At 40.2% G+C, this 72,089-nt stretch overlaps 1 protein-coding gene across 2 annotated transcripts; it reads left to right on the forward strand.

Annotated features, from left to right (window-relative positions):
• Window positions 1-728: 728 nt before the first annotated feature.
• LOC119722933 lies at window positions 729-13,401 on the forward strand. 2 transcript variants are annotated; one of them, XR_005270497.1, is made up of 2 exons: window positions 729-982; window positions 13,079-13,401. XR_005270497.1 is itself a non-coding variant. In XM_038193345.1 (2 exons), the coding sequence occupies exon 1, from the start codon at window positions 10,713-10,715 to the stop codon at window positions 12,930-12,932; it is 2,220 nt and encodes a 739-aa protein (XP_038049273.1). In that variant the 5' UTR covers window positions 9,473-10,712; the 3' UTR covers window positions 12,933-12,942; window positions 13,079-13,384. The 2 variants fall into 2 exon arrangements, 1 of the variants encoding a protein (XP_038049273.1); XM_038193345.1 differs by lacking the exon at window positions 729-982 and adding an exon at window positions 9,473-12,942 and having other exon boundaries at window positions 13,079-13,384.
• The last annotated feature ends 58,688 nt before the right edge of the window (window positions 13,402-72,089 follow it).

Consider the following 72,089-nt stretch of genomic DNA (forward strand, 5'->3'; position numbering starts at 1 on the left):
ATCTTAGCACAAAAGATAATAATTTAAACATAATTTTCGAGGTTTTCTCAGCTAAAGGCATAAGAAAATTTTGTGAACATTGTTTTCGAGGTTGGAGTCATTGAATCAGCTACCAGAATTCTGAGCTATAGGCGTGGGGTTCGGGGCCCGCTTAAGGGCCCCGAAAAATTTTGGATTCTAAATGCTCTGTGGTGCTATCTGAGGCAATTTCTGACCACTTTAACCAATATTTTCTAAGCAAAAGATACATTGTAGTACATAATAGGGTCCATGGCGTCATGTAGATCAATGATAATTTTTTTTAGAAACTCAAAATCTCAGTGGGGGGGGGGGGGCGACTGGGGGGGGGGGGGCGACAAGGTTTCATGGGGGGCGGTCCCCCCCCCCACGCCCCCGGTGGCTACGCCACTGGGTACGAGCGAAGCACCGTCGATGCTCCTTTGAAGTGACCCCCCCCCAAAAAAAAATTAAAACCAATTGATTGTTTCCTTTCTAGCAAATTCATTCAAAGGATCTTTTTCTATCAAAATAATTTAAAAAGATATAAATGTTTTATATAGGGAAAGTGTGGAAAATGCATACTTGATTGTTTTATTTAATACATGTAACAAAATCCTTCAATAGACAAAAATGTTTAAAAATAGAGCAGAACATGTTGTCGTGGACTTTCTGTACTTTATGTCCCATATAAAGATAAAGCGCCCTCTTGTGATTTTGCCTGTAAATGTTATATGATACAAAGCGTCCTCTATAGATATATTTTTTAAAAGTAAATATAAAAAAAAACACCGACCACCGGCACCCGACGCGACTTGCATATCATGTACTAGATACTGCACATTGTTCATGTACATGTACATGTACATACATGTATGTGTACGTACGCGAACGTACGTAGGTACACCCACAAGAGTGAAGATCAAGAGTGGTGGAGCACCAAGGCCAAGCGTGACTCCGCGTATCCGGATACGAGGTGGGATAGGTGAGTGGCGGGGTGCGTAATTTTTTTTCCTAGGACAAAGTAGGAGGGTTATTTTTCCTTTGAATCATTGCAAGACTTAGGTTCTCGTTCTGTTTTCCCCTTAATTTAATATTATCTCAGTGATAAATTTGGAGAAGAAAAATAGCTGATGAAATGAGCAGCGACGACGTGGATTCGAACCAGGGATCTTTGTATCCATAGCTCATCTCGCTATCCACTAGGCTACTGTGTGGTAGCTCGACGACAACCGTTCTTTTAAATTGCTTTAATGTATTGTAACTAGTTGAGTAACTAACAACAATGCTGTTGATGTCATTGTCCGTTCTCATGGATAAACACGAATTATTCATGACATTGCCCCTAACCCTCCTAGGAATAAAAATTACGCTGGCGGGGTATTCTGCAATTGTGCCCCTAGAGGAAATAACGTAACCATGGTAATTTTGTACACTCATAATTCATAGTCATAATATTGTAACGTCTCTCTGGGGTGAGAGACATTATCAAATAAAGAGTCAGATACAAGTATCTTACACACACACTAATACTTTATTCGGGATTATTTACATCTCAGGTCAATAGAGGGCGCACTATATACAATGTTTAGTTTGGGCGTACATGATTATCTGTGTACTGACATGGGTCTATGGCCAGTGAGCGGACAGCTCGATAATCTACGTGTACATGTCTAGCCTTGACCAAGGCTATCAGCTTGTTCCCATATGAGCTTGTTCCCGCTACCGCACACCGCGCGCGCAGCGACACAATGTTGTACTATACCGTTAGCCCCAACGACCCTTGCGTGTGCTTTGTGTGCATGTACATGTTGTACTTACGCCCCACACACACTTCCGCAAACAGCCATACAGTAAGTCGAGGCGGAAGATAGCCTTGACGCAACCGTGTATGCCGAATATGATAATTAGTACGCGCTATGGTAAATAGTCTTCTCTTATTGGATAACGGCTGACAAAAAAATGAATATTTATTGCATTACATAATACGACCAAAGGTTTATAAACCAGACGGCCTGTGGTAACAATAATTATTGTAAACACCCCCTTAAAATCTTAAATAATAGTAGAATAATATTTATAAAGTTACACATAGTTTGGGTCGAAAATGAAATGAAAAAGGATGAAAAATTAGACCTTCCAAAAACGGCAAACGGTACAAAACCGCACGCCGGCAAAAACGATGTCACCATGCACAGAGGCCACGTTGGTGCCGTCCACTGTAGGCACCGGCCCGGCTGGCGCCATGCAGGACACGCTGCGCTTTCATGTTCAGCGGCAAAAAAAGTGCTCACACTATTGAGTATATCTACCGCTGACTTTTTTGGGGGGGGGGGGGGTATTTCTTCTAAGCTGTCAAGGGGATATGGGAAAAAAATATCTCTCCTTCAGCAAACTTATTCTGTAAGACTGATTTTAACTTGTATGAACAACTTATAAGTTATATGTCGTATGTACGACTAATATATCGACAGGGTACGACATATTTCGACAGGGTACGACTAATATCATCGACAGGGTACGACATATATGTCGACAGAGTATGACATATCAAACATGTGACATAATGTCGACAGGTGCCGGTGCAACATATATGTCGTGCATAAGTCGAGTCGACAGGGTACGATATACTTTTGTCGCATACGACAAAGTCGTATATAAGTACGACTTAATATCTCGTGTGTACAAAATATGAATTGTAACTCGTATGTTTGACTTGTTTGTCGATTATGTCGTACATGCAACATATCTTGTGAGAACGACTTGTATCTTGTGCGATTTACATCTACGACTTACACGTCGTACGTATGTCGTAGGTACGACATATACGATTCATACGTACGCGTTAAAATACATGTGTCGTACGTATGAGATGTAATTTGCACATGGTACGTATTCAGGGAGAGTTTTGTTTTCACCATGTACCTGACAGTTTCGTATATTTCCATCCCAAAGTCAATAGCTCGTTTCTTGCAGTTAATTCATACGGGTGCTTATAGATACGAGTTAACCTGCATTCGATTAAATGGGTATGATTTGACCTGGGTCCGAGTTGACCTGTTCCCTACATTCGCTGTCAGAATAGCACGGGCAGGTAGCGGCGTGATAATGTACGCTGTTGCACCGACAAAACGTCGGCGGACTGTCTTGAACTGTCCAATTCGCAATACATTGGAAATAGTATCATTTTGAACAAATTGTTCACTCATATAGCGGCATGTTTCATTTGTTTGTAATACAACTGGAGAAATGGTTTAAAATGGGATTGAAATACCTGGACATACCATGGTTTGAGTGAACATACATGTACATGTACATGTACGTGGTGTATACCGTTATTTGTGGGTCATGAATATGTATGTCGCAGGTCAAAGTTTACGGGCTTTGATTGGATATCGTGTAATATATGCGCATCAGAAATTTTCGGCCAATTTCGGTCGAAACTATAAAGAAACACATAAGGAATTCGCCACGGTTGCGTCAAGGCTATCTTGCGCTTCGACTTATTGTACGGCTGTTTGCGGAAGTGTGTGTGGGGCGTACGTACAATACATGCACACAAAGCACACGCAAGGGTCGTTGAGGCTAACGGTATAGTACAACTAGTGATTGTGTCGCGTCGCGGCGCGCGCGGTGTGCGGTAGCGGGAACAAGCTCGTATGAGAACAAGCTGATAGCCTTGGTCAAGGCTAGTACATGTCAGGAACTCTGTCGGGGTCAGAGCCCAGATCAACAATCTAATGCATCATACGTGCGGGAGCTCTGTGTAGGTCAGAGCTCAGCTCAAGAATCTACTGGGTGAGAGCCCAGTACAACAATGACCAGAACTGCCATTTCTGCGCGCTTTATATAGACTTTTGGGTGCGCGTCTTAGCCAATGGGAGCATTGGATTCTGGTAGTAATGAATAATGCATCCGTGTACAAAGGCATGGGGAAAGTTCTCTATGGGAGATTTGTACACGACTGACTTAGACATTCTACTGGAAGAAAGTCCGAGAGCAGTGGTTAGCGGGCGAAGTAGGATCACTCGTGGGTGCCTTACGGGATACTAATCCTCAAGGGAAAGGGAATAACTTTTCGGTACATAGGTTTGTGTACAAGACTTAGTCTCTAGACTAGGTAAGAATCTACACACTAATGCTATGGAGTAAAACTATGAGATGAAGGACGTAACCTGACCTCTAGCTACCGTAGGTCTCGGCCAGTGGGTTAGCGGGACACACTCGCTGGGGTGTACGGGTTCACTAAGGGGTGAATACACGGGTAGGTTTTAGCGAGCCACATTCGCTAAATGCTCGGGGTCAATGTGGGTTGGATGCGAGGTAAGGTGTGTGAGGGGAATTCGCATCGACTCCGGGGAAAGGTGGAGGGAAAATGGCTAAGTCCTAAGTACATGTCCCATGGCGGTACATGTTCAATAGCTGTGAGTGCTACATGCATTGCGGGCTATACAATAGCGTACTGTACAATGTGCTGCACACTTCTACGTGTGTCTAAGACTTCGTGGTAAAGCTTCGCGCTGTGTGAGGGCACACAGGATCGCTGCAAGCATTACGCTGTGCATGGATTGGAATGGATTGGTTGGGAAAGAAGTAAACTACGCAATTTGCGGGAATGCAACAATATTATAAACTAGAGGTTGTAGGAACAACCACACGGTATTGGGACATGGATAGCTTGAGTTACCCAGCCCTAAATTTTATCATTGGGTTGTCCGGGGGCTGGAGGAAGCTTTTCACGCGAACCAGCACTCCCAGCAGAGTTGGCAGGTCTAAAAAAAATTCAAAAATGGGCAATTTTGTCCCTGTTACACACTAATTTCAACTGGAACTCACCCAAACCTTGCCTGGAGTAACCATTACACAGGTCCTTGAAGTGAAAAAAACGATCCGCGATGAAGATTCAGCCTACAATTGCAGTGAAAAAACGAGGCATAAACCGACAACCGTGCGTTCATGGCGAGGCCCGCAATTGGATTTGTGCACAGCGCGTTTACCAGTTCGTTCTTGCCGGCTGCGCTGGCTGATGGCGCATGACGTCACGCGGAAGCGGATTACCCGACAACTGTTTCATGCACGATAACCGGCAAACTTTGGTTGCCATCCACTATCGCAGCTATGATGCGAGTGGTAAACCTCAACAGTCGTCGGGTATTCCGCTTCCGCATTAGTGACGTCATGCGCCATCAGCCAGCGCAGCCGGCAAGAACGAACTGGTAAACGCGCTGTGCACAATTCCAATTGCGGGCCTCGCAATGACCGCACGGTTGTCGGTTTATGCCTCGTTTTTTTCACTGCAATTGTAGGCTGAATCTTCATCGTGGATCGTTTTTTATGCCCCGCGGCGAAGCCGAAGGGGCATACTGTTTCCGCCTTGTCCTTCCGTGGGTGGGTGGGTGGGTGTGTGGGTGTGTGTGTGGGTGAGCTTGTCTTACATACGCAGTGTGGACTTCCGAACAAAAGACGTCCACATGATGTAGGTAGCACCGACGTTGTGTGGACTTGCCCACGTCCACACAGTGTTTCCCCATTTCTGGAAAACAGGTTTAGAGGCATTTTTGGGTTAGGTTTATCTGTAGCAGAATGAAGAGAAACACTAAAGGGAATCATAGAAAAAAAATTGGGTTGAAAGAGTTTTCACAGTTTGAGAAAAATTAGTTTTTTCACAGGTTTTTCTTAACTACACGAAAGCAATGGAAAGTCCACACTAGTCATGTGAAACAAGTGTGTGTGGGTGGGTGTGTGGGTGTGTGTGTCCGGACAAATCTTGTCAGCGCGATAACTTGAGAAATACTTAACATATGAACTTCAAATTTGGTTTGTGGATTGTCCTTGGTAATCCTAAGAAGCCTTTTGCATTTGGGGCCGAAAGGTCAAGGGTCAAGGTCACAGTGGCTGAAACAATAGAAATTTTGTCAGCGCGATAACTTGAGAAATACTTAACATATGAACTTCAAATTTGGTTTGTGGATTGTCCTTGGTAATCCTTAGAAGCCTTTTGCATTTGGGGCAGAAAGGTCAAGGGTCAAGGTCACAGTGGCTGAAACAATAGAAATTTTGTCAGCGCGATAACTTGAGAAATACTTTACATATGAACTTCAAATTTGGTTTGTGGATTGTCCTTGGCAATTCTAAGAAGCCTTTTACATTACGGGCCAAAAGGTCAAGGGTCAAGGTCACAGTGACTAAAACAAAAGAAATTTTGTCAGCGCGATAACTTGAGAAATACTTTACATATGAACTTCAAATTTGGTTTGTGTATTGTTCTTGGTAATCCTAAGAAGCCTATTGCATTTGGGGCCGAAAGGTCAAGGGTCAAGGTCACAGTGGCTGAAACAATAGAAATTTTGTCAGCGCGATAACTTGAGATATACTTTACATATGAACTTCAAATTTGGTTTGTGGATTGTCCTTGGCAATCCTAAGAAGCCTTTTGCATTTGGGGCCAAAAGGTCAAGGGTCAAGGTCACAGTGGCAAAAACAAAAGAAATTTTGTCAGCGCGATAACTTGAGATATACTTTACATATGAACTTCAAATTTGGTTTGTGGATTGTCCTTGGCAATCCTAAGGAGCCTATCGCATTGGGGGTCGAAAGGTCAAGGGTCAAGGTCACAGTGGCTAAAACAATAGAAATCTTGTATTTATTCTGAGATCATAGGGATTAGGGATTAATCCATATAAAACCTACAGAAGACACTAATGCTGTCAATGAACGTTCCATTTGACCAAGGTACATGTAATTTGATGTTAGAGTGGTGTTATGTCATGGAAACAGTCACGGTTGTGGGGCATTTGTGTTTGTAAACACACCTGACTTGTTTACTTCAAGGACCTGTGTAATGGTTATTCCAGACAAGGTTTGGGTGAGTTCCAGTTGAAATTAGTTTGTAACAGGGACAATCAAATTTTTTTTGGGACCTGCCAACTCTGCTGGTTCGCGTGAAAAGCTTCCTCCAGCCCTAAATGACAACCCAATGATAAAATTTAGTGCTGGGTAACTCCAGCTAGGCCATGGACTACCGCAAACTTTTCAAAACACATCAACTCAAAATGCATGTTTTAATCCATGTTTTATTTAGTCAACATGCCGCTAGAGGGCGCTGTCACATTTTATGACGTCACATGTAATATTTGTGTAAAGTATAGCCTAGGCAGAAATTCACATCGTTGAAAGCAAGTGCACATCTTTTGCCAATTTCAAATTATAAGGCACTTCCGGTTTGGAAGGATCACATGATTTTGCACTTAATACCGAACATGAAGACCCTGCAATATTGTATCGATTGTAATAAAAAACAAAATCAAATCTGTAGCAGTTGATTTTATATGGATTTTTAAAGATTAATTATGGAAATCTTTATTTGCTTGTAAATGACACTTGATGACGTCATTGTGACGTCATGGCCAGAAACCTCCAGAGCTATATTAACTGTACTATATACAATGTATAGCCACATCTTGATTATATCTGTCACAGTTGATGTTTTAGCAATTGTTTAAGGTTTAAAGGCCTTTTCTTTATAACTTCCGGTATGATGACGTAATCAATTTTTTTTCGCGCACAGGTCTTTTCTGCATTAAGTTCATCATGTATATTAAGTTTGAAAGCGATAACCACAAAATTTTTGACGTTTTTTAATCTGCCGCTAGAGGGCGCTCCAACATTTTATGACGTCACCTGTAATATGTTTCTAAAGTACAGCCAAGGCAGACATTCACATCATTGAAAGCGAGTTCGTATCTTTTGCCAATTTCAAATTATAAGGCACTTCTGGTTTTGACCGGAAGGAGGGGTCACGTGATTTCACACTTAATACCGAAAATGAAGACCCTGCAATATTGTATTGATTGCCATACAGAACAAAATCAAATCTGTAGCAGTTGATTTTACATGTACATTGATTTGCAAAGATTAAATCTAGAAATCTTTGATTGCTTGTAATACGATACTTGATGACGTCATTGTGACGTCATTACCAAAAACCTCCAGAGCTATATTTACTGTGCTATATATAGCCACATCTTGATTAAATCTCTCACGGTTGATTTTTTAGCAATTGTTTAAGGTTTAAAGATTGTTTTACTGTAACTTCCGATCTGATGACGTAATCAATTTTTTTTTGCGTGGAGGTCTTGTCTGCATTATGGTCATCATGTACATTAATTTTGAAGCGATTACCGCAAACTTCGCCACAGACATCAAGTGAAAATGCGTTTTTGACGTTTTTTAACCTGCCGCTAGAGGGCGCTCCAACACTTCATGGCGTCACCCATCATTTTTTTTGAAAGGTCAATCCAGTCAGACACTTACATCGTTAAAAGCGAATTCATATCTTCTTCCACTTTCAAATTATTAGGCACTTCCGGTTTCAACAGGAAGGAAGGGTCACGTGATTATATTTCGCCAACTCCGGAGAGACTCACCCTGTAGATTGTTTCTCGTATTGCAATCTGATCCACCCTTAGAAGCTAATAGAACGTACCTCATTAGCATAACAAAAGGTCCTTCCCCGGCATGGTAGTGAAGCTGCGTTCTCCCAGGGTATCTGTGTCTTTGTTTTTTTGTGTCGCAGTCTATCCACACGCTTTTATCTTGCTCGCGTTCTAAACGACAACTTTCCGTGATAAATTACAAGGATTTACTCCATCATGCCGAAGTCTCGTCTGAGTTTTCCTTCAGCTCCATGCACGGTGTCTCGACTCCCTGACGATGAGAAACCCCCTTCGCCTGCAGAAGACATCTTAGCTGTGGCAGCTAGAGAAATTTCCCCGTCGGGGGTAAATTTGGCGGATCAAGCCAAGGCTCCTCAGTGGGCTGACGGCTTTTTGGACGGCGGGTCTCCATGCCCAAAGCCCCCTGCAAGTGCAACAGATCCGCGGCCTAGTACGTCAGCTCCGTCTGGTACTGGCCCTGGTGCGCCACGCCCACCGACTACAGCTCAACCGCACTTTACACAGTTCCCCGCTCAGTCGGGCTACTGGTACCCTCAGCCACCATCAGCTCCCTGGGGAACCCCTGGTGGCCCTGGCCCATCAACGATGCCAATCAGTGGGGCATCCCTGTCCAGTATTTTCCGCAGCCGATTTACAGTGGTCTCTTGGAGCAGCCTCCCGCTAGCACTCCAACTCTGACGGCCCCTGGCTCACATGCACAGCGCCCTCCTGCTGCTGCGGCTGATGACGGCGGCCATCTTGAAATAGTCAATGTTAGTGACGACGAGTCTGAGTCCTCCTTTTCCGCAGTTTCTACTGCCGGTAGAGAGCCCTTTCGCCTTCCTCACAAGAAAGACACAGGTATAAATGCTATCTCAGAGAAGGTGATTTCATGGTGGGAAGAACTGAGAACACACAAGTTGTCCTCCGACGATTATAAAGAGGAAATTTCACCGTACAACGTCCCGCCGGGCCAGGGAAAATTCTTTTCCGCCCCGGAACTTCTGTCTGGTTTGAAGAAGGTGTTCAAACAGGTAAATTCCTCAACCATTAACAGTGATGAGAAGTTGAGAGCTTCCCATACTCATATCCTCGAGGCAGTCAAACCCTTGCTACGCCTTTTTGACGCAGTTACAGATGACGAGTGCCCCAATGAAGTTCCTAAGGAACTTGTGTAGGATCATCTTTCGTCGGCCATTATTTTACTCGGCTCTGGCAGTCAAGGGCTCGCCTTGGCGAGACAACATGCATTTGATGACATTGTCGGCCGCAAGTTTGATGTCCTCAAGAAGAACCCTCCTTCGTTAGGTGAACTCTTCGGATCATCCTTGATGAAGGACATTGAGGAGACAGAAAAGGTCACCAAATTGGCCTCCAAAGTCACAGGCACAGGCGGAAATTCTCAGCAGTCTAACCCTTCTAAGGATAGACGTTTCACGCCTTATCAACTGGCCTCCAGGTCGTTCAGAGAGCGTTGCCCATCGCGGGGTGCCTACAATCGCTTCCCAGGTAGGAATTACCAACAGTTCAAGGATTTCCCAAGATCGCGAAATCCCAAGATGGCCTACGCCACTACAGATAAGTCTAGTTCAAAAAACTAGATGCCCAGCTGTTTATGCCCATCACTGGTGTCTCTCCAGCATTTTCTGTACCCCCTGCTGGTCGTTTGAAATATTTTTCTCACAACTGGTTGAAGTTGACTCATGACCCTTAGGTTCTTCAAGCCGTGGATGGTTACTGTATCAGTTTGACATCTACACCGGTTCAGTCTTTTGTTCCTGTAACCCGGGCTCAGTCCGAGGAACACGCTTCAATTTTTAACCTCGAGATACAGAAGATGCTCGATAAAGGTGCAGTTTCAGTAGTTCAACCCGTTCAGGGACAATTTATTTCTACTTTGTTCATGGTTCCTAAGTCTTCTGGGGATCTCCGTCCAGTGATTAATTTAAGACCTTTGAATAGGTTTATTTCGTACCATCATTTCAAGATGGAAAACATTTCTTCAGTGAAAGATCTCTTAGTGCAGGGGGATTGGATGTGTAAAATAGACCTGAAAGATGCTTATTTTTCAGTTCCTATTAATTCTGAACATAGGAAATTTCTCCGTTTTTTCTGGAACAAGGTCATTTATGAGTTTACTTGTCTTCCTTTCGGATTGTGTAGTGCGCCCCGTACCTTTACTAAGATACTTAAACCACTTGCCTTCCACCTCAGACAACGTGGTATTCGTTGTATTTTTTACCTGGATGATATCCTTATCCTCGAGTCTTCCTACGAGGGATGTGTGTCAAATACTCAAGTGACAACCAGTCTCCTTCAAGATTTGGGTTTCATTATCAACATAGAGAAATCCATTCTTGTCCCTACTCAGAATTTAACATACCTTGGTTTTCTTATCAACTCTTCATCCATGACTCTCTCTCTGAACCAGGAGAAGATCGTAAAGATAATCAGCCACTGCCAAGAGATTTTGGATGCGGAAACTGTCACAGTTCGACAACTCTCAAGCCTCATCGGCAGGTTATCGTCCACAATTCTGGCAGTTTTTCAAGCCCAGATCTTCTACCGCAGTCTTCAGGAGGACAAAATCTTCGCCCTCCGCAGGGAGAACAGTTACGAATCAGCTGTCACCCTTTCACAAGCTTCCCTGGAGGAGCTGCGAACATGGGTGCAATGTCTTCATGCATGGAACGGTCGGCATTTTCTTCATCCGACGCCAGATTTGACCCTTCAAACGGACGCTTCTATGTCGGGATGGGGAGCTTGTCTTCACTCCACGATAGGCGGCCGTTGGACAACTCTAGAACAACAACATCATATCAACTACCTCGAACTGTTAGCAGTTTGGTATGCCATCCGATCTTTCCTCGCAGAGAGGCGGGACATCCATGTTCTTCTTCAGATGGACAGTTCAACAGCCATTGCATATATCAACCACCAAGGAGGGACTCACTCGGTTCCAATGTCTCGACTAGCTGTCAAGATCTGGGTATGGTGTCTCAAGAGAAACATCACTCTAGCAGCTCCACATATACCGGGGTCTCAGAACATCACAGCAGACAGGATGTCACGAGTGTTCGACGATCGGGCGGAATGGCAACTCCTCCCAGAAGTCTTCCGCAGCATCATGGATGCCCTACATTTTGTCCCATCGGTAGACCTCTTTGCGTCTCGCCTGAATACACAACTAGAAATGTTCGTTTCATGGCAGCCAGACCCCATGGCTTGGAGGGTCAATGCTCTTCTTCTAAACTGGAAGGATGTAAACGGCTATGCCTTTCCTCCGTTTTCACTTCTTCTGAGAATCCTTCAAAAGATCCGCAGGGAGGAAGCTACAGTTATTCTTGTCGCTCCAGTATGGAAGACTCAAGCTTGGTACCCCATGCTGCTGGAACTAGCAATAGACATGCCACTGCTCCTCCCACGGAGAACAGATCTCCTTCAGCTTCCCCACAATCGGTCACAAGTTCATCCACTCATAGGCCACCTCCAACTGGCCGCATGGAAGTTATCAGGGCAAATCTCTCTTCAGAGGGACTTTCACAGACAGTGTCAGCCACAATCCTTGCTTCTTGGAGACCACAGTCCAATGCACAGTATAACTCAGCATGGAGACGGTGGGCAAGCTGGTGTTTACAGAGGAAACTTGATCCAGTTCACACCCCTGTAGCTGATTTCTTAGAGTTTCTTGAGCAGTTGTTTGATGAAGGTCTGTCCTACAGAACCATTAATGGCTATCGTTCTGCGATTTCATCAGCTCACTACTTAATTGATAATTTGCCTATGGGTCAACATCGTTTAGTGAAACGATTCTTTAAAGGTATTTTTGGACTTCGCCCTCCAAGACCGAAGTACAACAGCACATGGGACATTGGGAAGGTCCTTAGATTCATCAAGTCTCTCCCCGACAATCGCCATTTGTCCTTGAGGCAGTTAACCCTCAAGTTAGCCATGCTGCTTGCACTTGTAACTGCCAGTCGCCGAGCTTCCTTGACAGCTATTGACGTCGATAACATGACTCGATCATCTGATGGAAAATACCGTTTTCGCCTTGTCAAGCCATCAAAGTGTGTTTCTGTCAGTAAGCCCTTCCATCAAATTGAGATTTCCAAGTTCCAGCCGGTCAGAAACCTCTGCCCAGTTCGTTCTTTAGAAGAGTATCTTCAGAGAACCCGACATCACAGAGGTACTGGTTCTTCTAGGATGACCCAGCTTTTCCTCTCCCATTCAAAGCCATTCCATCCAGTGGTCCCCTCAACAATTTCTAGATGGTTTAAAGACTTAATGTCTCAGTCTGGCATTGATACATCACAGTTTCAGGCCCACTCAACAAGAAGTGCAAGTACTTCAGCCGCAGCTCGAGCTGGGGTCTCCACAAGTGAAATTTTAAAAACAGCAGACTGGTCATCAGCCTCTACCTTTGCCAATTTCTACCACAGACAACTCCCTCTGTCAGACTTTGGAGGTGCTGTGCTGTCATCGGCAACACAACAGCTTTAAAGTCTACAGGGTAAGTCTCTCCGGAGTTGGCGAAATATAATTCCCCAATGATGTAAAGTACTTACCTGCAATATAATTGGAATTATATGAGACAATGGAGGAGAGACTCAACCTCCCTACCTTTTTTCTTCATTTTCTTACTGCAGATAACCCGCCCGAGTAATTCTGGTTGGTTTCCGATGAGGTTTACCTTACTACCGTTACCTTACTACTAGCTTCAAAAAGACACAGATACCCTGGGAGAACGCAGCTTCACTACCACGCCGGGGAAGGACCTTTTGTTATGCTAATGAGGTACGTTCTATTAGCTTCTAAGGGTGGATCAGATTGCAATACGAGAAACAATCTACAGGTTGAGTCTCTCCTCCATTGTCTCATATAATTCCAATTATATTGCAGGTAAGTACTTTACATAATTGGGGAATTTTACGCGCACAAGATAAAATGAAGAGCATGTATTATCACGTCGATTCCCGTAAAATTCAAGTTCCGGTCTGTCACGGTTGATTTTATATGGAATTTCAAAGATTACATTTATTTAACTTTCAAGTGAGGTCACGTAACCCGTGATGACGTCATAATGACGTACTTACAAAAAAGCACATCTTTAGTGGATTGTGCATTCATGTATTGACAATTGAAGTTGTTGATGTTTTCATTTTGATAAACAGTTCCGGAAACAAATTTGCTGAGGAGAACTAGGTTGTAGGAACAACCACACGGTGTTTGGCCATGGATTACCGAAGACTTTGCCACACACATCAACTCAAAATATGCATGTTAAAATCCATGTTTGACTTTTTCAACATGCCGCCAGAGGGTGCTCTAATATTTGATGACGTCACCTGTAAAAAATTTGTACAGTACTGCCTAGGCAGACACTCACATCATTGAAAGCAAGTTCGCATCTCCTGCCAATTTCAAATAATAAGACACTTCCGGTTTCGACCGGAAGGAAGGGTCACGTGATTTTGCACTTAATACCAAAAATTAAAGACCCTGCAATATTGTATCGATTGCCATAAAAACAAAATCAAATCTGTAGCAGTTGATTTTATATTGATTTTCAAAGATTAAATCTAGAAATCTTTGATTGCTTGTAATACGATACTTGATGACGTCATTATGACGTCATTACCAGAAAGTTCAAGAGCTATTTTAACTGTGCTATATACAGCCAAATCTTGATTATATCTATCACGGTATATTTTCTAGCAATTTTTTAAGGTTTAAAGGTCTTTTTAACTTCCGGTCTGATGACGTAATCAATTTTTTTTCGCGCACAGGTGTTGTCTGCATTATAGTCGTCATGTACATTAATTTTGAAGCGATTACCGCAAACTTCGCCACAGACATCAAGTGAAAATGCGTTTTTGACATTTTTTAACCTGCCGCTAGAGGGCGCTCCAACACTTCATGGCATCACCCATTATTTTTTTTGAAAGGTCAATCCAGGCAGACACTTAAATCGTTAAAAGCAAGTTCATATCTTTTTCCACTTTTAAATTATTAGGAATTTCCGGTTTTGACTGGAAGGAAGGGTCACGTGATTTTAAGCGCACAAGATAAAATGAAGATCATGTATTAACATGTCGATTCCCGCAAATTTCAGGTTCCGGTCTCTCACGGTTGATTTTATATGGAATTTCAAAGATTACATTTATTAAACAATGAAGTGACGTCACATGACCCGCGATGACGTCATAACGACGTAATTACAAAAAAGCACATCTTCAGTAGATTGTGCATTCATGTATTGACAAATGAAGTTCATATATGTTTCCATTTTTTCAAACAGTTCTGGAGAAGAATTGTGTCTTGGAGAATAAAAAAAAAAAATAGTGAACTTTTACAAAAACAATAGGTTTAACACCTAAAAATAGTAAATTCTTACAATAACAATAGGTTTTGGGCTCAAGGCCCAACATCTAATAATTATTGTTAGGTGTTGGGCTTTTAGCCCAACATCTATTGTTTTTGTAAGGGTTTACTATTATTTTTTTTTATTCTAGACACATTCGTTTCCAGAACTGTTTGTCAAAATGAACACATATGAACTTCAATTGTCAATACATGAATGCACAACCCACTGAAGATGTGCTTTTTTGCAATTAACGTCATTATGACGTCATCACTGGTCACGTGACATCACTTCAAAAAAAAAAAAATTAATCTTTGAAATTCAATATAAAATCAACCGTGCGAGACCGGAACTTGAATTTTGCGGGAATCGACATGATAATACATGATCTTCGGTCGAAACCGGAAGTGCCTTATAATTTGAAAGTGGAAAAAGATATGAACTTGCTTTCAACGATGTTAGGCTGTGGTAAAATTGACCTTTTCAAAAAAATGATGAGTGACGCCATGAACAGTTCGAGCGCCCTCTAGCGGCAGGTTAAAAAACGTCCAAAACGCATTTTCAGTTGATGTCTGTGGCGAAATTTGCGGTAATCGCTTCAAAATTAATGTACGTGATGACCTTAATGCAGACAACACCTGTGCGCAAAAAAAATTGATTACGTCATCAGACCGGAAGTTACAATACAAAGACCTTTAAACCTTCAAAAATTGCAAAAAAAATCAACTGTGATATATATCAAGATTTGGCTATATATAGCACAGTTGAAATAGCTCTTAAAGGGAAAATACAACATTTGCAAACATCAAAAAATAAAACTACCAAATCATTTTGAAATACCTTGCTAGACTGTTAGTGAATGACAGTGTAAAGCATCCTGTAAAATCATGGCACCTGGTATACTGTCATTTTCAAGAAAAGTGCTATTGTTGTATCAATTTCCAACGCCGATCGGCCGATCAGCGTTGGAAAAAACTGGCTTTTTTCAAATACTGGCCCCAACTGACCATCGCACTTGTTTGCAATCAATTACACACCTATGAACGGGTACAAGCCAGCTAGACTGGTTCCCTGACCTTACAATTCCCCAATGTATGTAAACTGCCCTGTTTCTTCTTATATGGAGTCAGGGAACCAGACTACAGGAAAATGATTGTTTTTCTTGGTTTTTATAGCATTTTCGAACCCAAAACCTCAAAAAAGTCAGTGTAACTATATTTGCTATATATTTCCAACCCCCCAATTCCATCCATTTCTGAAAATTACAGCAAAAGCAAATGATGTATATTCCCTTTAAACTTTCTGGTAATAATGTCACAATGACGTCATCAAGTATCATATTACAAGCAGTCAAAGATTTCTAGATTTAATCTTTGAAAATCAATATAAAATCAACTGCTACATGGCAATCGATATTTGGCAATTTATGGCAATCAATACAATATTGCAGGGTCTTCCTTTTTGGTATTAAGTGCAAAATCACATGACCCTTCCTTCCGGTCGAAACCTGAAGTGCCTTATTATTTGAAATTGGCAGAAGATGCGAACTTTCTTTCAACGATGTGAGTGTCTGCTTAGGCAATACTGTACAAATATTTTACAGGTGACGTCATAAAATGTTAGAGCGCGCTCTGGCAGCATGTTGAAAAAGTCAAACATGGATTTAAACATGCATATTTTGAGTTGATGTGTGTGGCATGACGTGAACACTCCTCCTAAGACCAACCCGACCAACCATATGGTAGCAGACCAGTAAATAAACTTCCATAGACCCCAATGGTAAATGCTCCCACTTCAAAAAATCGGGAAAAATACTCACAACTCTCCAAGGTGTTCGAGACACACATCAAATTAAAGCTTATTTCATCATCTTTCATTTTCTTTTCAATTTTCGGGGGGTCAACTGATGACTTTTAGGAGAAATTTCCATCTGAAGATGATCACCCCTGAAAATAGTCCTGAAGCCCATCGCTTAAAATGTTATAAAATGTTAGAGCGCGCTCTGGCAGCATGTTGAAAAAGTCAAACATGGATTTAAACATGCATTTTGAGTTGATGTGTGTGGCATGACGTGAACACTCCTCCTAAGACCAACACTCCTCCTAAGACCAACCCGACACTCTATTGCAAACTAGAGCGCTTTTAGGGTCCAAATTACATCGAAATTACACAGAACTGCAAGCTCCCAGTCCTGTGCACGGCTTCCACCCATATTTCCTACAAACTCTCTAGATCATGGCTCACAGCATGCTCAAATACCGAAGATTTTGAGGGCATGCAAATCGTGATTTGGCCGGCGCAGGCAATTTCGGACCGATTTACTGGTCTGCACCCTATAAAGAAGCGAGGTTTTGACAAATTTCCTCAAACCACTTGTACGGCACGAGGAAGGATGGATGACTCATATTTCATCAAAAAATTGCGAGAAAAAAAATCTCTGACTGCAATTTCTGGCCTGAAAACAAGCCCTCCGTTTGCGGCTACCTTACTGTAGGGCGCCCACAACTCTCCAAGGTGTTCGAGACACACATCAAATTAAAGCTTATTTCATCATCTTTCATTTTCTTTTCAATTTTCGGGGGGTCAACTGATGACTTTTAGGAGAAATTTCCATCTGAAGATGATCACCCCTGAAAATAGTCCTGAAGCCTATCGCCATTTTGAAAAACGATGCCTACACTCCATTGCAAAATAGAGCGCTTTTAGGGTCCAAATTACATCGAAATTACACAGAACTGCAAGCTCCCAGTCCTGTGCACGGCTTCCACCCATATTTTCTACAAACTCTCAAGTTCATGGCCCACAGCATGCTCAAATACCGAAGATTTTGAGGGCATGCAAATCGTGATTTGGCCGGCGCAGGCAATTTCGGACCGATTTACTGGTCTGCACCCATATATGCAATTGGGGTTGGGACACACCATTTTGGGGAGCCTGCCCTAGGGGGATTAAGATATTTATAAGCACTTATCTTATAATTGCTTCCTAAAAGGAGCGAAGGTCACTTTGCCTTTGAGAGATTTCAAGCATACTATTCGGTTGCCCAAATTTAATCTGTCGGCCAACAAAAGTATTATCATAATGACGTACTTAAAATGTTAACTTGTTTTATATGTTGGGATGTGAAAATCCGTGAATAAATGGCTGAGAACGATCTGTTACTGTTATGCTAGCATAAAACCGCAATTCACCAGAAAGTATAGTTCCAGAAAGCAGTGTGGCTAACAGGTGGTATTTCATTTAATCACAAGTCATTATCTTGCTGGGACTGTGGAGCAGGGAGGGGAGTTTTGTTTACTTAAGGGCTCCCCAGGGGCTCCCAACAGAGGTCCAAAATGGTGTGTGAAACTAGCAACTTTCTTGAGTGGCCGTTTTCGTCATGCAAAGTTTGCGGTAATCCATGGCCCAACACCGTGTGGTTGTTCCTACAACCTCTAGTTTTATTTTGTATTCATAAATACCTCAGACAGTTTAGCCATTCCTATTGGCATGATTGGTCGAGAGCTCGTCACGTGGCCAGTCTAAAACGGATGATAAAGACATGGCTAGTGTCACATAAAATGTGGACTCCTAAAAATCCAGTGCCTCTTACCGTTGTATTGGTTGAACGTTCATAATCCTCACGTAGGCATGCGCAACACTACCAGTGAGTCAGTATTTTATAGTTCTAAATTCAAAACGCAACGCCCCAGGTGATTTCGCTTATTCCAATTTTAATATCAACTCGTCAGCGTTTTCACGAAGGGGCGAATTTGCCGCAATGGGTGTTACTGTTAGGGCTAGGGTTTAATAGTTAGGGTTAGGTTTGGGGAACAGGTATTGGTGAACATAATTCTCCCGTTGTCAAACTTGCGGTGTTACTATTTACCGGAATACACCGGAAGATACCGGAAAACACCAGAAAACTACCGGAAAATACCGGAAAACACCGGAAAATTACCGGAAAACTACCAGAAAATACACTTTATACCGGAAAACACGCTAAATACCGGGAAACACCAAAAAACACTAAACACCGGAAAACACCTGAAAACACACTAAATACCAGAAAACACACTAAATACCGGAAAACACCGGAAAACACACTAAATACCGGAAAACACAAACAAATCTCACTAAACACCGGAAAACACCTAATTTTAGAAGTTGTTTGGGTCGTTGGCAAATGTTGACAACATCAATTATTTTTGCGGCCATCTAGTCTTTTTATTCTATATCTGGATCGGCAGTGCGCATATCAGACGCGCGTTCCGCATGGGCGGCGCCATTTTTCAGCGCGTGGGTCAAAAGTTGCATTGCGCGCACCTTTATTTCCGTATGTTTGTATGGAAAAGTAATATTTTAGGTCCGTAAAAGTAATATTTTTGACCTGTAGTATTTATTTCCCCAACACAATTCAAAATAGGTTACCAAGCTCAAGCTGCATGTTCATTTCGAAGTTTGGACCATTTTATTCTTCGTATTTACTTTCTGTTTTAAAATGCTGGTGTGCATTGCTAAAAAAAAAATATATTGAATCTAGTCGTTTAAGTGCTATTTGCTTCAGAATAAAACAGAGTAGCCTACATATTCCCCTAGCCTCCATCAACTAACAGAATGATGATCATTTTGAATGTCTTTTTTGAATGTCCTTAAATTTAAATTCACGGCAGTTTAGGACAACACCTGGAACACGTTTTCTCCATTGTCCCTCCTAAGGCCAAGGACATACGCCGTTATCAGATAGAACAAATACATTTGTATTATTGTGCTCTCTTGCGCATCCAGCATCTCAAAATCTGCAAGAAGGCGCAAGAATCTCACAATATTGAACAACATGGGTAGGGCATATGTTTAAATAAACTTGAGCAGTTAATTAGATTTTTTTTTAATATCTATGGTTTTCCCATCTCGTTTCCCTATGAGTAGCCGTCGTGGTTTTGTTGTCCGCATTGTAAAAGATAATTTTCAACGTCCCGATTTCGCTTCTATATAAGCTTTCCCGATTTCGCTTTTAATATCTCATTGAATTTGCAATTAATGCCCCCCTCATAACCTGGTCACGAAATATGCACAACAAACACACCCATCATCTGTACCCCTCAACCCGTGATCCTCCCAAAAAGTTTGAATCTGCCAATATAATGCAGAAGGAACATTATGGGAGTGCAATTCAATTTCATTTTCAAATCGCAATATTATTGTCATTAAAGTCATACATATATATGCAATGTAATCCAAATACATTGTTTTCATCCAAACAGGAAAATAATATATTGTAACACAAATCTCTAAAATCCACCATTGAAACATTTCCCAGTGTTAATAAGCTAATAAAGCCTCAAACAAGCGGTGATAGATTCATTCTTTAGTGAGCTTGCAAGGTATAACATACCTTGACAAGATCGACATCGTTATTCAACTGCTGCCTTTTGCTTACCACCACCTATACATGTAGTCCCTATAATGTGGCGCACTTTGACGTTTACCCCAACTGTAACATTGCCAAACTTCTTTGTTGACAAACTTCAAATTCATTCAGTGAAATACTGGTACTTTTACCTAATTAATGCTTGTTGTTTAACCTCTGTGAACAATTACGGTTTTATGAAATTTAGTCCGAAGTTCAAAAACGGTGGCATCCGTTAATTGGGCACAAAAACGGCTGAGTATATCCCTAACGTGTATGGCGCACTTGAATAAATCTATAAAAAATACCAAATTAACATTTTCAAATTTCTGTAAAGTTGATAAATTCTAATAAACCATTATTATCTCTACTTACAAACCCACGTAAGTTTGCATTTTCTTATTTTGGGGACATTTTCAAAGGGTTCAATGTGCACTTTGAAATCGGGAAATCACGCTGAATAAAATTTTGCTTCTAACTTTTTAACCATGGTAACAGGTGGATAAACTCGTAATTATAAACGGGAGTGTGAAGAAATTGATGAAATGTCACCTTCTGTGAAATTTCAGTTGAACCTTTTGCTCTTGCTAGGCGCTACAGGCGAAAAATGAAAGTCCGCCACGTCAGGGGCCGCGCCACGTTAGGGTACATCAACAATATCAACGAATCAAAGTCGAGCTTTAAATTATCAACAGAAATCTGCCCCCCCCCCTTATTTAGAACACTTGCAACACTTCACAGGGTGTATGTTAAAATAAAATCTGGACAAATATCCAATAGTTTGGTGATTGGTCATCCTTTTTATAGAGTGTTTTGAATATTCAGAAATTGGTGTACTTGTAGCGTAGAAAAATGGCTCACTAAAGAAAAAATACTGGTTCAAATGATTAGTCGCGATTTAGTTATTAAGCTGGGACAAAAAAAAAGAAATCAAGGAAGCATTCTATCCTTAAGCAAATTTCTATCCTTAAGCAAAAACAACTTTTCAGAAATACTTCAAGATAAAAAATTCTCAATCTTGATCAAACAAATGAATTAAAAACACTCAAAAGAATTTGCCAAGGATAAAAAATAAACAATTGGATAAAATTTTTGGATGATTACAAAAAAAAAAAAAGTTAAAAGAATAAAAACCAAAAGAAAAAAATGGGAAAAAAAGTAAACCCACACAGCACTTGAGGAAAATGACTCTTAAAGATACAGAAATGAACTAAAAACCTGTAATAAGAAAATAAGAAAGAAACAAATGGCAATTTAAAAACAGTTCTTATAAAACAAAACTCCTATGAAACTACAGTCCATGTACAAAAGCATACTCTAAGCAACAAATGGGTCCAAATGCAAGTTTGCCACTGTGTGCACAAGGGATTACTCATGAACTACAACACCGCGTTCCCACTTGATTTGGAAAAAGGTGGATCAAGATCCGGCATTTTGGTGTGATCGTTATCTTACCGCAACGAAACCGCAAGTCGCGTTCCCACTTATGCTTGATCCACCTTTTCGTACGGAAATGTCAAGTCCGAAAGGTCACTGAGTTCGGAATTACGCGCGCTCTGCGGAGTGCCATTGTTGCATGGTTGCATGCTAGGCCAGGATGGGTCAATTTTCAAACAGCACTATCAGAATTCACAGACAAAAATTACGCGAATTCACCAACATAAATCACGGATCCGTAGAGGATCCGTGCGTGCATAAATTAACAGGTGAAATCCAACAGAGCCGCTCATTGTGTGACATCACGGCAGAAACCAATGCATCGATAAGGGATTCCCTGGTTCTGAAGCTTCTCATTGGTTAGAAACGGTCACATGATGTACTACGACATCATTTTCCAATTTTCTATAATCAATACTTCAGATTTGTCACCTCCGTACGTACCGCGTTATCGGGCACTATTCTCATCGCATACTCGTAAGCTTTTCCATGATTATGTGCCAAAGTGAAGTCTTTTGGTGAGTGCGGACTCAGAGTCATTTATGGATGGAAAAATAAGTAAAATTTCAGGAATGAAAAAGGTTTAGTATTGGACGAACACGCAACAAAAATAAGGCCTATAGTGTAGTTTTAGGATACCACGTGCGCTTTTGCATGCGCGGTGCTAGCCCGTAGTTCAGCGGTTGTTTATTGTGCATGTTGTATACGCTGGAAATGTTCACATGAGCTACACGCCTGAAAACGTGTTTCTTCGTTCATGAGACCGCAACATTTTCGCGCCACTCGTGCACCGGGCGGATGTTAACATGTCAAATTGCCGGATCAGATCCACCTTTTGCGTTCCCATCTGATCGTGATCCGGCAATTGCCGGATCTGATCCACCAATTGGGGGATCTGTATCCTGGTCCAGAGGTGGATCAGAAAAGGTGGATCTGATCCTGATCCACCTTATAACGGTTAGCGTTCCCACTACACACAATTGCCGGATCTGATCCACCAATTGGGGGATCTGATCCGGCAACTTGGCAAAAGGTGGATCAGATCCACCAATTGGTGGATCAAGTGGGAACGGGGTCCAAGATACTCCACAGTCCTATGGGCCTGATAATGGTATGCAAATCCTCTGGCCTGTCTCAATAAACTATTACTTCTAGGAAGGAGGTTACAAAGGACTAAAGGCATGGTCTAGGCTAAATGAATGGATACAGGTCTAAATGTACATGAAGTCAAAAAGAGAAAGTCATAAAAACCTGTAAAAAATATAAAAAATCAACTCACAATGCAAGAAAAATTAACTTAAACTCCGTGGATAACATACACATGAAACTTAAAGGCAGGTAATCCTATAGACTCAAGTAATTAAAACTGGACAAACTTATATTACAAAGCTTATTAGAATCGCACAACTTCAATACTTTCAGTGAAGACAACACTTCCAATCCTTCCTCCATGAGTGAGCCAAAAGAGTAATCAAGTTGGAATAAAAACTTAACAGTAATCAAAAGTTTCAAAGTTTCTAAACAAAAAGTCTAGTTCGAACGACTTCTGAGAAAAGAGTGGAGACAAAACAGTTTCATGTATAGGAAAAAACTCTATCTTAATAGGAGCTAAAATGATACTGAACTGGATAACATGACTATCATAAAGGCGAATATATATAACTAGATTATACAATAATAAGAAAAGTAATGAAACTCACCAATGACTGGACTAGCAGACAAACCCAAGCAGGGAAAACACTCTCCAGGTATAGTATAGTATATTATGTCGTATTTTTGACCTTTGCATTTTTTTTGCTAAAGAAGGAATTTTTGTCATTTTTGGATAGAGTTTACCTTCCTCAGCCAGAAATCCATTGGTAACATTTTTTTTCATCTACCATGTGGCGGCCATCTTGAATTTCATAATGGCGTCCATTTTGGACCTAATTTGTACCATAACTTCGGACCTGACTGTCACATGAAGTCCATTTTGGTGGCAAACCCCATGTTTTTGATACCAAGGAACCCACCTAAATCATTGTTGATGGGATACTCCAAATGGATGGCAGCCATCTTGGATATTTCAAAATGGCTGCCATTTAGTACCTAATTTGTATCATAACTTCGGACCTAATTGTCATATGAAGCCCATTTTTGTGGCAAACCCTATGTTTTTGATACCAAGGAATCCAAGTAAATCATTGTTGACGGGGTACTCCCAATGGATGGCAGCCATCTTGGATATTTCAAAATGGCCGCCATTTCGGACATAATTTGTATCATATCTTCGGACCTGATTGTCATATGAAGTCCATTCGTGGCAAACCCTATGTTTTTGATAGCAAGGAACCCAAGTAAATCAAATTTGATGGGGTAGTCTCAATGGATGGCAGCCATCTTGGATACTTAAAAATAACTGCCATCTTGGATTTCATTTTAATAATAACTTACGTTGCACCTCGAATATTCGTATGAAGTCCATTTTGGTGGCAAACCCCATTAATTTGATACCAAGGAATCTAAAAAATACATTATTGATGAGGTATCCCCGATGGATGGCAGCCATCTTGGATATTTCAGAATGAACGCCATTTTGCAGTTCAGTTTTTAAAGGGTCTCTATAGCACGGTGACAAGTGTTGACCATTCCTGGACTGGATTGTTAATTATTGGCTATAGTAGAGAGGCATAGTGACAGAATTGTGCACTTTGTGGTTAAACTTGGCATATCACGTCTTCATGCCTTGACAAGAATTTTTGAGAAATGGAGGCATTTCATATCTGACCCCTGGTGACCTTTGTGAAGGGTCAATGAAGGGGAAGAATGTAGAATCCACATGCCACTTCAGCGGTTGTGTACAAAGTCTATGGAGAGTCAAGAACGTTTTTAAAGTATTTTCTTAATAAAATTGGAAATGATATATTATGAAACAAATTGATGTCAAGATGCAACATCTTTTCCCAATGAACTTTGTATACCCTAATTGTCGCTATTTATATAATCTTCCAAATGCCACTTTTCATTACCTAAGTCTAAATAGTGAAAAAGAAGTGTTTTTTAACAATTATTTTCTATAGTGTGTAACGATTCAGACCCAAAGACAATTTTGTCATGACTTCTGATCTCCATTTCCCTGCTCTAAGAATATAAGAGGTACATTGGACAAGCATCACACTCTGTAAAAAGGTTAAAAATGTGGTTACTCAAGTCCATCTGGATATAACAGAGTGTAATAAGAACACAATAATGAATACTGCTTGACATTTTTATATATATTCCATTGCATTCCAATTGGGGCATGTTGAGTCTGTCATTAATTAAAAAAGAAAAGAAAATTGAGTTCAGAGGTCACCTCGAAATTGTTTGTGCATGGGGTCTGAATTCAATACATGACTATGGAATAAATATGATAAATATCGACACATGCAAAGTTCGTTGACCTCTCCAAGGTATCAGACGTCAGATATGATGCCCTCACGTCATAAAAAGGTGGCATTCATACGAGATGATCTTATAAATATCTAAAGATAGGTCATGACCTCTCAAAAGGTAACCAGAGGTTAAATATGAATTGTCTTACATGTATATGAATATTTTCTTTTCATAGCAAAAAAATTTGACTTAGATCGTGAAAAAGTTGGGGTTTAAATAGTAAACCTTACAAATGGCTATAAATAAGGTTTACGAAGGTTATTGGACTTTCAAAGGTCACTGAAGGTCAGACATGAGTTGTTCCCAAATCTGATCATTAATTGCATTGCATGAAGACCTACATGTATGACGTAAATTTGGGACATAGGAAAGTGAAGCTTTGAAGAATAATTGTTAAAGGTTATCATGGTTATTGACTCTCAAAGGTCACCAGAAGTCAAATATAAAATGCCTCTTATATTTAAAAAATGTTATTCAAGGCATGAAAAACCAGCATGCATAGTTTAATTCATAATTGTATCACAGATTGCAAAATTCTTGGTATTATTGGGGCTATGCCGCTCCACTACAAGTCCGTGTGAATGCTGTCTATAGTTAGCAATTAGTAAGTCCACTTCAGGTTGTTTGTATGCCTGGGTTTCTTTTTGTTCCTAAGTGGCTTTCTGCATCAACTGCATCACATGCCCAGACAACCCTGGTCCTGTCGTGGCTAGGCTAGATATGAAAGCAGAGTCACAACTTTTGGTGACTCGACTCGACTCAAGTCCCTAAGGGTGAATGACTGGACTCGAGTCACGGCAAGCAAATGAATCGACTCGACTCGAGTCCTCATCACAAGGCTCGAATCGACTCAAGCGAAGGATAATTAGGCTTGAGTCTCAAAAATATAAGCAAAAGTTTGCGAAAAATAATTGCAATGACGTACAAAAAGTGCAACATTTATGTTCATGCCGCTTTGCGAATACAGTTACAGCGGCCGCTTGTAACGGCCACGTGTCACAGACTCCCATAACACATCATATCATCATTATGGAACGCACAAAATACTATCCACCGAGTAGACGAATTTTAAACACATTTTCCAATTTTTTGTTTCCATCATTGGCTTTGGGCGGTTTCTTATGAAGTTCTTGGATTCAAACGCCGGCTAAATTGATGCCCTCCTTTTAAAAATTAAACAGAAACATACCGACTTTTTAAATAATCAGAAACAGTTTTGTATATTGCAATTTGATTTTGATGTCAGCGTATCAGCGAAATAAAATCAAGACCTGAAGCCAAACCAGATAGCCTTGATAAGATCAAAGTTTCACTTCTTGTTAACTGTTAGTGATACTAATGACTTTCCCTCTTGTCTTTGTTATGTGGTTTTCAAATATTCGTAACTCGAATTGACTCAAGGTAAATATTTGACTCAACCTGACTCGACTCAAATTTCTTAAACTGATGACTCGACTGGACTCAACTCACTTCTTTAAAATGACTTGACTCGACTCGACTCGACTCGAGTCACAAAAATTAGTGGCTCTTTACAACTCTGATTTACACCAATTTCAGTGCTATCAGGTGCCTGGGAAAAACGGTTGAACACAGTGGTTTAGACCAAGTCTGCATGGGTTGCTTCTGATCTGTACAGTCAGGTTATAGTCAGTCCAATCATATCCAGCAGTCATTATTATCGTGCTGTTGATCATAATGTGGTAATAACACTCCAAGTATTGTTCCAAGTGGTTTGAAACATTCTTCCCAGAGAAACCTGCCTTCCATTGGGGTAACAATGTGTAGATTCCTTGGTATCAAATTTGTGGGGTGTGCCACCACAATATCCAAGATGGCTGCCATCCATTGGGAGTACTCTGTCAACAATGATTTACTCGGGTTCCTAGGTATCAAAAATATGACGTTTGCCACCAAAATGGACTTCGTACCACATTCAGGTGCAACGTTATTATTTGAATGAAACCCTAGATGGCGGCTATTTTGAAATATCCAAGATGTTGCCTTCCATTGGGAGTACCCTGTCAACACTGATTTACTTGGGTTCCTTTGTATCAAAAACATGGGATTTGCCACCAAAATTAACTTCATATGACAATCAGGTCCGAAGTTATGATACAAATAAGGTACTAATAAATGGCGGCCAATTTGAAATATCCAAGATGGCTGCCATCCATGGGAGTACCCCATCAACAATGATTTACGTGGGTTCCTTTGCATCAAAAACATGGGGTTTGCCACCAAAATGGACTTCATATGACAATTAGGTCTGAAGTTATGATACAAATTAGGTACTAAATGGCGGCCATTTTGAAATATCCAAGATGGCTGCCATCCATTTGGAGTATCCCATCAACAATGATTTACGTGGGTTCCTTGGTATTAAAAACATAGGGTTTGCCACCAAAATGGACTTCATATGACAATCAGGTCCGAAGTTATTATACAAATTAGGTACTAAATGGCAGCCATTTTGAAATATCCAAGATGGCTGCCATCCATTGGGAGTACCTCCAACCTCGTCCCCAGGGTGTCGAGCAGTACGCGCCCACCACTACCTGCTCTCTCACCCTGGTATTGGATCATTTGCATGTGCAAGATTTTTGCACACGTATGCAAATGAGGAACAGTCTGGTGCCTGGATATGCGTTACACATTTATAGCGTTTGTTTTTGTATGCGGTGTCTGGGGTAAAAACAGAGTCAATTCGTAGCTGCGCAAGCACGGCATGAGTTACGAAAACACAAATTTTTGAAATCAAACTGTTACAATCTTATCAAGACAACATGCAGGATCATATTTCATATTAATATGAGCAAATTGGAAAGGAAATTAGTATTTTCGAGAAGGCGTGGACGAATGATCGCGAAAACACGTACTGCACGTTGTGAATATATAGCAACAAGTACACGATAAAAATCCATTACTAGCCAATTGCGGTATCCAATCAGGATACAGGAAGAAAGTTTCCTATCCAGGGTTTACTATTGGAAACGCGGTTGGAAATAAAGTAAGCACTGGGGACGAGGTTGGAGTACCTCATCAACAATGATTTACTTGGGTTCCTTTGCATCAAAAACATGGGGTTTGCCACCAAAATGGACTTCATATGACAATCAGGTCTGAAGTTATGATACAAATTAGGTACTAAATGGCGGCCATTTTGAAATATCCAAGATGGCTGCCATCCATTTGGAGTATCCCATCAACAATGATTTATGTGGGTTCCTTGGTATTAAAAACATAGGGTTTGCCACCAAAATGGACTTCATATGACAATCAGGTCCGAAGTTATGATACACATTAGGTTCGAAATGGCGGCCATTTTGAAATCCAAGATGGCCGCCACATGGTAGATGGAAAAAAATGTTACCAATGGATTTCTGGCTTAGGAAGGTAAACTCTATCCAAATAACACAAAAATTCCTTCTTTAGCAAAAAAAAATGCAAAAGTACATAACAGCCTATACTAGTGGCAGCTTTTACGTGTATAGGGGGGACTCGTGGACTAAAATAAACAAACAGAGAATGCACTACCAGGAAAAGGGGGGGAATCTTTAAGTACAACTAAAATGATTTTCTTTCCTCAGGAGAGCTACTCCTATTTAATACACAATAAAAAAAATACACAAGTAAAACTTGGCACTGCCTCATACTCAAAACAATGTTTGTACTCATTTTTTTAAGTAATCGCCACTTGATTCAGTCAACGAAAAACTACAACCCATACAAGTCAGTTCATTATCTCTTTGTTGGTTGATTGAACATTCATACAATTTCTTTTCCGCAGTACAAAACAATAATCTTCGCGATTAAAAAGCAATGTAATGTCAACCTAATAGTACTCAAACATATAATTATACAAATTGCATCTATGACTTGGAGAAGTTTATACCCAATATGAGATTTATGTGTTTATTATTAGTCATAGTCATTAGGTTTTTTTTATCACATCAGTTCGTTTTTTTCTTAGAACGTCAATAGTTATTTCACCTTGCAGTCTTACGTTTGTGGATTTAACTTTTCGTAAAGTACATTTGTACACACGATAAAGCTGTTTTTGAATATATAGTTTATGTATTTAGGCTCAAATTTTTGGAACATTTAATATTATGAAGGAAGGTGTTTTTCTCCCACTTATTTTCTGTTACTTTGACAATATGTACATGTAACAAAATGGCACTTGGGCCACTAGGCTGACTTCCATAAAAAAAACTCTGGCCAATCAGTTTTTACTGACCATGTTGTTTTCCAAAATCACCCGTATGGGCATAGCCTAATGCTTCTTCTGGAAGCATGGACTAATAAGTTTCAAGCCCGCAGGAACGGGGGTGCTGTGGGTGCTGCAGCACCCCCAACTTTTTGGATTGGGGTGCTGGAATATGCTTCAGCACCCCCTACCCCTGGCAAAAAAATGTGTTCCAGCCAGCAGTGTTCTACGACGATGAAATTGCACTGCTACGCTATACATTATGCTTGCTCTACAAATATCTCCTTCGTTTTGTTCGTTTCTAGTTTTGCCGCGGCTAAGCGCGGCGCTTCGAAAGTCTAGCACAAACACTGTAAAATATCAAGAGGAGGTATTTTCTAAATCTTCAGGCAGTGCAGAATCGATATTTCTCTCAAGGTATCCAAAATTATGACATGTCTAGGATATTTCCGCCATGATGGAAGCTTTGACCCGAAAGCAATAACCTCAGCCGTGACAATGTTGGACAAGTTGTTTATGCTTGCCAGGATTTTTTTCATTCGATCTTTTAATAGTGGCAAATGTTCAAAGCTATTCATATTTTACCCTCTGCAAGTTTTTCCTCATAAAAACTCAGTAGACCGATAAATCCTTGCCTAGCCCCAAACTTGCCATCTACTGCGATCATAAAAATAAAGATGCATTTGGTCTTTTAGTCTTTTATATATTTGCCATTCCCTGTAACAAACAAATAACACTGCAAATATATCGAGATCTACATCGTTTGGTGAGTTGGAACTAAAGTGGCCCCTGGCCCTGTGGCCCCACGCTGTAATAAAACAAAACATACACGAAGGAATTTATTAAATGTAAGAAAGCAGCCTTGCAACAATAATATTTACATGCGATGTCATGCATAATGATACATGTACAATTCTTTTTCCAGAATGAAATGGAACCAAAAATGAAGATAAAAAAATACAGGGTTCTCCACTTTTCAGTACAGTTAAACGTTTTAAGAGCAACAGTATATCCTAAACAAAATAATGAAATAAATTGTCTTTATAATCTCAAAAAACTTTTGCTAAAAAAGTCAAATGAAAGTGGCCTGCAATTGCCTCAGATTGCACCACAGAGCATCTACATGTATATTCCAAATTAAACCACGACATAAGGGCTTTGCGCTCCGCTTTTGCATTAATTTTGTCCATCCGATATTCCAGCACCCCCTGGCAAAAGTTTGTTCCAGTGGCAGTGCAAGTTTGTCACAAGTTTAATCATGCGGGGTCTGAACTGATTGCTTGATGTGTCATGCTTTACCTAGAATGGGTAATCTAGACCCATGCGTGTACAACTTTTTAAAAAAAATTTTGTACAGTATTGTATTTCACACTTTTAATGTTCATTGGCATATATCAGTACCTCAATAAATCGCATTATAGGAAGTTGTCGATAAATGCATTGAATGTGTGATTCAGTGCAAAATACAAGAGAATCTACGACAGCAGCTGAGATGAACTTTTCATGTAATTTCATTTTTAATGTTTCTTATCAATTTTGTTTTATCAATTTGTTTTAAGGAAATTGTAAACCTAACGCGACAATGATATGTTGTCAGTTGTGTACGAAGTATATGGGGTCGTTCAGACACCGTTTTAAATTCCCTTAAAACACTGGTTGAACTCGATTCAGTGTTGCTAAAACGTTGCTAAAACGATGTCTGAACGCTCTTTTATTTAGACCGAATCGAGTTCAACTAGAAATAAAACGGCAACTTAAACCCCCTCGGAGGGAGGGTTTAGCGAATAACCAGAATGAGTTTATCTCCTAGTACAGTGTCTGAACGGTTTAAGCAAAAACGCTGCCCGTTTTATCCAGCGCAGTGACCAGGAGTTACGTAACGCCTTCTCCGTGGCGCGCTTCTGTATTAAGCAAACAATGTCCTAATTCTCCTACCGTTAAAAAAATCCAGTTTCAAGTCCAATTTCCGCAAGTTTTCTGACCATAGGGTCCCAGTTTCACATCATGCTCACTCGATCGCACACGTATACACACGTACGATGCGATGACAAACATGTAGATGCCAACGCAACAACCGCTAACCGGAGCGTAATTATCATAATACACTAATATATTCAACTACCAGGAAAACCTTGGCATTGATTGGTCAATATTGCAACGTTAATATTGCATGTATTTTCACGTAACTGACATATTGTGTAGGCAAGTTGTCAAGTTGATGCAGTAAACCTTGAGTGCGTGAAATCTGTTCAATGACGTGTTTGTTTTCAATCAACTTTTTGGAACATTTTGTATGTCTTTTTGCACCACGAAAGGTACAGAAAATAGCCCCGAAATGTAATCACAAATGGTGTAAGGCCGATACGATACGCGCGCTACGTAGCATGACCGGTCAAGGCTGCGATGGCATGGCAACACGCATCACACGTTGAGGGGCTCAGACCACGTGTAGCGAACTGTAAAAAGCGCGCGATTTTTGCCGAGGCGGATGTTCTACGTGACCTTAGAAATTTAGATAAACTGCTTCAAGTTGAACTTGCTATACTTTAAACGATGTCTGGACGCTCGGTAGTTTTATCTTTACGATGGGCCTCCCGTGGCGAGCGACCGTTTTAACTTTTACCATTTTAGCTAACACAGTGTCTGAACATGGCCTATTATAATGCAGAGCTAGTATGCTGTTGAACCTTCAAGTTGAGATAAACATCTTAATAATTGCTTCACATGGGCATAATGCTAACCACCGGGGTGTAAAGGGTCTGTGTGCAGCGTTTTGTGTGTTGCGTAACTAATAATAACCACTCTTCACAGATTGACAGATGCAGTGAAGTGGTAATAATGTTGGTTAGTGCTGGGCTCCACCTAGTGTAACGGATTATCTCAGATAAGAGCACAGAGGCGCTAATTGCCCCAAAAATGCATTAGATTGGGCTCGGTTCTGTAATGGCCCCTGTTTTGTTTTGGACACCCGTTTTGCAATTTTTGAACAGATTCTTGGGGTAGAAATCACGATTTTCCTGTGCCTTGCGATTCAGCGCGCCATGCCTGCTCACGGTACATCACGCGGTGATCGCCATCTATATTTTCGGGTCGTGTGTTGTCGTCGCGATGTCATCATCATTTTACCCCAAAATTTCCCTCAAAAAATCAAAACCCTGCATTCTATCTAGGCCTGACAACCAATTTTCAGCAATGGTAAAATGGTCTTGAAACAGCTACAGTTGGCATGGTTGGATAGATCTCATTGAGTACTTTTGAAAAATGTATAACTATAGGATTTCAATTAGCCAAAATAGTGGATTTTTGTGAAAAGAAAGTAATTAATTACGACTTTTGTGACAACTTTATATTCAAAATTATAGAAATTTGAAGGTTTTAAAGTACCTTTGTACAATCTATGAAGGATGAACATGCAATTTTGAGAGTAAAACACCGACGGAAAATTCCTGTTTTTTAAAGATAACGCATCAAAATCCCACCGTTGTTCATGTTTGTACAAAAAAGTATATTAAAAACTCACTTTACAGTCATTTTTCTGAAATTATGCCATTTTTACTGGACAATAACTTAAGGAATTAATGCATTCTTTATTCTATTTTCGCAGAACTGAAAGATTCTACTGGGTTTTGTCATACATAGTTTCACAGTCACTGGTTACACATTTCGTGAGATACAGGACCACAAAATCAGCTTTTTAGGGAAAATCTGGTATTTTTGAGTCCAAATTATGCAAATTTGACCTTATTGATATGCAAAATTGCCAGAACTTGAGATGTGTATGCAGTGGCGTAGCCAGGAATTTTTCAGTGGGGGGGCGCTTGGGGGGCTGGAACATTTTATGGGGGGGGGCGTCATGTAGGGGCGTCAATCGCTTCTCAAAAGTGGGGGGGACATACCTTGATCAGAACTGATGCGAGCGCGAAGCCCTTACGGCGTTGGGGTTCGGGGCCCGCTTAAGGGCCCCAAACAAATTGGATTCTAGATGTTCTGTGGTGTGATCTGAAGCAATTTCTTACCACTTTCCTCCATGCTTTAACTAATATTTTCTTAGCAAAAGATAATTATTTGAACATCGTTTTCGAGGTTGGAGTCATTGAATCAGCTATTGGTATTCTGAGTATTCTGAATTATTGTATCCCCCACCCTTCAAAAAGTGGGGGGGGGGGGGGGGGGGGGAACCAGTCCCCCCAGGATTGACGCCTATGACGTCATGTAGATCAATGATAATTTTTTTAGAAACTCAAAATCTCAGTTGGGGGGGGGGGGGGCGACAAGGTTTCATGGGGTTGTCGCCCCCCCCCCCCCACCCCCCCCCCCTTGGCTACGCCACTGATTTCAAAGAATTTTAATTGGTCTATTATTATTATTTAGCTTATATGAATGGAGGAAAAAGTTTGTGCGTGGCCGATTCGCGTGGTATCGCTGACTGAAACTGTGTGACCCACAGACCTCCTGTCTATAATACGTGTTCCGTGGTGTGAGCGAGCAGTGCAGTGGGTGTTAATACGCATTTTAGATTATCATTATGCGCTATGTCACGCCGGTTGTCAGCTTACTGGTCCGCGGTCGCCGGTTGAAGGGTCGTTTCTCAGTGGTCATCATGTGGATCATTCGCGACTATTTAGATTTAGATCAATGATAATTTTTTAGAAACTCAAAATCTCAGTGGGGGCCGTCTGGGGGGGCAACAAGGTTTCATGGGGGGGGCGGTCCCCCCCACGCCCCCCCCGGTGGCTACGCCACTGTGTGTATGGCCTGAAATTTGGCTGGTGTGTTCCTCTGGTGATAATCAACTCCACTAATATTTATTTGAAACTGGCTTATATTGTACCAATTATGTATGTAAATGTATGCAAATGGACTTAAATGCCCTAATTAATTATTATAGGGTGGAATTTTTGCGTCGGGGTGATATAAATCAAATTAGGTTTTGCCCTTCACCGACGTTTTTAAACACTGTATACTCAGTGTGTTACCTCCTGAGTGAAGTTGGAAAAAATCACTCGGGTGGGACTCGAACCCACGACCTCCTGCTTTCTAGTGCAGATGTCTTACCACTAAGCTAACGGGATCAGTTGGCCGGTTCGAATCTGATGTACATAGCAGCGGGTACCGCATAAACTATTATAAGATGGAATTTTATAATGGAAATTCCATCTTATAATAGTTTATGCGGTACCCGCTGCTATGTACACCAAATTCGACCATATTTAATGACTTCATATCCCCATTTTGCATAATCCGTATGCGCGTTCTGGAATTATGTGACATTTCTGCTTGTTTTGGGGAAAGACATTTTTGGAACATGTAGGTTTTAAAATCTCCCCCCTTCAAAAAATGACTAACGCGTATACGTCACTGAAAAGATGAAGTTGGTACCTGAATACTCAATCTACGATGGGGTTATCCGGGTAAAAATGGCATCAGAGAACATGATGGGGACAAGTTCCGGGTTTGCATAGGCCGCGCGCTGCCGTCCCATATTCAGCTCGCCGTCACAAAGTTATTGAAGTCTTCACGAAATAAAATTTGCACACAAGACAAAAGGTATGAAAATGTTAATTGTACACAAGTTTCAGCCATTTATGACGCCTAAAACGGAAATTATAGTACTTTGAAAACAGCCCACGACCCCGAGAATCAGCGTTGTCTAGGCCATGCGTGTGGGACATTCGGAGGGCCTACTCTATCTATGACATACCTGTTTATTGAGAATGTCGCCAACTAGTTTGGTCAGTCTAATAAATTTAAAGTGGATTTTGTTCCCTTATAGGAACCGGGCCCTACACTACACGATCGCCGAAATATATAGCCCAGGTTGGACTCTGTTGTGTATGCAACGGAGTTCAGGGTATGAATGTCTGCTGCCATTGTGAAAAAAATTATAAAGCATTTTTTCCCATATTTTTACCTGATTGAGGAAGCTGAAATTTCGCTTACATATTCCTTGTGTCCAGAATTGTACATGCGCTGGGTTTAGAAAAGGCACATACATATGTATGGCGCGGGTGGCGTTTTTACCAGAAATAAACCGCAATTCCACGCTTTCGTTGAAAAAGTTTCCTGGACAAACTCCCTGTGTGAAGATTACGCGCGAGTGTGTATGCACACCTAGCACACTGCAGCCACGGCAGCAAACGGCACATGTGACGTAATGACGTCATGATGACGTCACAACAATTTTCATCTATAACTATATTTTTGTTTGTAAATAACAACTTAGCCATAGCATACATCATTGAAAGCAAGTTCACATCTTTCACCATTTTAAAATTACAAGGCACTTCCGGTTTCAACCGGAAGGAAGGGTCACGTGATTTTGCACATAATATATAAAAATTAAGACCCTGGATTATTCTATCGATTCCTGCAAACGTCAAGATCAGGTCTCCCATGGTTGAATTTATATTGATTTTCAAAGATCTATTAATCTTTAACATGACGTCACGTGACCCATGATGATGTAATCGTGACGTCACTTCAATTTTCATCTTTAACACATCCTGGTCTAGGTACATACCAACTTTCAACCCAATCGGACCTGTAGTTCAGGAGATACAGGCCTTCAAAATATGTTTATTTTATATGACGTCATATGTCACGTGATGACGTCATCATAATCAAGTTAATTTTCATCTATAAGACATCCCGATCTAGGTACATACCAACTTCAACCCAATCGGACCTGTAGTTCTGGAGATATAGCCCAATCTGTCAGATCTAGCCGAATTCTGCTAGAAAATGGTCACCACAAAAAAAATCGCATATAATGTTACGTCACGTGACTCGTGATGACGTCATAATGACGTGAATGTTCGGGGCACAACTTCAGATGCTGGTCTAATATAAGTGTGTGCCCGGTATAAAGTTAATCAGATTGATTTTAGTGCCTAAAGTGCCGGTAACAAAAAAAACGTGTACAAATGCAATGAGGAATGGCTGAAAACACAACGTGCAATGGGAAATCCCGGGACATACCGTTATTTCGTTTTACCGTTTTGCATTTCCTCAAAAACAAAAACAGTAAACGCACCGTTGACCGTTTTTTTGTTTTACAGTTTTGTAAAACGGTCAAACGGTATTAGGTCACAAAAAACAGTGACCTTTTTGTTGTTTTTCTGGATTGTTGAAAGCGATAAACGGTTAGTTGCTTCATTTCAGAGTGTTGTTTTACAAGAACATGACAATGAAAAACGGTCAATAGTCCTGTCGACCATTTTTTGATTTAGGTTCGGCAATTAAGCAATGTACCTAGGAATGGTAATGCGTCCTCATGGGATCGAGTCATTGCCTGGGACCCAAATTACCCTCCTCACATTTCGTTCTCACGACATAGTTTTCGAACTGGCTATTGAAGAGCCGCGCCGAACTCCAATTTCCTTCAAATATCCATGGGCGTCGCGAGGGGGGGGGCAAGGGGGGGCACTTGCCCCCCCCCCCTGGAAAAGCACCCCCCCCCCAAAAAAAAGGGAAGAAAAAAAAAAGAAAAGAAAAGAAAAGAAAAAGAGGTGCGAAGACAAAGTGGTGTAAATTTAATGAGTTGGGGTGGGGCAAAATGTCCCTGCCCCCCTCTAAAACTGATAAATCGAGAATGTGTTGAGAAATACAAGCATTTTTTGGCAAAAACAAAATTTTGCCCCCCTCTAGAAAAAATCCTGGCGACGCCCATGCAAATATCTGCAAATTCTTCAAATGTATTACCATCCTGTATCCATTGTAAAAAGTAATGTCCCCCCTTGAAGTTTTCCAGCGCCATTTTTGCTTGCAACTCTTACTAAAAGCCCCACCAACTGAATCGCGTGAGAAGGGGGTCAGGGTCACGCCAGGAATCACACCACACATTATGCCGAGGTAACACTTTTTCATGTAAAGCATGGTCCCCCTCCATCCCCCTTGCCCAGCACCACAAAATGCACCACGGACTGCTCACTATGACACTGAAATAAAAAAACAGTCTGTATTCAATACTGACCGTTTTTGCTGTTTTTCAAAGTTATTTATGTAAAACTGTAAAACAAAAATCATTGATCGTTATGCTGTAATGAATTTTATTAAACTTATAAAACAGAGAAACCGTATTTATCTTAATACCGTTTGACCGTTTTACAAAACTGTAAAACGACAAAACGGTCAATGGTTTGTTTACTGTTTTTGTTTTGAGGAAATGCAAAACGGTAAAACGAAATAACGGTATGTCCCGGGATTGAAAACGCAGTTATGCTAGGTTTTTCTAAACAGCTTGGTCCATACCTATAATGAACAATGGGGAAACGCAGTTATGCTAGGTTTTTCCAGACAGCTTGGTCCATACCTATAACGTACGATGGGGAAACACAGTTGTGCTAGGGTTTTCCAGCCAGCTTGGTCCGTACCTACAACGGGCAATGGGGAAATGCAGTTATGCCAGGTTTTTCCAGCCAGCTTGGTCCATACCTACAACGGGCAATGGGGAAACGCAGTTATGCCAGGTTTTTCCAGCCAGCTTGGTCCATACCTACAACGGGCAATGGGGAAATGCAGTTATGCCAGGTTTTTCCAGCCAGCTTGGTCCATACCTACAACGGGCAATGGGGAAACGCAGTTATGCCAGGTTTTTCCAGCCAGCTTGGTCCATACCTATAACGTACAAAGGGGAAACGCAGTTATGCCAGGTTTTTCCAGACAGCTTGGTCCATACCTACAACGGGCAATGGGGAAACGCAGTTATGCCAGGTTTTTCCAGCCAGCTTGGTCCATACCTACAACGGGCAATGGGGAAACGCAGTTATGCCAGGTTTTTCCAGACAGCTTGGTCCATACCTACAACGGGCAATGTGGAAACGCAGTTATGCCAGGTTTTTCCAGCCAGCTTGGTCCATACCTACAACGGGCAATGGGGAAATGCAGTTATGCCAGGTTTTTCCAGCCAGCTTGGTCCATACCTACAACGGGCAATGGGGAAATGCAGTTATGTTAGGTTTTTCCAGACAGCTTGGTCCATACCTATAACGTACAAAGGGGAAACGCAGTTATGCCAGGTTTTTCCAGCCAGCTTGGTCCATACCTACAACGGGCAATGGGGAAATGCAGTTATGCCAGGTTTTTCCAGCCAGCTTGGTCCATACCTACAACGGGCAATGGGGAAACGCAGTTATGCCAGGTTTTTCCAGCCAGCTTGGTCCATACCTATAACGTACAAAGGGGAAACGCAGTTATGCCAGGTTTTTCCAGACAGCTTGGTCCATATCTACAACGGGCAATGGGGAAACGCAGTTATGCCAGGTTTTTCCAGCCAGCTTGGTCCATACCTACAACGGGCAATGGGGAAACGCAGTTATGCCAGGTTTTTCCAGACAGCTTGGTCCATACCTACAACGGGCAATGTGGAAACGCAGTTATGCCAGGTTTTTCCAGCCAGCTTGGTCCATACCTACAACGGGCAATGGGGAAATGCAGTTATGCCAGGTTTTTCCAGCCAGCTTGGTCCATACCTACAACGGGCAATGGGGAAATGCAGTTATGTTAGGTTTTTCCAGACAGCTTGGTCCATACCTATAACGTACAAAGGGGAAACGCAGTTATGCCAGGTTTTTCCAGCCAGCTTGGTCCATACCTACAACAGGCAATGTGGAAACGCAGTTATGCCAGGTTTTTCCAGCCAGCTTGGTCCATACCTACAACGGGCAATGGGGAAATGCAGTTATGTTAGGTTTTTCCAGACAGCTTGGTCCATACCTATAACGTACAATGGGGAAACGCAGTTATGCCAGGTTTTTCTAAACAGCTTGGTCCATACCTACAACGTGCAATGGGGAAACGCAGTTTTCTGGGTTTTTCTAAACAATGTTACGTCACGTGACTCGTGATGACGTCATTGTGACGTCACTTAAATGTTCATCTGTAACACATTCCGGTTAAGGTACATACCAACTTTCAACCCAATCGGACCTGTAGTTCTGGAGATATAGCCCAATCTGTCAGATCTAGCCGAATTCTGCTAGAAAATGGTCACACAAAAAAAATCGCATATAATGTGACGTCACGTGACTCATGATGACGTCACGATGATGTCAATGTTCGGCACACAACTTCAGATGCTGGTCTTAGTGTGTGCCAAGTATAAAGTCAATCGGATTGATTTGCAATCGGATAAATGCTATGGGCAAAATGACTGAAAAGAAAAGAAAAAAAGAAAAAAAATCTTAACGAAAACAAAGGCTGTTTCGGCAAAAGTGCCGAAACAGCCCAAAACACTACAGTGTCAGTGTTGAGAGTCAAGAACATTTTCAAAGTATTTCCTAAAAAAATTGGAAATGTTTCTCAGTCCTAGATTCATGTCTTTTTAACATTTTCGACATGACTGACCTTCATTGAGATGATATAAACAGGTCGGGGACTACTTCTAGAATTAGAAAGCTTCTCTCCGTTAGAGAAAGAAGCCTTCTGATTTTTAGAATTAGTTGGGGACCAGCCCTATAAAATCTAGTGACGCCGCTAGATTGTACAAACGCCGCTAGATCAAGCCTGTGTCACTGCATACTGCAGCGTACCACCAGTGTTGACTACCGCATACCGTCCTGGGGTTACGCGAAGCACGCGGTATTAACACGCGGGAACAATTCCTGCATCCTCGGCCCTGCGTGTGCGTGTATATACGTCGATTCCAAAACAAGATTTTGACCTTACATTTTCTATTTTACCACTGAGTGTAATATTTTAACAAAAACAGTTCGAAAAAGAGAGAGAAAAGAAGAAGAAGCATTGATCAAGCATGCTTCGAACTGCATCCCTACTCTTATAATGGATGCTTCCCCAGCGATACAGCCGGGTTATCATTGGCCCTCTCTATGGACATGTAATGCATGCATTTCACTGTGCGCATAAATATGAATAACAGTCCAAATTCATATTAGTAAAGTCGTTAGAAACATCGGATGCGGGATGTAAACACGATACACAAGTACAGCGCTAGCGTCTCAGTGCCGTGCTATATATGGGGCCTCGTCGGACAAAACATGACTACTACTAGTACTAGGGAGTGGTTTTTGGCTGTGTATCTGTAACCACTGTAACCAATAAGTCAATTTCAAACAGTATTAATAAGGATCAGCATGGCTCTAAAAATAAAACAAGTGTATTGACATAAAGAGGAATATTGACTCCTATTACCCAATGATTTCATTCAGAGGGGATGTTACCGTGGGCGCCGCCACTTTGAGTTTAAGGCACATGTAAAATTATATAATCTCTTTGATAAATCGTAATTAGCTGTTTCCAATTTCAATTGGGAACAGCTCTTGTTTTCGTTAAATTTTTTTTTTTTTTTCCTTTTTTTTTTTTAGCTGTTCCCAATTTCAATTGGGAACAGCTCTTGTTTTTGTTAAAGTTTTTTTTTGTTCTCATTTTTTTTTGGGGGGGGGGCTTTTCCGCAAAGTTGCGGAAAAGCCTTTGTTTTTGTTCTGTTTTTTTTTTTTTTCTTTCTTCTTTGGCTTTTCCGCAAAATGCGGAAAAGCCTTTCTTTTTGTTCTCATTGGCTTTTCCGCAAAGTTGCGGAAAAGCCTTTGTTTTTGTTCTCATTTTTTTTTTTTTTTTTTTTTGGCTTCTTCTTTTTGTCGCCTAAATCCCATAGACTTTGTGCACGTTTTTTCTCAACGCCACTTTTGGCATTAATCTTTGTCATACATCATTCAAAGTAAGCATAGTCCCTATAGCAAAGATGTGTCCCGAAGATTGACGTCATGGTGACGTCATCGACTAATTTATTATAGATTTTTGAATATTTAATTTTTCCCATAGACTTTGTACACAGAAATTTTAAAAAAATTGTCGATTTGCAAAGGGCATTTTTGACTCTTTGCCAGTAATTCATTTACACCAATCTTTGTCTAAGCAAAGACCCTAATTTAAACAACATTGTGTAATGATGACGTCATGATGACGTCATCAGGTGTGTATTTATAGGCAATTAAATTGTGACACTTTTAATATTCAAAAATGCATAAGAAATCAACCGTAGGCGTCCGCAGCATTTTGTTGCCGGCAAGTGGTAGAATAGGTTGAGGTCTTTATTTCATTCAGTGTGCATGAAATCATGTGACCCTTGCTTCCGGTCGAAAAAGGCCCAAACCGGAAGTGGCTTATCATTTGAAAGTGGTAATAGATATAAACTTGCTTTTAACGGTGTTAGTCTCTTGGCCAATAGTATTCTTCAAATCATCTACCGATGACGTCATGCAATCTTCGAGCGCCCTCTAGCGACAGGTTGAAAATTAGCAAAAATGTATTTTGAATAGATGTCTGTGGCGAAGTTTGTCGTAATCGGCTAAATATTGGTGTATATGATGACGTTGACCCACTTAAGACGTGTGCGAAGTTTTAGGCAAATGACGTCATCAGACCGGAAGTTATAATAAAAAGACCCTTTTTCATTTGAAAATTCCTGAAAAATCAACCATGGCAGTTTTTATATTTGTTTTTACTTTAATTGTCGATTGAAGGGTAGGTCTAAAACATTTCAAAGTTTCGAGGCGATAAGCAAACTCGAACATACCCTGCGCACGCTTAAAACTTCACGTTGACAATACCTCTGCTACAAAACATGCACAGGACAGGACGTCCACAATGTACATGTACATGTACATGCACGTACGTTGTACATAGGCACGTACATCGTATGTCAGTCAGCCTGCAGCGCACGTGTTGCTGAGGTCAAATCCTGTCCACAGTGACCGTTTTAGCCGATTTTCGGCTAACTTTGACAGATTTTATGTTCATGCAAGGGCATAGACAGGGACGTATTATAGCACTCTTGGCATTAATCTTTTTCAGATATCATTGAAAGTTGCCATAAGCATAGTCCCCATAGCCAAGACGTGTCCCGAAGAGTGACATCATGGTGACGTCATCAAGTGATTTATTATGGATTTATGAATAATTATTTTTTCTCATAGACTTTGTACACAGCTTTCTCCACAAGTCTTTCCCTATACAACACTGATATATCTTACTGAGTAGTTCTGAACTTCGGCCGAGAATTACTATGAGAAGGAAAAAGAAATTGTATTTTTTTACGCCTTTCATTTGATTGAAAATATTCCCAAGAGTTAGAATAGCAAGTAATATTTTATAAAAATGTTTAAGTTTAAAGGAAAATCACGCATTTAAAGGTGCAGTTTTTCTGCTGTGGGATTTTTAACCTATTGACTTTGTACACGTTTTCAAGCCACCATTTTCGTATTTTGGCGATCTGGAATCGTCATCAAAGTTACAGCCAAGGAAGACCCTCACACAAAAATTATGCCAAGACTATGACATCATGATGACGTCATCATCAAGTGATTTATTATGGATTCATGAATAATTAATTTTTCTCATAGACTTTGTACACAGCTTTTTCCACAAGTCTTTTCCTATACAACACTGATATATCTTACTGAGTAGTTCTGAACTTCGGCCGAGAATTACTATGAGAAGGAAAAAGAAATCGTATTTTTTTACGTTTGCCATTGGATTGAAAATATTCCCAAGAGTCAGAATATCAAGTAATATTTATAAAAATGTTTCAGTTTAAAGGCAAATCACGTATTTAAAGGTACAGTTTTTCTGCTGTGGGATTTTTAACCCATTGACTTTGTAAACGTTTTCAAGCCACCATTTTTATAACTTGGTGATCTGGAATCGTCATCAAAGTTACAGCCAAGGAAGACCCTCATACAAAAATTATGCCAAGACTATGACGTCACGATGACGTCATTACCTAATTTGTTTATTGATTTTTGAAAATTTACGTACATATTGGGAAGTCTTATATCTACAGAAATGTAAGTCCGATTGGGTAAAAACTTGGTATGTGGCTATACCAGGACGTGTTATAGATTAAAAATGAGGTGACGTCATGATGACGTCATCCTGAGATTATATATGAATATTTATTTTTTTTAGACCTTTTAGCCATATCTCCCGAACGCAACATGCAAAATGCAAAAATTCTTTTTTGCATTTGGTCTGTTATGTAATAGCTATTCGCACAAAACTTGAAAAATGTGTGACATCATCATGACGTTATCAAAATGCGATTTTTCAAAACTCTTATAAGGAAAGATCCAATTGTCATGAAACTTGGTGGGTAGGTAGTTAATCATACTAGTATGCAAAGTTCGAAATGACGTCACAATGACATCATCAAAAATTTAAAAATAATTGTCGATTTTCAAAGTGCGTTTTCGACTCTTTGCCAGTAATTTATTTAGATCACTCTTTGTCCAAGCAAAGACCTTGTACACACGCACATACATCGTATTGCCGAGGTCAATTCCTGTCCACAGTGACCGTTCTAGCCGATTTTTCGGCTAACTTTGACAGATTTTATGTTCATGCATATTCAGGGCATATTATTGATTAAAAAAAATCATAATGTGGAAAAGCCCTATGTTCTGTTGCAAACAGACATAGACCTCTATTTTTAGCTGTTTCGGTGTACACACCGAAACAGCTCTTGTTTCTGTTATTTTTTTTTAGCTGTTTCGGTGTACACACCGAAACAGCTCTTGTTTTTGTTATTTTTTTTTTTCTCTTTTTTTAGCTGTTTCGGTGTACACACCGAAACAGCTCTTGTTTTTGTTATTTTTTTTTTTCTTTTTTTTTTTTTCTTCCACTTTTTTTCCCATAGGATAACACGTGTTTTCGTTCTACAAGGCACTTTTGGACTTTTTTCAAATCCGATCGACTTCAAACCTGGCACACACTTAGACCACCATCTGAAGATGTATGCCGAATCATGACGTCATCATGACGTCATCACGTGTCACGTGACGTCATCCTAAAAGAGCATACTGTAAGGCCATATATCTACAGAACCGGAAGTCCGATTTGGTTCAAACTCGGTATGCAAGTATTCCGGGACGTGTTATAGACGAAAATTGCAGTGACGTCATGATGACCTCATCGTGTGATTTTATATAAATTATTCAATTTTTGGACCCTTTACTCATATCTCATAAACGGAATGTGGTAAATTCGAAATTCTTTTTGTAACAGGTTTGTTAGGTCTTAGATAGATGCACTAAATTTCATAAAATGTGTGACGTCATCATGACGTCATAAAAAACGTGATTTTTTTAGTCACATATAAGGGTATGTCCGATCGTTATGAAACTTGGTGGGTAGGTGGGTATAGCTAACAGCATTCTAAATCTGAAGTGACGTCATCATGACGTCATCATCTGATTTTTTATGAATTTTTCAAATTTTAATATTTTCTTCAAATTTTGCACAAATTATATAAAATACTGTCCGATCGACTTCAAACCTGGCACACACTTATACAACCATCTGAAGATGTATGCCGAATCATGACGTCATCATGACGTTATCACGTGTCACATGACGTCATCCTAAAAGTGCATACTTTAAGGCCCTATATCTACAGAACCGGAAGTCCAATTGGGTTCAAACTTGGTATGCAAGTATTCCGGGACGTGTTATAGACAAAAATTGCAGTGACGTCATGATGACGTCATCATGTGATTTTATATAAATTATGCAATTTTTGGACCTTTTACTCAAATCTCATGAATGGAGCATGGTAAATTCAAATTCTTTTTTTGCAAAAGGTTTGTTAGGTCGTAGATAGAAACAGATAATTTCAAAAAATGTGTGCCGTCATCATGACGTCATGAAAAAGTTTTTTTTTTAACATAGGATGGACACTTTTTGTATAGAAAATGCATGTACATGTTCATTCGACCTGGATAAAACTCCTTTACGGCAGTCATTAATAAAACGGTCGAAACAGCTCAGTGTTTGTCCACAAACACATTTCTAGTTTTTTTTTCTTCCACTTTTTTTCCCATAGGATAACACATGTTTTCGTTCTACAGGGCACTTTTGGACTTTTTTCAAATCCGATTGACTTTAAACCTGGCACACACTTAGAACACCACCTGAAGATGTATGCCGAATCATGACGTCATCATGACGTCATCACGTGTCACATGACGTCATCCAAAAAGTGCATACTTTAAGGTCCTATATCTACAGAACCGGAAGTCCGATTTGGTTCAAACTTGGTATGCAAGTATTCCGGGACGTGTTATAGACGAAAATTGCAGTGACGTCATGATGACGTCATCGTGTGATTTTATATAAATTATTCAATTTTTGGACCTTTTACTCATATCTCATGAACGGAATGTAGTAAATTCGAAATTCTTTTTGTAACATGTTTGTTAGGTCATAGATAGATGCACAAAATTTCGTAAAATGTGTGACGTCATCATGACGTCATCAAAAACGTGATTTTGTGATTCACATATAAGGGTATGTCCGATCGTTATGAAACTTGGTGGGTAGGTAGGTATAGATAACAGCATTCAAAATCTGAAGTGACGTCATCATGACGTCATCATCTGATTTTTATGAATTTTTCAAATTTTAATATTTTCTTCAAATTTTGCAAAAATTATATAAAATACGGTCCGATCGACTTCAAACTGGCACACACTTAAACAACCATCTGAATATGTATGCCGAATCATGACGTCATCATGACGTCATCACGTGTCACATGACGTCATTCTAAAAGTGCATTCTTTAAGGCCCTATATCTACAGAACCGGAGGTCCAATTGGGTTCAAACTTGGTATGCAAGTATTTCGGGACGTATTATAGACAAAAATTGCAGTTACTCATGATGACGTCATCATGTGATTTTATATAAATTATGCAATTTTTGGACCTTTTACTCATATCTCATCAATGGAACATGGTAAATTCAAAATTCTTTTTGTAACATGTTTGTTAGGTCGTAGAAATATACAAAAAAAATTTAAAATGTGTGCCGTCATCATGACGTCATGAAAAATGTTTTTTTTTACATAGGATGGACACTTTTTGTATAGAATACGCATGTACATGTTCATTCGACCTGGATGAAACTCCTTTACGGCAGTCATTAATAAAACGGTCGAAACAGCTCAGTGTTTGTCCACAAACACATTTCTAGTTTTCTCTTTTATTTTTCAGACTTTTTTCTCATAGGATAACACGTGTTTTCGTTCTACAAGTCACTTTTGGTTTTTTTTCAAATCCGATCGACTTCAAACCTGGCACACACTTAGACCACCATCTGAAGATGTGTCCCGAAACTTTTCGTCATGCTGACGTCATCACGTGATTTATTATAGAATTTTGAATATTTAATTTTTCCCATAGACTTTGTACACAGAAATTTAAAAAAAAATGTCAATTTTCAGAGGGCATTTTCGACTCTTTGCCAGTAATTCATTAACACCAATCTTTGTCCAAGCAAAGACTCTAATTCAAACAACATTGTGTAATGATGACGTCATGATGACGTCATCCGGTGTTTATTTATAGGCAATTAAATTGTGACAATTTTAATATTTAAGAATGCATAAGAAATCAACCGTACGCGTCCGCAGCATTCTGTTGCCAGCAAGTGGTAGAGTAGGTTGAGGTCTTTATTTCATTCAGTGTGCGTAAAATCACGTGACCCTTGCTTCCGGTCGAAAAAGGCCAAAACCGGAAGTGGCTTATTATTTAAAAGTGGTAATAGATATGAACTTGCTTTTAACTGTGTTAGTCTCTTGGCTAATAGTATTCTTCAAATCATCTACCGATGACGTCATGCAATCTTCGAGCGCCCTCTAGCGACAGGTTGAAAATTTTCAAAAATGTATTTTGAATAGATGTCTGTGGCGAAGTTTGTCGGAATCGCCTAAATATTGGTGTATATGATGACCTTGACCCATTTAAGATGTGTGCGAAGTTTAAGGTGTATGACGTCATCAGACCGGAAGTTATAATGAAAAAACCCTTTTTCCTTAAAAAATTCCTGAAAAATCAACCATGGCAGTTTTTATATTAGTTTTTACTATAATTGTCTATTTAAGGGTAGGTCTAAAATATTTCAAAGCTTCGAGGCAATAAGCAAACTCGGACATGCCCTGCGCACGCTTAAAACTTCAGGTTGACAATAACTCTGCTTTAAAACATGCACAGTCCACAATGTACATGTACATGCACGTACGTTGTACATATCGTATGTCAGTCAGCCCGCGCGCAGCGCACGTGTTGCTGAGGTCAAATCCTGTCCACAGTGACCGTTTCAGCCGATTTCCGGCTAACTTTTTCATGCATAGTCAGGGACGTAGGATAGACACTTTTTGTATAGAATACGCATGTACATGTTCATTCGACCTGGATGAAACTCCTTTTACGGCAGTCATTAATAAAACGGTCGAAACAGCTCAGTGTTTGTCCACAAACACATTTCTAGTTTTTTATTGGCTTTTCCGCATAGTGCGGAAAAGCCTTTGTTTTTGTTCTCATTTTTTTTTTTTTTCCTTCTTCTTTTTGTCGCCAAAACCCCATAGACTTTGTGCACGTTTTTTCTCAGTGCCACTTTTGGCATTAATCTTTGTCAGACATCATTCAAAGTTTGCATAAGCATAGTCCCTATAGCAAAGATGTGTCCCGAAGATTGACGTCATGGTGACGTCATTGACTAATTTATTATAGATTTTTGAATATTTAATTTTTCCCATAGACTTTGTACACAGAAATTAAAAAAAAATTATCGATTTTCAAAGGGCATTTTTGACTCTTTGCCAGTAATTTATTTACACCAATCTTTGTCCAAGCAAAGACCCTTATTCAAACAACTTTGTGTAATGATGACGTCATGATGACGTCATCCGGTGTGTATTTATAGGCAGTTAAATTGTGACACTTTTAATATTTAAAAATGCATAAGAAATCAACCGTACGCGTCCGCAGCATTCTGTTGCCGGCAAATGGTAGAGTAGGTTGAGGTCTTTATTTCATTTAGTGTCCGTGAAATCACGTGACCCTTGCTTCCGGTCGAAAAAGGCCAAAACCGGAAGTGGCTTATTATTTGAAAGTGGTAATAGATATGAACTTGCTTTTAACGGTGTTAGTGTCTTGGCTAAAAGTATTCTTTAAATCATCTACCAATGACGTCATGCAATATTCGAGCGCCCTCTAGCGACAGGTTGAAAATTTGCAAAAATGTATTTTGAATAGATGTCTGTGGCGAAGGTTGTCGGAAACGCCTAAATAATGGTGTATATAATGACCTTGACCCACTTACGACATGTGCGAAGTTTTAGGCGAATGACGTCATCAGACCGGAAGTTATAATAAAAAGAGCCTTTTTCATTTGAAAATTCCTGAAAAATCAACCGTGGCAGTTTTTGTGTTAGTTTTTACTTTAATTGTCGATTTAAGGGTAGGTCTAAAAAATTTCAAAGTTTCGAGGCGATAAGCGAACTCGATCATACCCTGCGCACGCTTAACACTTCACGTTGACAATACCTCTGCTTCAAAACATGCTCAGGACAGGACGTCCACAATGTACATGTACATGCACGTACGTTGTACATAGGCACATACATCGTATGTCAGTCAGCCTGCAGCGCACGTGTTGCCGAGGTCAAATCCTGTCCACATTGACCGTTTTAGCCGATTTTCGGCTAATTTTGACAGATTTTATGTTCATGCATGCGCATAGACAGAGACGTATTATAGCACTTTGGCATTAATCTTTGTCAGATATCATTGAAAGTTGGCATAAGCATAGTCCCTATAGCCAAGATGTGTCCCAAGGAGTGTCGTCATGGTGACGTCATCAAGTGATTTATTATGGATTTATGAATAATTAATTTTTCTCATAGACTTTGTACACAGCTTTCTCCACGAGTCTTTCCCTATACAACACTGATATATCTTATTAAGTAGTTCTGAAATTCGGCCGAGAATTACTATGAGAATGAAAAAGAAATCGTATTTTTTTACGTTTGTCATTTGATTGAAAATATTCCCAAGAGTCAGAATATCAAGTAATATTTTATAAAAAGGTTTCAGTTTAAAGGCAAATTACGTATTTAAAGGTGCAGTTTCTCTGCTGTGGGATTTTAACCCATTGACTTTGTATACGTTTTCAAGCCATCACTTGGCGATCTGGAATCGTCACCAAAGTAACAGCCAAGGAAGACCCTCATACAAAAATTATGCCAAGACCATGACGTCACGATGACGTCATCACCTATTTTTTGTATTGATTTTTGAAAATTTACGTACATATTGTGAAGTCTTATATCTACAGAAATGTAAGTCCGATTGGGTTGAAACTTGGTATGTGGCTATACCAGGATGTGTTATAGATTAAAAATGAGGCAACGTCATGATGACGTCATCCTGAGATTTTATATGAATATTTATTTTTTTGTATCTTTTAGCCATATCTCCCGAACGCAACATGCAAAATGCAAAATTCTTTTTTGCATTTGGTCTGTTATGTAATAGCTATTCGCACAAAACTTGAAAAATGTGTGACGTCATCATGACGTCATCAAAATGCAATTTTTCAAAACTCATATAAAGAAAGGTCCAATTGTCATAAAACTTGGTGGATAGGTAGTTAATCATACTGGTATGCAAAGTTCGAAGTGACGTCACGATGACGTCATCAAAAATTTAAAAATAATTGTCGATTTTCAAAGTGCGTTTCGACTCTTTGCCAGTAATTTATTTAGATCACTTTTTGTCCAAGCAAAGACCTTGTACACACGCACATACATCGTATTGCCGAGGTCGAATCCTGTCCACATTGACCGTTTTAGCCGATGTTTCGGCTAACGTTGACAGATTTTATGTTCATGCATATTCAGGGCATATTATTGATTAAAAACAATCATAATGCGGAAAAGCCCTATGTTCTGTTGCAAACAGACATAGACCTCTAGTTTTTTTTTGGCTTCTTCTTTTTGTCGCCTAAACCCCATAGACTTTGTGCACGTTTTTTCTCAATGCCACTTTTGGCATTAATCTTTGTCATACATCATTCAAAGTTAGCATAAGCATAGTCCCTATAGCAAAGATGTGTCCCGAAGATTGACGTCATGGTGACGTCATCGACTAATTTATTATAGATTTTTGAATATTTAATTTTTCCCATAGACTTTGTACACAGAAATTTAAAAATAAATTGTCGATTTTCAAAGGGCATTTTCGACTCTTTGCCAGTAATTCATTTACACCAATCTTTGTCCAAGCAAAGACCCTAATTCAAACAACATTGTGTAATGATGACGTCATGATGACGTCATCTGGTGTTTTTTATGGGCAATTAAATGTGACACTTTTAATATTTAAAAATGCATACGAAATCAACCGTACGCGTCCGCAGCATTCTGTTGCCGTCAAATGGTAGAAAAGGTTAAGGTCTTTATTTCATTCAGTGTGCGTGAAATCACGTGACCCTTGCTTCTGGTCGAAAAAGGCCAAAACCGGAAGTGGCTTATTATTTAAAAGTTGTAATAGATATGAACTTGCTTTCAACGGTGTTAGTCTCTTGGCTGATAGTATTTTTCAAATCATCTACTGATGACGTCATGCAATCTTAGAGCGCCCTCTAGCGACAGGTTGAAAATTAGCAAAAATGTATTTTGAATAGATGTCTGTGGCGAAGTTTGTCGGAATCGCCTAAATATTGGTGTATATGATGACCTTGACCCATTTAAGACGTGTGCGAAGTTTTAGGCGAATGTCGTCATCAGACCGGAAGTTATAATAAAAAGACCCTTTTTCATTTGAAAATTCCTGAAAAATCAGCCATGGCAGTTTTTATATTACTTTTTACTTTAATTGTCTATTTATGGGTAGGTCTAATACATTTCAAAGCTTCAAGGCAATAAGCAAACTCGGACATGCCCTGCGCACGCTTAAAACTTCAGGTTGACAATACCTCTGCTTTAAAACATGCACAGGACGTCCACAATATACATGTACATGCATGTACGTTGTACATATCGTATGTCAGTTAGCCCGCGCGCAGCGCACGTGTTGCTGAGGTCAAATCCTGTCCACAGTGACCGTTTTAGCCGATTTCCGGCTAACTTTGACAGATTTTATGTTCATGCATAGTCAGAGACGTATTATTGATAAAAACAAATCATAATGCAGAAAAGCCCTATCTTCTGTTGCAAAAAGACATAGATCTCTACTTATATGTCTAAGGGTCCAACAGATAATCAATATTGGGAACAGCTCTGTGGTTGTTCACAACCACAATTTCTAGTTTTCTTTTTAGCTGTTCCCAATTTCAATTGGGAACAGCTATTGTTTTCGTTTAAGGTTTTTTTTTTTCCTTTTTTTTTTTGTTTTTTTTTTGGCTTTTTCGCCATCAGCGAAAAAGCCTTTGTTTTTGTTCTGATTTTTTTTTCTTACTTCTTCTTCTTATTCTTCTATCCCAAATCCCATTGACTTTGCACATGTTTCATTCTGGACCCCACTTTTGACCCTGAACATACTTCAATCTTAATGAAACTTGGCACAGAGTCAGAACCCACAGTGAACTCGAGCATGGAAGAGTGACGTCATCATGACGTCATCATGGGCCACGTGATGTCATCTGAAATGTGCAAACTCTAGGACCCTATATCTAAAGAACTAGAAGTCGGATTGGGTTGAAACTCGGTATGTTGGTAGACCGGGATGTGTTATAGATAAAAATTGAGGCGACGTCATCATGACGTCATCGTGTGATTTTATATCGATTTTTGACGTTTTGGACCTTGAAGCCATATCTCACGAATGCAATATGCTAAATTCAAAATTCTTTTTGTATTAGGTTTGTTAAGCAATAGGTATATGCACAAAATTTTGAAAAATGTGTGACGTCATGATGACGTCATCAAAAATGCGATTTTGTAAAACACATATAAGGGAATGTCCGATCGTACTGAAACTTGGTGGGTGGGTAGATAATTGTACCAGTGCACAAAATATGAAATGACGTCACGATGACCTCATCGACAGATTTTTAACGATTTTTTAAATATTAACAATTTCATTCTGATTACGAAATTTAACACTTTTATTCATCCAAGTCGCTTCAAACTTGGTACAGGCTAAATCCACAAAAGAATAATGAGCACCGCCAAGTATTGTTATAATGACGTCATCATGGGTCACGTGACGTCATCTTAAAAGTTCATAATTCAAAGCCCAATATCTACAGCACGGTAAGTCTGATTGGATTGAAACTCGGTATGTAGGTAGACCGGGATGTGTTATAGGTACAAATTGAAATGACGTCATAATGACGTCATCATACGATTTTATATGATTTTATGAATTGTTGGACCCTTTAAGCCATATCACACGAACGCAACATGCAAAATTCAAAATTCTTTTTGTATTTGGTTTGACAGGGAATAAGTATATACACAAAATTTTGAAAAGAATGTGACGTCATCATGACGTCATCAAAAATGCGATATTTGAAAACACATTTAAACATAACATCAACATCACTGAACAATCACCATCAACTAATCAACAATAACAAATCAAAAATCAAAATCAACAGTCAAAATCAACAATGAACACCAAAATCATCAGCTATCAACAATCAACTATCAATAATCATCAACCGACATCAACATCAACAATCAACAATCAACAATCATAATCACCAATTAACAATTAACATCAACAATCATCAACAATCAACATCAATAACCAACATCAACAATCAACATCAAGAAACATCATCAACAATCGACATAAATAATCAATATCAAAAATTAACATCAACATTCAACAACAACATCATCAACATCAACAATTAACATCAATCGAAGTTTGTCGGAATTGCCTAAATATTGGTGTATATGATGACCTTGACCCACTTAAGACGTGTGCGAAGTTTTAGGTGTATGACGTCATCAGACCGGAAGTTATAATGAAAAGACCCTTTTTCCTTAGAAAATTCCTGAAAAATCAACCATGGCAGTTTTTATATTAGTTTTTACTTTAATTGTCGATTGAAGGGTAGGTCTAAAACAGTTCAAAGCTTCGAGGCAATAAGCAAACTCGGACATGCCCTGCGCACGCTTAAAACTTCAGGTTGACAATACCTCTGCTTTAAAACATGCACAGGACGTCCACAATGTACATGTACATGCACGTACGTTGTACATATCGTATGTCAGTCAGCCCGCGCGCAGCGCACGTGTTGCTGAGGTCAAATCCTGTCCACAGTGACCGTTTTAGCCGATTTCCGGCTAGCTTTGACAGATTTTATGTTCATGCATAGTCAGGGACGTATTATTGATAAAAACAAAGCATAATGCGGAAAAGCCCTATCTTCTGTTGCAAACAGACATAGATCTCTTCTTATATGACTATATCTCGTACAAACAGACCTGTTCCCAAAAATATATTTTCAATTTTATGTTTTCAGAATCCAACCAGCTTCTCTTCGAAAAATGTGTCCCGAACAAGACCATCACCGATTCATATTATAATTTCAATTTAATAGTACAATTTGTTTAGAACAAATCATTGAATCATTTTGTACTGTGCAATAGACAATCAAAAACATGTTGGGAACAGCTCTGTGGTTGTTCACTCACAACCACATAGTTCTAGTTTTTTCTTTTTCCACTTTTCCCCATAGGTTTTGTACACGTTTTTATTCTACAAGCCACTTTGGCAATTATTTTAAATCCAATCAACTTTAAACTCAGCATAGTTTAATATTAACCATCATCTAAGGATGTATGCCGAAACTTTTCGTCATGCTGACGTCATCACGTGATTTATTATAGAATTTTGAATATTTAATTTTTCCCATAGACTTTGTACACAAAAATTTATAAAAAAATGTCGATTTTCAGAGGGCATTTTCGACTCTTTGCCAGTAATTCATTTACACCATTCTTTGTCCAAGCAAAGACCCTAATTCAAACAACATTGTGTAATGATGACGTCATGATGACGTCACCCGGTGTTTATTTATAGGCAATTAAATTGTGACACTTTTAATATTTAAAAATGCATAAGAAATTAACCGTACGCGTCCGCAGCATTCTGTTGCCGGCAAGTGGTAGAGTAGGTTAAGGTCTTTATTTCATTCAGTGTGCGTGAAATCACGTGACCCTTGCTTCCGGTTGAAAAAGGCCAAAACCGGAAGTGGCTTATTATTTAAAAGTGGTAATAGATATGAACTTGCTTTTAACGGAGTAAGTCTCTTGGCTGATAGTATTCTTCAAATCATCTACCGATGACGTCATGCAATCTTCGAGCGCCCTCTAGCGACAGGTTAAAAAATTTCAAAAATGTATTTTGAATATGGATTTTAAAAGTTACCTACTCCCCAATTCCTTTCATCCCATAAAGCTTTTAAACAAAAATAGATTTTTTGACTGTGGACACTTGCATGAAGTATATTTACATTGTACATACTTGTATCTTTGATAACTTCATTTACAGCCTGTGTACCACAGTCATCTAAGAAAATCATGCCGGAGAATGAAGATAACATCGCTGAAGAATGTCAGCAAGAAGTTGGCATTGACACACACAGAGAAGGAGAATCCATTATGTACCGGAATTTAGTAAGTTATTTAATTCTAACTCCCTAGGCATTTTCGCTGGGATGCTACATCAATCCTACAAAATCCTCCAACTGCCTCCATGTGAAAATTGTAACAGCCTCATACAATCCTCCAAAATCATCCGTTATTTCTTGAATATGGTCCTTGGAGGGGTGACCACTGCCTCAATCCTGCAAAATCCTTCAGCAATCACTGTCAATATGTTGAGGCAGAGCCAGTGGCACATTCTGGAGCAGTGCGTAGGATTTTAAGTATGCACGGCTGAGACAGCACAAGGTTTGGTCTTAGACCTTGACATCCTCCAACATCAGCCATGCATTTTGGCCTTAGCCTCAATCCTCGACCTCAGTACTATGCTCAACATTAGTCAGGACTGCCGCTGGCCAGCACTGGTCATATATCGCGCACACGGCGCACTGTCAGCATGCATGACTGCCCTGTGTGGCAGGCAACAATTAAACCACGTGCTGCAGCTGCACAAAGGATATACTATAACCCAAGATTTTCTCACCAGATATGAAAAGACCAATGTCTGAACTAACCACAGCCGAAGGGAAATTATTCTTAGTGCCCTGGCAAGTGCTATTTTGGGGGGTTAAAAATGGGGTAAAAATGCAATTTTGCTAGTTGTAAAAACATGCTTTATTGTAGGGCCTAAAAATGATATAAAGGTGATTTTTACCCCTCAGCCGAGAGACTCGAGGGGTATTGTCATCGGCTAGGGCGGACGTCCGGACGTCCGTCCGGGCAGCTTAGTTTCCGGATGATAACTGAGTTAGAAATGTGATTTGGGGTTGTAACTTCGGTAGGGGGTTGCCCTTGGGAGTAGGCAAGTTGGGATTGGTTTTGGGGTCAAAAGGTCAAAGGTCAAGGTCACCGTTGTGAGTTAAACGTAAATGGTTTCCGGATGATAACTTGAGTTGGAAATGAGATTTTGCTGTCTAATTTTGGTAGGGGGTTGCCTTTGGGAGTAGGCAAGTTGGGATTGGTTTTGGCGTCGAAAGGTCAAAGGTCAAGGTCACCGTGGTGAGTTAAAGGTAAATGGTTTTCGGATGATAACTTGAGTTGGAAATGAGATTTTGCTGTCTAACTTTGGTAGGGGGTTGCCCCTGGGTACAGGCAAGTTGGGATTGGTTTTGGGGTCAAAAGGTCAAGGTCACCATGTTGAGTTAAAGGTTAATGGTTTCCGGATGATAACTTGACTCTGGCTGAGGGGTTTCAACAGCGACGCTGTTATTTTTCAGAAATGTTTCTATTTTTCTTGTAAGGGTAAGGATGATACTTTGTCGTGATATAGTTACTTTTGTGACATTACTTCGCAGTTTGGCTTGATGACCTTTAAAAATAACGCAAAAAAATGACATATCAATTCCTTTTCGCTCCTTTTCAATGCAACCGCTCGAACATCCCCCGTTGGAACGATACATGGAATCAGCGGGGTATTTTCAGTTTTAGTAGGTATATGTGGGGGATACCAGACTTTGCCATAGGTCTGGGGGTAGTACAGGGCCAATGGGGAGAAGGGAGGGTACCAGACTTTACCCCCTCCCCGTCTCTGCCCCCCTCCCATTGTACCCCTCCCTTTCCAATGATCCCCCGCCCCTAAATAGATCCCTCTCCCAATATATCTGTCTCCCTCCCCAAATATATCTCCCCCTCTAGCTCCCCAAATATATCTCTTCTCTCTCCGAGTTGTTATATTATAAGTGGGGGACAGGTACCAGACTTTACCCTTCCCCACCCCTATGATCCCCCTCCTCCGCCCCCCCCCTCCCCTCCCCCTCCCCACCACTCTCACCCCACCCCTTTTCTCTTCCCAAATATATCTCCCCCTCTCAATATCTCAGTCTCGAAATCAGACCAGGCTCTTCATATTTACACAACACAGACTCACAGCGACTGGTGCGCGAGCCTACAGTCACTTATAAATAAATAAACAAACAACGTTTTTTTATGTTTACAAATCAAAGTTTGAACTTATATTAAAAAACATGTTACTTTCACAAAACATTGTCATTCAAATTAGCTCATTTAAATAGCTTTTCATACATCCTAATATAAACAGTAAAAAGCCACTCCGAGTGGCTTTTTCGTTGTCATTCAAATTAGCTCATTTAAATAGCTTTTCATACATCCTAATATATAAAGTAAAAAGCCACTCCGAGTGGCTTTTTCGTTGTCATTCAAATTAGCTCATTTAAATAGCTTTTCATACATCTTAATATATACAGTAAAAAGCCACTCTGAGTGGCTTTTTCGTTGTCATTCAAATTAGCTCATTTAAATAGCTTTTCATACATCCTAATATATACAGTAAAAAGCCACTCTGAGTGGCTTTTTACTGTATATATTGTCGAAGGTGTCTGTGTACTATATATATTGTCGAAGGTGTCTGTGTCATTATAGAACGCAAGTAAAATTAGATAGACACATGACCGATTGTAACGGTATAGATACACATCCGTCAAAGATTGTATTTCCTTCCGCTAAGCGAAAATATGTAAATAACGAGTGGATAGTCGACGAAAACGATGTTCCAATATTAGAATTTAAAAACTACAGGTTTAAACAAAAAGCACCGTTTGTAGTTTACGCCGACTTTGAATCGATATTAGAAAAAAACTTGGACGATAAAAAGGACAACACGCAAAAGACAAACATTCACAAAGCAAGCGGTTATTCGCTAGTTGTCGTCCGATGCGACGGCACCAATGCGTATCAAGAGACTTATAGAGGTAAAGGTGCCGCATCAAAGTTTGTCAATAAAATGTTAAAAATACAAAGCGACATAAATTGCATATTTAAAAAACCCCAACCCATGAAATTTAACGAGCGAGCTAAAGAACATCATGATAAAACAAACACGTGTTGGATTTGCGAGAAACCAATTTATCCCAATTACTCGAGCAACTGTAAGTGCCAGAAACCCAAAAAAACAAAAAACAGAAAAACAAATAAAAGAACATCAGTACGAAAACAAAAATGGATTTACCGAGTCTAAATGTCTCGAATGCAAAAAGAAAATCAACAAATTTAGAAAGGTGAGATATCACTGCCACGTCACGGGTAGATATAGAGGTGCCGCGCACGCCTACTGCAATCTAAAATTACAAGTTAAACCAGGTTTTACCCCCATACCGGTCGTCTTTCACAATCTGCAAAATTACGACGCTCACTTGATCATGCAGAGTATTTCAGAGTACGATGACAAAAAGGAAATACAAGTTATCGCTAGAAATTCTGAAAAGTATATTTCGTTTTCGATCGGAAATATGCGATTTATAGACTCGTTTAATTTTATGGCGTCTTCGTTGGATAGATTATCTAAAGCTTGTCCGAGAGAGTCGTTTAAACTACTCAGAGAACATTTTAATCGTCAAAACATCGACTCGTTGTTACAAAAAGGAGTTTATCCGTAGGAATACGTGGACTCGTTTGACAGATTTCAAGAGACCAGCCTACCCCCCATCAAACAATTTTACAGCAGCCTAAAAGACGAAAATATATCGCAACAAGACTACGACAGAGCTAAACTGACGTGGAACGAGTTTAAAGTTAAAAACATGGGGGAATATCACGATTTGTACGTCACTACCGATACGTTATTACTGGCTTGCGTATTTGAAAACTTTAGGCAAACGTGTATTACAAACTACGCGTTAGATCCGGCTAATTACTACACAGCACCAGGATTGTCGTGGGATGCCTTGTTAAAACACTCGGAAGTTAAACTCGAACTATTGCAAGACGTAGACAAACATTTATTTTTTGAAAAGGCAAAACGAGGTGGTATCTCGAGCGTGGGTGGTATGAGATACCACAAAGCCAACAACAAATACCTACCCGACCATAATCCAAACGAGCCGTCGAGTTACATCACCTACCTCGATGCAAACAATCTGTACGGCTGGGCCATGAGTCAATACCTGCTGTACAAAGACTTTAAATGGGCGTCTACAAAAACGTTTACCGAGTCCAAGATATTATCTCTCAGGAAAACCTACACAACGATTACCCCCTAGTGCCAGAAAACATCGTCATACCAAAAGAATGGATGTCTGATTATCGAAACGAGTTATTGGATACCGAACCTAGTAGCAACGTGCAAAAATTAACGTGTACCCTTAATCCTAAACAAAAATATGTTTTGCACTACGTCACGTTACAGTTGTATCTCAAACTCGGCTTGAAACTTAAAAAGGTGCATAGAATGCTGCAATTTAAACAAGCGCCTTGGATGGCATCTTACATCGACAAAAACACGCAACTCCGAACAAAAGCGACCTCTGATTTTGAGAAAGACTTTTTTAAACTGATGAATAACAGCGTGTTTGGTAAGACGATGGAAAACGTCAGAAACAGGATTGACGGTTACCTACTCAGAGACAGTAACGATGACGATCGAGATAAATACCAAAAAATTATACAGAAACCGAGCTACAAAACGACGACGTCATTTTCAGAATGCAAATTGTCATTTGTCGAAAAGTACAAGACTAAAACCGTGTTAAACAAACCGATCTATTGCGGAGTGAGTATCTTGGATCTATCTAAAACGCTGATGTACGATTTTTATTACAACCATTTGAAAGACAAGTACAAAGAGAAAATCAGGTTGATGTACACAGATACAGACAGTTTGGTACTTGTAGTGCACACGGACGACGTATACAAAGATATGCAGCAAAACGGGCAACAATACGACCTTTCGAATTATCCGACGGATCATCCTTTGTACGATCCAACCAATAAGAAAGTGATCGGTAAATTTAAAGACGAGTTTGGAGGTAAAATAATCAAAGAAGTTGTTTGTATAAGACCTAAAATGTACTCCATTTTAACCGCTGACATCAACTTAAAAAAAGCCAAGGGTGTCACAAAATCGGTCACCTCTAAGAAATTAAAACACCGACACTATTACGACTGCATCTTAAACAAAAAATCTCATTACGAAACAATGACTCACATTAGATCGGAAAATCACATCCTTTACACAGTATCTCAAAATAAACTATCGTTGAGTCCGTTGGACACAAAGAGGTACATTTTACCGGACGGTATAAACACGCTGGCTTTTTGTCACTACAGCGGTAATTGCGTGTCCTCGGGTACGACTTGAAGCTCTTGTCTCACAAAACTCCTTTTTGGGCCGTTTTGAAGGTAATAAAGAGTAGGACCCGTCGTGACTTTTTTACCGTTAATCATTTTAAATTGACTCGATCTTTTTTCCACGTTGAAGATGCCTACGCTCCAAATGGGATCCGTGGCTCTTCTAGAAGTTCCACCCTCTTGCTCGCCCGGGTAATATAAATATCTAACCATGGCGTCTTGCGGCAATTGTTGCTCTTTTGTTTTAACGGGGTTAGCCGGCGATTGCCGGACCTGTTCTAGTTTAACCGCCTCTGACGGTGCTTTAGCTATTAATCTTGTCGTTTCGTCGTTTATTGCCTTGATCATGCTGGGTAATCGCTCGACCCATTGCGTGTTTCTACTCTCGGGACTTAACATTTCTTGGGCGTACTGATGACCAAACAGTCTCTCGGCTAGCGTTCGATTAAATCTTTCTACGATACCCTGCGATCGGTGGTTTCCGGGTTCGCCGACGATAATCTCGACGTTTTTTTAGGTCATCCATTTTTTAAATGCGCCCTTAAATTTGGTACCGGCGTCTACTCTCAACGTTTTAGGGTAACTCAAAGGCGATCTCGTGTAAATCTTGACGATAGCATCTTGGGTGGAATCCGCCGTTTTAGAAACCAAAGGTTCTGCTTCGTGGTATCGACTCGCAACGTCGACAACCGTCAAAGCGTATTTATAAGTCTTGCGTTTTACTTTATCCCAGGGTAGGTATAGCACATCCATTTGGTGAAAGTCGTTTGGTGTTTCAAACTCTAGCGAAGTACTCGTAGGCCTGGGTACATACGCGGGACCCGGTAGATAAATTTGCCAGATCGCTTGTTTTTTAAGCCAATCTCTGATTACCTTTTTATCGATTTTTGTTTTATCGTTTAAATGGTCGACGGCACTTTCACCTCTCCAATAACCGCTCGGGCTATAATACAGTTTAGATAATGTTTGCATATTATTTAATATAAAAGACGTTTATAATAATATGGCTAGCGTTGCTATGATGTTAGGAGGCGTGATCGTCAACGCTTTAGCTTTTACGGGTTCAAACTTTTTCTTTTCAAATCTGAAACAGAGTGATGCCGACGAGGAGCATAAGAGACACGATTTAGCGATAGAACAACTCTCAGTCGCCAAAGATAAGTGGCAACGAGAACGAACGAAATATCTAGATTTTCTCAACGAACGTATCAGAAAACAAAATGCCTCTAAAGAAACATTTTCCAACGTAGACCGAGCGTTGCGTTACTACAACGAGGTGAGTGGACAATCTACCGAACTACCCGTAGGACTGCAACGCGAACCCAAACTCGAAGATTTTTACGAGCCTAGTGACCAACAAATAGAAAGAGAACTGGCGTTTATCGCGGGAGGAATGCTTTTGGTGGGTTTCTTGGCTTACAGATATCTTTAAATTTAAAACTCGTATAAATAAAATGAGTGCGTATGGAAAAAAGCTCAATCCCAGCAGGCTATTAAAAATACCTAGATCTATCAAGGGCGAGAGAAAAGAGGTGGTCATTACCCACAATCCCAGTAGTATATCGGCGGGGCAAACGCTGAGAGTTAAGTTTCCTCAATTGGGCGTAGACGACGTGATCGTACCCGGCACTTGTAAACTAGCTTTTAGTTTAGAACTCGAAGGTGGAAGCGACGGCAATAGAACCATTTTTGGTAATTTGGCCAGAAATTTAGTCAGCGAAATCAGCGTCAGGCTTCAAGGTCACAAAATCGTGAGTTATCGTCACGCCGACGTGTATCACAACTTTAAAGACAATTGGCTCAACAGCTCGGAAAAAGAAAACGTGTCTAAAATAAGAACGGGGGCTGGAGATGCTAACTCGGGCGCCAACAACGGTAAAGATCAAGCTATCGCGGATGCCTATGGTAACAGATATTGTATTCCCCTAGACATTGACATACTGACTTCGCATCACCCTTTTTACCCCAGCGGTTTAAAACAACCTCTGACGTACGAGATAAAGTTTAACGATCACGAAAAAGTAGTCAACAGTTCAGATACGGCGGCGATGTATTCTATCTCAGACTTGTCTCTCGAATACGAAGTGGTGACCAACAGAGACCTAGCTATCACCATCAGGAATAAACACAAGGGTTTAATGCAATATCTGTTTGATAAAATCCACTCGCTAGAAGTTAGATCCGTCAACAAATCGGACACGCTTTGGAACGTCAGCGTCAATCAACCCATCAGGAGTCTCAAGGGTATTTTGTTTTTGTTTAAAGATCCCGCGGTCAAAAATCCACAGCAATTTTACAATCCAAAACTAACCAAAACATCGGTGACCGTAGAAGGTAAACCCAATCAACTCTACAGTCAAGGCATGTTTCAGTATCAACACTGGAATGAAATTAGCAAGTTCTTTGGAGACAGCGATACCGAAAGCGGGCGCGGAGTAGCTAAAGACTTAAATTTGACGGGTTTTGACCTCGGAGACTATCTAAAAGACAAGTACGGTCTGTGGCTCGATTTTAGAAGTAACTACGACAATTCCGCTCACGGATCCGGTAGGAAACTCGGAGACGGAGGAGGCATCAACATTCAATTTAACAGAGAAGCCGAAAGTCAAGGTGACCTCACGATGTACGTATTTTTAGTCATGGATGCTCAATTGAACTTGGAAGACGGAAATTTTAAATCTCTGTTAAGTTAAAATGACACAACCGCATTGCGCTTTAATCGTCGGCAAAACAAATTCGGGTAAAACCAGATGGATTTTGGATCTGTTAGAGTCAGACTATAAAAATACATTTGAAGCGATAGTCATCATTTGCCCTACCGTTTTTAAAAATAAAACGTACATCGAAAGAAAGTGGGTTCACGCAGACCCCGAGGTATATCTTTGCGATCCGGAATTGTACAAGATGACGCTCAACGAAGCGATCGATTTTTACAGGAAAGAATTCGAAGGTCTTCCCACGTTGTTTATCGTGGACGATTGCTCTTCGGATCAAGAGATTAAATATCGTAAAAAGACGTGCGCGCTAAGCAAGATGGCGTTTAGCGGAAGACACGTAAATCACAGCTGTTGGTTATTGACTCAAAAGTACAACAGCGTTTTAAAAGATTATAGAGAAAACACGGCTTGGTTGGCGTTATTTTACTGCAAAGATAAAACATCGTTTGATCAAGCGTTAGACGAAAACGACGTCGTACCGATTGAAGAACGAGATTATATAAAACGACGTTTGAGAGATGTGAAATATAGTAAATTGGTCGTATACACCGAACCTCCAGTTAGTTACGAGCTACTTGAGTAGCTAGGTGAGTAGCAATTAATAGCTAGGTGGGTAACAATTAATAACTAGGTGGGTAACAATTAATAACTAGGTGAGTAACAATTAATAGCTTGCTGAGTAGCAACCTATTCAACAAACTACACATGTATTACAATTTGTTAATCAACAAACGTCAACAAAATACATTTTGCTGTTAGTAAATGATAGCAATCTTTGAGTATTTGCAGTTTTTGGCTATTATCGTCATATCGATTAATTTATCGTTTTACACCTACGAATACCTTCGCTTTTGTAACAAAGTTGCAAAAGCTATAACAAAATTAAATTCGTTTCTAATTAAATGGAAGACCTAAAACTGACTTTAACGGACGAACAAGATCACAACGCAGAACATAAAGATCGTTTGTGCGGTGTCGTAGCAGCCGGAAACTCTAGAAAGTACTTGGGAAAGGAATACACCGTTAAACATATCGAAGCTCTTGACAGTAAAGAACTCGACAAGCTGTATCATCTGTACGAAACTAAATTTGGAAATGAAATTGTTCAAACTGTTGGTAAATACACTTTAAGTCTATTTTCGAGAGTGTTAGCTGTGGTTACACCCGTACAAGTTTTAGGATATAACGTCACTATAGATTCTGAAGAAGAACTCACCAACGACTTGAGTTCTGATCCTATTATAAGCGCGAGTATGGCTGGTATGTTGAGTGACGTTTGTTACAAGTACGGAACTTTAATATAACCCCAGTTGCTACGATTATCACAACAAAACATTTGAAATTTAATAAACCTAATATAATAAATGGAAGATCAGAAAGCAGCGACAGCAACGCCTGCAGCTCAACCAGCAGAGACAGAGACGCCCCAACCGATAAAAACAACGCCATCACCGACGGTAACGAGAGTGACCAAGACTAAAAATCCTAAACGAATTCAGCAGGGTAAAGCTTTAGCCGAGCACAATAGACTGATGAAATTAAAATTAGCAAAAATGGGATACACCATGGTAGGAACTAAACTACTCAAAATGAAAGCGCCGGATTTAAGCAAACTAAGCGTAGAAGATGCGGGTAAATTGACGGGTATTATAAGTGGAGCTCTGGCCACGCAAAATTGGTTGGTGGCCCAGGGTATACTACCGGGCAGTATAATGAAAACGGTATAATTTAAATAGGTTTATTAAATAAATGGCTGAAGGAGGATTTGACTTTGACCCCGTTGATGATTACGATTACGATGAAGATGATAACGACGATGATGTAGCAGAGACCAATCTGGACGACAACTTTGATACTCCTGCACCACCAATCCTCACTACCGACATAGATGACGTTTTAGATCAAGGAAGAAGCATGGTCACTAATGGGCGCGTTGATGAGTTTTACAATACCTATAAACATATACGAAAAACCAATATCTCAGAGATACGAAAAATTTATTCTCAAAAAAGACGGTTTATTTTATGACACTGGTAAAGGCTTACTAAGGTTAACGGATCAAAGAAAACCAGACAGATTTTTGACTCTGAGGACTATAGAGTTAAATGTAAGAAAGATGGGTTTAAACGGTAGAGATTTTATTAGAAAGGAATTAGGCTTTACGCATTACGCACGTAAGACGCTCAGTGACGATCAAAGTCAACAATTGCGATCGATACAACTCGAGAGTATCCCCATGACAGAACTACCCAGAGTCACCGATGAGGTAATCGAGATTATAGACGATTTAGAACAAGACACCGGCGCTCAAACGGAAGGATTGAATTACAGAGAACTCCAGGGTTTAGATAAAACTCTTCAGACGTTAAGAGGTAACCTAGAACTTAATTTAGCGCGTCTCACAGAACTAGACCGAGAGATTGCAGCCACGAGGCAAGAACTCGACGAATCGCACAGCGAAGAGGGTCGACAAGAGTTAAACGATAAATTGAGCGACTTGAACGTTGAAAGATCCGCCAGATTAGAAGCCGCAAAAGCCAACGAACGAGGGCTTAAAAGTCAGATCGCTCGAATCAAAGAAACGATTAATAAAATATTAGGCGGCGACACGACTCTGGCGGAAAAGATTAGAACTCTGTTTAGAGAACAAGGTGTGACCGTAGTGAGTATTTTAGCCGCTTTGAGTTTAGTCATCAGCACCATAGTGAGTAGCATCGTCGGTAGTGTGAGAGGTGCGGGTGCCCCACCCGCGCCAACACCAACAAACTCGGAGTGAGCGCGTTGGGTGCTCTGCCTGGTATCATAGGCAGCGTACTAAGTTGGATATGTAACGCGTTGAGTAAGTCCGTATCGTGGTTGGCCGAACACGTGTGGGCTTTGTTTTTGGGTGTGGGGGCCTTGGTGTTTGCGTACCTGCAAAAACGATGGTAGTAATAGTTGTAATCAAGTTTAAACAAAAAAAATAAGCCTTACCAGCACAAAGTTGGTAAGGCTTTTGTGTGTGTGTGTGTGTGTGTGTGTGTTGTGATTAGAGTGTGACTTATCGCGTTACCTCGTAAGCCAAAATACCCATACCAACGATAGCCAATATTCCTACCGTCAACGATAATTTTTCGTCTTGGTGAGTTTGTAGTTTCGTGGGCTCCTGGGTTAAAACTGTAGGTGTAGGTGTTGGTGTGGGTGTTGGTGTTGGTGCTGGTGTTGGTGTTGGTGATACAACATCGTTCGTCATAGGCTCTGGGGGTGTTGGTGGCGCGACGTCATCGGTGTCATCAAAAGAGTCGTCCGGTTGAGGTTGTGAGTTTAAATCTGGCACCAAACCAGTTTTCATAATCTGGGTAGCGATTTGAAGATTGTTGTTATAGCCGTCGTGCGTTCCAACCCTCAAGTTCATATCCGATGGAATTAAATACAACCCCGGTTTCACGACAAAATTTAGAGGCGTTCTGGCATACTGCAAAGAGTCTTGAAATTGATTGATACTCGTTTCCATGTCGTCTACTGCATTGATGATATCTTCAACGATGACATTTAAATTGTCTCTGAGCGTCTAATCCGGTGCCTGGTGATAATACGCTCGTTTTGTTTGAGCCTGCGCACCGAGTAAAGCGTACACGTAAGATCTGATCGATTCGTTGATCTTTATGATTCCCGCGTGGGGTAAACGAACTCGTGTCGGGTATAAAATCTAACCAAGCCTTTTGTACCGATTCATTTTGTTCGATAAAGGCTACGGTGTAATCGCTGTAACGCCCCGAACCCTTGGGTGGATCTTCCAAACCAAACCCCATTTTAGTTCCACCAATCATATTTTTACGATACTGACGATACTCGAGATTAAGGTCGGTTGTATCATAATCGTTTCCGGGTACGGGTACGTAAGACGTGTCCCAGTAATAAGCTATACCTAAACCGTTAGAGTTTGTGTCTCTCGTCTGTTTAAAAGACTTGTTTTGATCTATGCCAAACAACAAACAGGTATCGGTAAAAGCTCTGAGATTATAACTGTTGTCTAGAGCTTTGAATGCGTCATCTCCCGGTAAAGGAGCGGAAAAGTCGTACAGGATCTTTCTAACCGTAAAATATAAATGAAAGTTAAAGATGGCCCAAACGTAACGGTTGCTCGCGTTTAAAAGATCGAATCCAACACCGCAGCCCGTAGTAGCGCAGTAGATCGCAAAATTTAACTGATTTTGATAAAACGACATTGGGTGTGATTTCCAACGATCTACATCCTCATCCGTTGTGATGCGAGGCAATTTATAGTCTGAGGTTAAGTCGGGGAACAAGGTTAAAAACCCGTTGGTATTATTAACTATAACTTCCAGTTCACTGGGTTTAGTGCTGTTTAAAACTTTGTTTAGGATGCAACTTGATGCTTTAGCTCGGTTGCCTTGGCTACATTTTGATTTACTTGTTTCGTTACCTGATCGGCTATCGATTGTATCTGCTTTTTTAACGACTTATAATCACTCATTATTTTAGTTTCAGTTTTAATATAAAAAGACTTTAAAATAAATGCATTCGTTTCACTTGTTTCAAAATGAGCAGACGTTTAAATTAGAAGACGTTGTAGATAATCTAAACGGTCAAAGATCTGTACGCATAAAAAGGCTAATGTTTAACCCCGGATATTTTAATATTTCCAGCGCCACAGAGATTGATTGGTTTACGCAAATAGATGGGAGACCCGCGTTTACCACAGATAAACCTCCCCTCATACCCCCGGAGTTTCTTTCAGATGTACACATAAGAACGCCGGATAGAGATTTTATAGAGCGATTGTTGCCCGATATACCATACCCTTTTTTATTTAACGATGAAAATGTTTTACAAAAAACTATAAACGATCTTATAAAAGCGTACGAAGACGATAGACTAGAATCCGTTTTAGAATCAAACAAAAGAAAAAGAGCTATTATAGCTGAACGGCGAGGGTTGATTTTAGCCGCCATGTCTTCAGAAATACCAAAAACTGAATTAGAACTTAATACGCTTCAATCTTTAGGAAGAATATTATATGTTAGAGAAAGAAAAATCTTTGAAGGTGAGGAATTGGCTTTAAAGTTTATTAAAGGAGAAATTGGTGCGAGCGAGTTGAGCGAGTTGAGAGATAGTAGAGAAGCAGGGGTGATTATAAGAGGAAGTCTTATCGTGACGGGTGATGATTTAGATTTTATTCCTCCGAGAAATTTAGCACCGTTACCATTCGGAAGTATCGGTTCGGTCATCATAGCACCGGGGTGGTACGACGTTGATTGGTTCGATTTCATTTTAAATTCTATACCCGGGGTAAGTTTTCGAATATTTAGAGAATCTAAAAAGGTGACGTTGGTGATAACCGACGTAAATCTCAAATTGCGCTTGAACAGAGAAGTATCTCGATTACTCAATTTACCCAAAGGAAGACTGGTACCCAAAGTGGTGTATACGGGGTCTTACGACGTTAATCCGTTTAAATTTTTGTTTATTCGCTGCCCGCAATTAAGTACAAGTGAAAACTTTTTTAATGGTCGTCCTTCTGACATCTTAAAAATCGTACCCGTGGCTACGCGCAAACCCGATATTGATAGAGCCGAGGGATTCAAAAATCTTAAAAACGGTATAATCGACAAACTGACATTTTCTATCAGCGGTGAAAAAGGACAGGTATTCAACAATAAGGGTGAGGGTATCATTATCGAGTTGGAGATCTTTTAATTTTAAAATCTTTTTATATTAAAAACATGAGTGTAGATGGTAAGGCGTTATACCCCGATATTTCTGGAGATGTACTCCGATTAAATAGTAACGAAGAAACAAAAGTGTACAGACTTAAAAAGATTGAAGAGATTCGATCTTTAATCTTGAAAGAGAGAGACCACCGAGAGCGCACTTATAAAAAAATATAGAGAGTGATCGACACTTTTAATTACGTAGAGATAGGATTAGAAGGATTGGGGGCTATAGCGGGGGCTGTCAGTATTCCCGCTCTCTTGGGTGTTATATCAGCCCCCGTTGGATTAGTGCTAGAAGGAACGTTTATAGGCGCTTTTGGTGTAGATATTCTGCTTAGAATCGCGTCTAAGCGATTATCCGCCAAGCTGAAAAAGCACGACCAGATTAAAATACTAGCAGACTCCAAACTTAACACGATTGAAGAATACGTGTCTCAAGCCATCAACGACGGAGATATATCGCACAAAGACTTCTTATTGATTACGAAAGAGCTCGCAAAATTTAACGAGCTTAAGCAAAAAATTAGAACAAAGACCAGCACAAAGCTTCAAAAAATTAAAAACGATACAGACTTTGAAAAAGAAGTTAAAAAACAGGTAGACGAACGGCTGGCAAAAGAAAAAAAAATCTCTTATCGAAAAACTTACAAGTTCAAATTCTCGGTAAATAAACATTATGAAAGCGATCCACCGAGTTATACCTCTATTTCACCGCTGAGGGCTATACCCTCGGCCCCGCATTTATTATAGTGGTCATCGTATCTTTTTAGTGCTTTATTAAATTGATTTTGAGTCACTTTAAATAAATCTCTAACTCGTTCTTTGTCTAATCCAACTACATTATGGAAACTCGCGGCTATTAACGACCGCTTGACACATCCGTTTCCCCTCAATGTTTTGTAATTAACGAGCTCGTTATATTTATTGATTGTTTCTTTGACATCTTCTGAGTCTTGCTCTGGACACACAGAAAAAATAAGTTTCTCCACAGTTTTTCTTTTATTTCTTTTTAAAATTGACCAATTGATACGATCTTCTTGCGCATTTTCTGCCGAAAAATCAAAGTAACGTGAGACTACTTCACCGCACGTTTCACAAACTAAAAAACCATTCTCGATGATTATATGATGATCGCATTGATCTGTGTGATCAGATAGCTCGAGGCTCATTTATTAAAAATGATTTATTTTTTAAAATAAAGTTTTTAATCATAAAAACCTCTCTATCCCTTTAATAAAGAGATAGTAAGAGCCTGGTCTGGTGCCTAGACAGAGGGGGATATGGGGTTTGTCGCCGTACCTCCCACTTATAATATAACAACTCGGAGAGAGAAGAGATATATTTGGGGAGCTAGAGGAGGGAGATATATTTGGGAAAGGGGGATCTATTTTGGAGGGGGATCTATTTTGGAGGGGGCGGGGCTAAGTGGGGTGGGGAGGGTGAGAGTGGTGGGGAGGGGGAGGGGGCGGAGGAGGGGGATCATAGGGGTGGGGAAGGGGCAGGGAGGGGTAAAGTCTGGTACCTGTCCCCCACTTATAATATAACAACTCGGAGAGAGAAGAGATATATTTGGGGAGCTAGAGGGGGAGATATATTTGGGGAGGGAGACAGATATATTGGGAGAGGGATCTATTTGGGGGCGGGGGATCATTGGAAAGGGAGGGGTACAATGGGAGGGGGGCAGAGACGGGGAGGGGGTAAAGTCTGGTACCCTCCCTTCTCCCCATTGGCCCTGTACTACCCCCAGACCTATGGCAAAGTCTGGTATCCCCCACATATACCTACTGTTTTTATGTCATAACTAACAAACGTGGTATAAGTTTTCGTCCTTAATCGAGTATTATGAAGATATAATATGCTTCCAATTAATGTGATTTATATTAGAAAAGAAGCCGATTAAACTCCGTCATTTTTGAGATAAACTTCACAGCTCTCCCCAGTTTTTGGTTCAAATTTGTGTGTAAAGTCGCTTTTCCGCTCAGTTTATGCCGCACTGACCATCTTCAACTCGCCATAACTTCCGCTACCGCCCTCCTTTGACTTTCTTAATCGCACAGTAGACTTGGTGATTCATAAGCTAACTATCAATGTAAAATTCATCATGATTGGGCAATGTTAACCACCATCCAAAATAAGACGAAGAATATCCATCCAATAAAGTAGGCTCTTTGATCCATGGACAACTATACACAATGCAGTGGGCCACTTCCTCGCTCGTGTGTGGTGGTCTGCGTGACGGTGTGCTGAAATTTGAAGCCTTGTGGAGACACGCACACAATAGGGAACAAAACATTGTAAAGGTCTCCACAGGGAAATTTCTATACATGTAGATGAATAGGTCTCCACAAGGTTTTCACGAAACAGATATATGGATTTTACTCAAAAACTAGGAATTTCCAAGGTTGGTTAATCTGTCGCAAATGGAAGGGTTTTAAAACAAGGGATATTAAGTCCGAATTTCAGCCTAGGAAATTAATTCTGGTTAAAATAAAAGCATTTTGAAACTTCACTTTCAAAATCGAAAACTTTACTACACGAGAACAAAGAAATGTCTCCACAAGGATACGAATTTGAGAGTGGGTGTGTTTACACAATGCTCAAGGCCAAAGATTAAGAGATGAGAGTGCAGGCATAGCAGTTTTAAGAGGAGCGTTTTTACTATGGAAGGAATTGATATGAATTTGTGCAGCCTCAAAATTGTAAAAAAAATGGCCAAAACACATAATGGCCTGTAACCATGGCAACGGGCAAAGTAAAAGTTTAAAAAGTCTATTTTGGTTACTTGCTCCCCAAGTCGTTTCATCCCACAAAGTATTACAAAATTGGGGTTTTTTTTAGCGTGGACACTTATATGAAGTATTTACACGAAATTACTCTTAAAAGGTACAACTAAAGGGAACTTGTCTATCCCACAAACATGAAACTCCAGCACCATCAGTTCATACATCATACGCTGAGTTCATTGATGACAATTTTGTTCCGAATAAATCCCAAGGCGCTTCAACCATGCACGCTTTTACTGATGCACATTACAATGAACAAGCCAGAGACAGGTTTTGCATCACATCATGGCTAGAACAATTATACATTGCACAGCACATGAGATCTAAAGGAAAAGATGACGAAGAAAAATTGTTTCATCCATACTGATTTTTCCATTCCAGATGAAGCATGATGATGATGAATATAACCTAATCATATTGATGGGCAGAGCAACCTGATGCACTTGCTTCTGCATAAAGGAATCTGAGGTGTGCGCTTTCCTGCAGGTGTGATGCCACTGACTGCTGCAACCCAGCTGGCCAATGCAATAATATAGATACTTGAAGACATTAAGTAAAACACTTTTTTTTCCAGAACTACCATCCAAATACCAAAATGGTACAAACCGTCGGAGTGATGACTGACGTGACTGAAGTGCCAAGTGTCAATTCAAATTAATACGATGGCGTATGTTTTTATGTGTTTCATGAAAAACACACCACTTTTTTACCCCTCAGCCAAGAGGCTCGAGGGGTATTGTCATCGCCTAGGGCGTCCGTCCGTCCGTATGTCAGTGTGTCCGTCCTGACCAGACCACCCTTGTGGGGTGATGTTCCTTTCAGAACACATCACCCCACTTTTTACACAATGGAAAAACATCACCCCAGAAGGGAATCTTTAGAAAAAGGGATAATGGGAACACAATGCTATCACCCCACAATTCCGTCTGGCTGGAACGTCCGTCCGGGCAGCTTAGTTTCCGGATGATAACTTGAGTTACAAATGTTCTTTTGGATTGTAACTTCGGTAGGGGGTTGCCCTTGGGAGTAGGCAAGTTGGGATTGGTTTTGGGGTCAAAAGGTCAAAGGTCAAGGTCACTGTGGTGAGTTGAATGTAAAT

The sequence above is a fragment of the Patiria miniata genome, unplaced genomic scaffold (assembly GCF_015706575.1).
Source record: "Patiria miniata isolate m_02_andy unplaced genomic scaffold, ASM1570657v1 HiC_scaffold_1, whole genome shotgun sequence".
NCBI lineage: Eukaryota > Metazoa > Echinodermata > Asteroidea > Valvatida > Asterinidae > Patiria > Patiria miniata.

Coding starts and splice junctions, on each gene's coding strand:
- LOC119722933 (XM_038193345.1), top strand. CDS start 10,713: ATGTGTGTCAAATACTCAAGTGACAACCAGTCTCCTTCAAGATTTGGG.